Here is a 72,089-nt window from a genome sequence, read left to right on the forward strand (position 1 = left end):
CACATTGGTTCTCTTCCTTCTAATTTGTAATGATAGCTTCCTTTTGTTGCGCTTCTTTCTTTTCCTTTGCTTTTGTCTCTATTTTCTCTTTGTGGGCTTCCTCCTTTTTCTCTGCATCTATCCCTCTCTCTGTCTTTGTCTCTTCCACTTCCGTACTAACCGATTGTTGAAGAATCTAGGGCAATGAGGTGTACAGTGATTTTTCATGATAAGATAGCAATTTGTGAAGTCTTTTTACAAATTGTCTTTGTTAGCTTAATCTTCTTCTTTACTTATTAATGCATGTGTGTGTGCTTCATCAAATTATTATCAAAACATAAAACAAGAACACAAGATGTTGGCTCTCTGCTAGGGCCAAAACCTCTTTTCTCTTGAGAGGAAAACCCTTCGATAATTTTTCTCTTATTGAAGCTTCTTTCTTGATCAATTCCAAACCCTAGACCCTTGACTAGAAGATCCTTCAAGCACAAGTCAAGTACTTCCTTTTCTTTGCACTATGTATTCCCAACACGTTTTCCACCTTCTTCCAGCACTCCATCCTCCTTTCGGCACTTCCATTTTCCTTCTACTATTAGTCGTCTTTCTAGAAGAGATACTTATCTTTAGTGATCTCTATTAACTAACAAGACTCCTTCCTTCTCTTGATCAACCATGTCCCTTCTTGATGTACAATGGTAGGCTTAATGTGACAGAATTGCAACCCTAATACTTGCACGTGTGAGAGTTCTTTTTGATGTTCTATGGTTTCATTTTCCTTTGCTTGAGGTCCTTCCTTCTTCGCTTGTGTAGGAGGCCTAGTAGGCCTAGTTTGAAGCCCAAACAATGATACATGAGCAACTTTAATGTTGTTGTTGTAGTGACCATAGTCAACCCTTCTATTCCTCGCATGTGTGGCTGCAATTCACCCTAAAACAGTCCTTTATACTTCGGTTATATTTCCTCCTTCTTCACTGCTCTAGAGGTTCCCTTAAACTTGATTTTTCCACCCTTTATTTGACTGCACTTGGTCGTTGATTTCAGAGATGATATTCACTATCTTTAGAGGAATGGAAAACCTCTATATATAGAGGATTGTCCCTCCTTCAGACCGACTTGTTGCTTTGAGGCCAACATGACTTTCTTTGGTGGGATAGGTTCGTTTAATGGTGCCATTGCTTCTTTGATGGTGTCTTTGCTTAGAGGAGACTTGACTTTGTTTGGAGGTGTATTCTTTGACTTTTATACAGAAATATACATAGTGTAACATATCCTTAAGGTCTTCAACATATTTCTTTTGACTCTTTGAATCACCTATAGCACTTTGACATGTGCTATACCTACTTCAATGTGCAAGAAACTCATTGAGATACATTATAAAAATAGTATTTCTCTTCTTGAATAAATACAAATATCAAAAGTACATTTATGAAGACCGAACCTAGTTAAATTTTCTTCAACACTCCCTCTTAACTAGGGAGGTATTCATGCAACATTACAAGGTGTTTGGATATGTTTCAATCTTGAAGAACTCACATAAGAGAAACAAGATTTGCAATTCATTTTTTATAGCATCGTTATAACCAACATTATTTCTACAACAGGGCCTTCACTGACAACTCCATCTCTCAATAGATCAAAGCACTATTTTGGTGAGACTAATGACCTATAGACACATTAGTCATTGTCTCTCAAGGTACATACCCACCCCGAGTGTTCACTGAGGATGACCTTCTAGGACTATTCTTATCTTGGGTTCCCAACCCTCAAAGAATATCGGTCCTCTTGCCTACTCTTGTCATGTATTTCCTACACATCCTCAAAGAGTATCAGATGCTAGATGATTACCCAATCCTCCCATTCTTTGTTCCCAAGTGAAAAAAGGAAAGTTGTGTCTATCTTGTGTCTACATTTCCATTCATGGCCATCATCTAGACCTACAATTGTTAGCCCTGGTCTAGTTCATGACACATGACATGGAAAAAACAAAATTGTCACTCCTTTGTAATAACGGGTGATCCGAAACTCCCTCTTGATTAGGGACCTATCAAATCTCCCTCTTAACTAGGAACTCTTTCATTCATAAGCAACTTCTTCTTCATGGTTCCTTCAGCTGCTTTATCTCCTTCCATGCTTTGATGTCATGAAGTCTTTGTTCGAACTTCTTCTGGGTAGAGCACCATCCATCGATCAATTTCCCTCCAATTTTGTCATGTCATTTCTTCCTTTGTGGAAAGTGGCTTTCTTCTCATACATTAGGTTTCTTTTTCATTTGGCTACTCCTTTTTCATCTATTCATGCTTCAGAATACTCATCTCATGGATGTTTCTTGTTTACATGCTTCCACCAAGTAGCCCATAAATTCATCCTGTTATTGCTTCAGCATTGCCTTTTCTTTTCCTAGATGTCTTCTTCATCACAGAATATTTGTAGAGTATTATAATTATCTGCATCTTTCATACCTCCAAGGCCTTCATAGGTGTCAAGGGTCCTTCCTTCCTTTGTCAAAGTTGTCCTGCCTTCTTTCAGGAGATACCTTCAAAGAATCTTATCAGATAGTGATTCTTGGTGATCATGGTGTTCTTCACATGTTTGATCTCTTTCTTCATTTGCTTCTTCTTGGATAGATTGGTAAACCACCTTATTCTCCTTGTGAGAGGACTTCTTCATTTCTTACTTCATGGACTAGTCAACATTTCTTCTTGATTCTTAGTCAACAATCTTGTACTCCTTATGTGAGCATATCCTTTTGTTTGCCTTTATTACATTGTAGTACATGCCTTCGAGCATGTCCTTGGTGAAAGAGATTCGTTCATGCTTGATCATGTTATAGAACTATTCCCATGACTCAACAATATACAAATGATAAAATGACTAATCTTTGATGCATACATACCTCATCTTGATTCTCCTTTGATCATCTTAGCTTCATTTGGTTTTCCTTGGTGTCGTCCTTCTTGCTTCATCTTAGCTTTCCTGCATATCATCCTTTTCTTAAATCCCATGAATGGGATTCCCAATGAGACATCTGTTTTAGTTCATGAACCTTCCTTTGAAGATTCCATCATAGGATATTAAATACCCTTGCCTTGCAAATGTTTCTTTTCATTTGATGATGGAGGTCTTCTAATATTGTTAATCATGATCAATTTTCTTTCATTGTGGATGAGGTTATATACTATGTATGCTCCTTCACATGAACATCTTTGAGCTATATCTATCATGCTCCTATATTCTAGAAGATATTTCTAACCATGCATTTTTTTTCTCATTATATATGCTACTTCTACATGAGTATCTAGAACTCTATGTACTTCATCCTTCTAGATTCTAGAAGATGTTTCTAGTCATGCAATTTAATTGTTTCCTATGTGCTTTTGTCCTACTCAAAACCTTGAAAATAAGGTTTGAAGTAAAGAGTTTGAATTCGTCGTAGTAGAGATCCGGAGGATATTCCTTCTTTTGCTTGTTTTCTTATTCTTTCACCTCTTGAGTCATGTCAGCTTCTTCCCTCTTTATTTTGTTGTTGTTGTCCTTTTTAAGATTAGAACAATTCCTTTTATAGTGTTCATATTCTTGACATCCGTAGCATTGGATTTTGGACATGTCTTTGTTATTTGTTCTTCATGGACCAAATTTACAAAATTTACCCTTTCTCTTGGCCATGGAAGCAAATTCTTGCTCCTTTGTTCCCACATCTTCCTTTGCTTTAAGTTTAGCTTCCTCTATCTTGCATAAAGGCCACATTTCATTGAGTGTGGTTTCCTCCTTCTTGGCATATATGATTGATGTGAAGTTGCCCCAATCCTCAGGGAGAGAATTGAGTACTACAATTGTCATTTCTTTGTCAGACATGACTTCCCCAATCTCGTGAATTTGATCTCTCATCTTAGATATCTTCATGAAGTAGGGAGCTATTCCTTCCTTTAATATCTTCATTTCGTACAATTCATTTCTTAGCGCTATCACTTCTCCAACTATGGATACCAAGAATGGATCTACTAGCTTATCATAAATTTCTTTTGATGTTTCAAATTTTGAGACATAAGGAATGAGAGAGTCCTTGAAAGATTCTATTAGAATCCTTTCAGCTCTTGTCTCATCCTTATTGTACTTTCCTAGGACTTGAGCTTGTTCCTTAGTAGGGATAATGATATTCCCTTTGACATGTTCTAGGAGTTCATTCTCCTTGAGAAGTAAATCAATCATCTTCTTCCAGCAAGAAAGTTATTGGTACCTACCATTTTGTTGCTTTCCTTGCATAAAGACAATGATGTATATTCAGAAGGGGACATATTGATGCAGGAGCATTCAACCCAAGAGAAAATCATTGTAACTATGTAGACATAGGGGGGTAATGTGTTTTAGGGAAATTAGTTTCCTAAGTCTCAAGTTAATGTAATATTTAGGATTTTAAGTGATTTAATTAGATAATGTGAGATGTTTGTAAGTGCTCTAAAATAAATGAGAACATGAGTGGGAAATAATGACAAAAGAGACTAAAGTCGATTAGAACTCTTTAAGCAATTCCATGATTTGAGGAACTAACGAGAGCTCTTAGGAATTAAATGAAGATTAGAAGTGGAGGTAGAGGATAGAGGATTTAGGAGTTAGTTTAGTAGATTTAGGAGTCAAACTAGGATTAGTTCAACAAACCTTTCTGGTATACATGTAATCCTACAGGCAGAGTGCAGGAGAAGGGCCACAATATCAAAGAATATGCCTGTGAGAGACAGAGGTCTTATTTTGTAATCATTGTTGATAGTTATTAATGTTATCGACTCAATTCTGAGTTGGAATGCGTGTTTCAAGTGTTGAATTGTAAGTGAATTCGTAGGTTCTATAACGGGAGTTTCAATGAGAGTTTTCCAGAACACGCAAAGGGAGAAAATGATACAAAGAATCATAATGGATTGTTTAATCCATTCGAAGGATCCAAGAGGATAGTGAGAAAAGGAGCATGCAAAGTTAAGCCAGGAGGAAGAGTGCGCAACGAAATAACAAAGGATGGAAACCTTTGAAGAAACCAAAAACCACAAAAGAATTGAAAGAATAACGTAAAAACACAAGTGAAAGGAAGAATAGTGAAGTGAAGAAAGGATGAACAACAACTGCTGGATCTTATAGATCGACGGTCTAGATCATGTCGCATGAGGTAGAGTTGAAAGATTGCATCGATGAACTTTAAATGAAGGAAGGCGATTTTGTAATAGTGAAAGCAGATTTCGAGCGCCCTCAAAACTGTAAGCGGTATTGAAGGACGAGTGTCGATTCCACTAATCGGAAGACACATAGCAGCAGAGGAATAAAGGAAAACTACTTTATTGGGTGATTAAAACCCATGTTTGTTGTCTGTTCGAGATAAACATCAACTGTCAGATTTGAAGGAGGAAGATCGACGGTGGAGGACTATCGGCAACTTTGCATTGGGAAAGGATATCAACCGTTGGATCAAGAACCGATCAACGGTCGTGATCTAATCGCAATCGCATTAGACAGAGGTTGAAGGCTGGAGGATTGTGTAATTCTGGTGCACCGATAGTGATAAAGTCAATCGGCGATCAGAGATCGGGCTTATCGGAGTTCGGAGGAGCAGTGCTATGGAGCGACTAAAGGTGCAGACCCAATGATTTTATAGAAGCAGATGTATAAGATTTGAGATCCGCTTATGTGTTTTGGAGTGGAATTTCATGTAATTCCTTTGTATTCCTTTGTATTGTGTTAAAGTGTTGTGCCCAAGTCTTTTAAGACTAAAGCGTTATTCAAACGCTTCCGATAGTCGCATATCAGAGGGGAAGGGGTGATGAGACATATATGTAATGTGATAGTAGAAGAGTCGATACCCGATTGCAATAAAGGTAAACCTCAAGAAATGTTCCAAAACCATACCAAGGCAGAAAAGCTATGTTTGCATATATATTTCCTTTGTAATTAGTTTATAAAGGATTAGGCGTGTGTATATGTGATTTATATATAATTCCAACATTGAAGGTTTAATGTGCAGGCTTATGTGTTGATTAAGGGATAACGAAGGTTGTGAAGGGGTTTTAAAGTCCTGATAAGAAGGATTTAATGAAATTCAGAAATAAAGGTTAATGAAGGTTTATGTGGAGTGATAGAGTCCCAATAGGACGTTTTAGTGGGGTGATTAATTTTCGATAGAAAGGAAAGGGAGGATTAATGTTTAGACTTGTTGAGTCTATGAATCATCCCACATGAGACTAAAAGAGGGCCTTAATGATAAGAGGTTTTAGATTTGACTCCCTTTACAGTTAAATGCCTGGGACAGATGTGTTTATGCATTTTTATGCATACTGTGGGTGTAAGCGGGGGTAACCTTGCGTCATTTGGTATCAGAGCAGAATTGTAAGACCATTGGGGTTAAATAGAAAAAAGAAATTCTACGAGAAAGAATTCAGAACAAAATATGTGTTAAAGTGTTTATGCAGGCAAGGAAGGATAAGATTCTAATCTGACAGAAGGAAGACACACAAAGGTGTGTGTAGCAGAACTTGCAGATGCAAGAGACAGAGGAAATCCATTCAAGGTACAGATGGAATGGTGAAACAAGATCATGTTGAGATCTTGAAGGTGAGGTAATATGTTATGTTCTTTTTTAAAATGAGAATGTGTGTTTATATACTAATGCACAAGTGACAGCAAGAGAAGCTATGAGAGGAGAACTAGATGTGTTCTTGAAGACAGAGTAAGGAAAACACTCTGAAGGAAAACTGGTAGTGGACCTAAAAAATCCAACAAGAGATTGGACAGAGAGGACAGCTGAAGTGTTCTCAAGAGAGAGTGAGATATTGTAGAAGTCTAGAAGGAGAAAAGGTGTTGCTTAAGAGGAGGTTCCAAAAAGAAGACCCATGCTTAGACTGAGTGAGGAGAGCTTAGTTAGGTAAGATTGTCGCAAGGAGGACTAGTTGTTGCAAAGGCTTATTGTAGATGAGTGAGGAGCTCATGAAGAAAGAGGAGAAGAAGGTGACTACTGATAGTCATAGTAGAGGTTCAGAGAGAATCCACAGCAGTAGAAAGATGAAGAAAGAGGATGCCAAGGTAAATGGAAAGAGGATGAGTCAAGGAAATTGACCAAGAGATTGTAGAGTTAAAAGAACAAATCGATGCATTAAGGAGGATACTTCAGGAAAGCCAAATACTAGGTTGGGTCTTGAGGAAGAAGCCAATGGAATGGCATGAGATGCAGAGAAGGCTACTTTAAAAGCAAGTGAAGTGGTTGAGGGAAAAACTCAAAGAAGTTAAGTTGGAAATGGAAAAGTCCATTTGTGAGCCAGAACATGGAGAAATTCTGGGAGAAGTGAAGATGAAGACTTGGAGACTGAAACTTCAAGTGAGGCCAGGGTCACATGGTTTTAAATCTGACAATTTTTGTATGTTTGCAGGTGAAACACATAAACAAGGACAATCTATTGATATTGTCATAAAGAAGAAAGAAGAGAAACATAATCTAAATTTTGTTCTGGAAGGAGATGAGATAGATAGGTCTCATATACAATTGGGGAAAGATATCACCCAACCAAGTGAAGGGCTTGAAGAGATTGAAGAGGAGAACACCGAAGAATTTCTGAGTCATAAAGGGAACTTGGAACAATAAGGAGATATGATGGCTGAAGCATTCAGTGAGACCACAGGGTCTTATGTTTTTAAAACTAATAGTTTGCATATGATGGTAGGTATTGCAGGAGAAAAGCAGCCTTTTGAAGATATCTTTAGAAGAGATGAAGATCTAGAAGTAAAAGGTGACAAATAAAACTTTTCAAAAGAAGAAGAATTTGACTACATGTGGAAGGAAAAGTCTATGGATGAGTCTATAGAAGGTGTCATAAAGGAGAATGTTAATGCAGTTGGTGAGACAAGGATATCTCTTGGGGAAGATAAACATCAAGAGACTGAAGACAAACTTGGAGAAGAGACTATGTTAGCCGAAAACATAGTAAAGGATCATCAATTCACCATGATGATAGGCACAGTGGAAATAGCCATGGAAGTTGTTGAGACAGACATTAAGAAAGAAGGACATCTACTGAAAGATGTTAATAAAGAAGGAACCTATGCAAAGAATTTAACCTTGGGAGAAGTAACACTAACAAAGGAGTGGTTTGTAGAGGATGAACAATCTTTTGAAGTTGTCAGGAGTTTGGAAGAGTATCTTTCAGAAGATAAAAAATCTGAAGTAAAGGAGGATGGAGAATGTCTCTTAAATGAGAGAAGTAGTGATTTATTGCATCAGAAAGAACTTAATAATGCATTGATATTTGAAACTGTGACAACACAGGAAGAATTTCCTGTGAAATAAGGAGATGAAATTTAGTTTGAAGAGCTAATATGTGAAGCAACAATTGATACTGTTGAACCTTATGATTTCCAAACTAATAATTTGTGTATAAATGCCGGAAACATAAGTGATGATGAAATACTTAAGAAGTGTCATAAGGAAATTGCATTAGTGGAATATTTGCTGAGAAATTCAGAGTATGAAAGTGTCAATACAAAGGAAGGAGTTCACTATGGTAGATAAGAGCAGGAAGACATCATTCGTGTAGATGATGTAGAAGAGAGACCAGTTGACAGTCTCATGAATTCTTTTGAGAGTTCAAATCAAAGTACTGATGTGCTAACGGAGGGGAAAGAAACAAAGCAGGAAACTAAATTGTTCCCAAAGGAAGATAAGGCACAGAAGCCTTATGTATTTTATTTTAACAAGTGTTTTGTGACTGCAGGTTTAGTTGCAGATGCTGGAGGAGATTTGACACAAGTGAACTGTTATCACTCAGGTTGTTCCCTTTGACTCCCAAGGGAATACGGCCGAGGTAACCACAAACCAATCTTTGGACTGCAGGTTCTAGCCCACCTGCAGTCAGAGAGGGCTCTCTCTTTATGATTTAACTTTGTTGATGATGATTTTAGGCTAGTTATTGAGTTCAAGGGGTTTTGTTTGAGTTTGGTGAGATGGATGAGGATTCCAAGTAGAGAGGTAAGTATAGTGTGAGAGTTTCAAACCATTGGGCATGGAGTCAAGGATTAGGACTGCTGGTGCATTTTCTTGGTCACAAGAAGAATATGGAGCAAGCTAGCTGCACATGAAACAATGATTCAAGCTAAAAGGGTGGAATGAGGGCTAAGGAATGAGAAGCAAATAAGAATTTCTCATTCAGCTTAACAGAGGGAAGGCGAATGAACTCTATCTAGGAGCAGTCAAGAATCCCTAGATAACTGTCACACATGAGTGAATTAGGGGGAATACGAGCCAAAGGGAACTCATATTCATTACCAATTCGGATGAAAACATAAAGAAACAGCAGAAATTGAGCATAGAGTGCAATCAAGCAAGTTCTAAGCTAATCTTTCTTTCTGCTATTTAGATGGTGATATATGTATGATATAAACATATATGAATTTGAAACAGAGATAAGAAACACTTATTGAGTCCTGTTGCAGCACAAGGATTCCATATTCATTCTTCAAAACATTAATAACACAGTAGACAGTCCGTCCTCCAAGATTTTAGCAGCCTTTGGTTAAAGAAAACATATCAGATATACAGAGCGAGTCTCTCTTGGAGTGCATTAACCAACCAACCCCCTAAACATTAAATTAGGGTGGTTTTATAAGTAAAATATCTACAAAAATCAGATCTCAGACAGATCTGCTGTAATAAGTGTCTTTAACCTAACATACGTCTGAAATAAATGCGAGAAAAGATCTTCGAGCTGCGCTGGGGGCAACTGTAAAAAAAGAGTTAATGTGTTGTCTTTATGGCTCTGTGCTGATCATTTAACCATAACTGTGCTTTGGGTTTTGATCCATTGCTGTTCGCTGGCTTTAAATGCTTCAACTGTGATGGGAGAGCCTTGATGGGCTTTCACTGCTTTCTTTGACTTTGTTGGAGGCCATTCAGTGTTCACCTGCATTGGGAAATAAAGATTTCCATTAAAAACATTTAACTGATACTCTTTGTCGCTTCCTTGATATGCTTTGGCACTGAATGTGCGCCTTTTCTCACCGTTGATACTCTTTAAACTGTCCCATCGACCTTTCATGGCTGTTGTTCGGCCCTCTGATGTCTTTAGAACTCTCTTCGCGCCTTTTCCGAACCTATGTGAAGAAATTGCTATGAATTTGCGAATTTCGGGCCCTGCAGGTAGCCACGCCATGAGGGGCTTCCATTTTGGCCTATTTCCATTAGCAATGCGCGATTAGCGCTAATCGCGCATCAAAAACTGCCTCGATTTTTCATTCCTGGCATCCGTTGTGCAGATTTCGCGCTTCGACCTTTTTGACGATGACGTCAGCGGTGGGTCCCAATACGGCGGTGACGTGGCAGGGTGATGTCAGCAATACGGCCGGGTGACATGGCGGTACGGTAGGGGTGATGACGTGGAAGTACGGTGGCAGCGACATGGAAAGGACACGGTGACAGCGAGGTGACGTCATGGGAAGACGTGGCACCGACGCCACATAGGGGAAGAGGTTTGTGGTTTCATATCACACCGCTTTAGTGTAGAAGCAGTTTCGATGGAGGGGGCCCTGACACAGCTGGGAGGGCGACACGTGGCGGGGATACAACAAGGAAAACCACCCATCCCCCGGACGTTAACCCTTGGCATATCGGGACAGGAAAAGACCCGCCCACTGTAGATCTTGGATGGGCCAGATCTAACGGTCGACGGGACGGATAAGGCGGCGGATGGTTAGGGACGGGGCCCGCGTGCATTTTATTATGTGTTTTTATACGGCGGGGGGACGAAACTTTAATAATGTGGGTTTTTTATGGGTTTTATACAGCATGGGTATGATTTGAACCAATCTATCACAAAATTTAAACGCAGATTGACATAGAAAATGATTCTTGAGGGGGGGGGGGGAACAAATGGCTATCAATTCAACCAGAGGTTTAACTGATTCCAACGGGCAAACGCAGAAGGGTTAAATATAAGTCCCAGATGGAGTTAATATTTCCCCAAACTTTTGGAATATATGGCTATAGTGCCAAGGGGTGGGGATATTATTATTTTTTGTATTTTATATAGTTTTAGTAGCAATAGGGATGGGAAAGTAGTTAGGGAGCTATATAGTAGAGTTAGAAGTTAATATGAGTTTATGAGGTGAAAGTAGAGCAGAATTCTAAGTTTCAAAAGTAGAACTTAGACATAGGGGTAAATGAGAGTGGGGGACTGATTTTACACAAGAAATGTGGCTTCTTTTCTTTGAGGAAAGCCAACATCTAACTTGATGTTTCACAAAATGAGGTAAAACTAGGACTTGTTGGGCATATCCCAAGGTCCTTTTAGGGGGATGTTAGTAAGAGACTTTTTAGGGGGAGTGAAGGGGAATTAGACATGCTTCCAAACTTTGCCATCATAACACAACATTGGTACTTCTGCCACTGATGAGATGAGCATTCTTTGTCGAGGCAAAAACCGAAGATGATCTTGTTTCTGCAATCCCAGGCTACCTACCCAGCTTAGTACACCTAACTTTTTTTCTTCCTTTTGAATGGGTGCACTTAGACCTGCAAACCCTGATTGTCCTCTTTTCTTTTGGCTGCCCTCCTATCTAAATCTACACTTATTTCTTCCAAGGGCCTAGATTAAGAAATTAGACTCCTTTGTTTCTCTACCTACCTACAAATCTGCCAAGATTAAACTGTTTGGACATATTTTCATTCTCTACATTCTAGAACAAGAAATTAAAACCTAGGGAAGCCAAGATTAAGCTGTTTGGCCTTCCCGTAACAGAAAATTATTCAGAAAGGAATAACTTATCAAAATTGGAATAGAGCAATGGCATTTGGACTGGCACACTTTCATGGCCTTTTCTTTGGCCTCTTTTGGAAATATGGAGCATTGCAGTATGCAAAGTATGACATATTTGGCACTTTCAACTGTCAATCATGAAAGATGAACACCTGTTGCAACAGGAGGCTAACAGTGGCTCCACTTGGGGATGGCTTTTCCTTGCAGAAAGCCAAGAACAACAGGTCAGACTGCCTTGATCTTCTATTGTTGTTGTAGACTGAAACTTCCCTTGTGCTGGCTGTCAAATGATTGAAACTTTGAAACCTAAACACAACATTCTCATAACTGAATTTTTATACAATAGCAGCACAGTCTGCTTTCTTCTACATGCTCTATCATTACATGCCCCTATGCCTGAGAGCCTGCCTAATAAACACAACATGGGGGAACAAAACTGGAGCACTTCCCTTGATTCTGCCTTGAAACAGGGTGCTGATGTAAACTGAAAATCTTCTTCTCTTTTTAATACCATTGATGGAAAGAACTGCCTGCTCTTTTGCTGTGATTGATGAAATGACAAAGATCTGGATGGAGGACTTGCTTTGGTCATGCCTTTAGAAAAACTCTGCTGCACTGTTCCATTATTCGGCCTGCTAAAAAACAAAGTGCTGAAAATACAAATATTTATGTACAAATATAATACAGCTGCGTTGTGTTTAACAACAGGGATCATAATAATGCTTTAGCATTCGGCCATTGACATGGCCTTTTTCAATTATGTTGTCCTCTACAGATTTGAGGAAATATGTGTTATTTCCCTGCACAGTGCTGATAACAAATGGACCTTTCCATAAAAAGTCAAATTTTGCATGTTTGCCTTTGTCTTCTCTTCGTGAGTCCCACCTTAGAACTTTGTTTCCAACACAGAAATCTTCAGCCTTAACTCTCTTATCAAACATCTTTTTGAGGTTCTCGTGTAAAATTTGAGCTCTGTTATAGACCTGTTCTCTTGTTTGCTAAAGATGGATGGTCTGGTTTATTCTTCTTTGAATATCATTTGGTTCTGCTTGGATTTCTTGTAACAGCTTGATGATAGGAATGCCCAAGGAAGATGGAAATCTGGCCTCCATGCCATACACCAGCTCATAAGGGCTCATCCCAATGGATTTCTTTGTTGAAAGTCTGTCTGCCCATAGGGCATTTGTGAGCTTTCTGTGCAAGTTCTTTTTGTTTTCCTCTAGCACTTTCTTTATGATGTTGATGAGGCTTTTGTTGGATGATTCGGCCAAGCCATTACCTTGAGGGTAATAGGCTGTGGAGTGGCCCAAGGTAATGTGAAATTTATGGCAAAAATTGATCATCTTTTTAGATTTGAAGGCAACGGTGTTATCAGTAATGATCTTCTCAGGGCAGCCAAATCTAGATAGGATGTTGGTCTCAAGGAATTGGATAATGATGGAGTCATTGGCCTATCTACTTGGGATGGCTTCAATCCACTTAGTGACATAGTCGGTGGCTGTTAGAATCCACTTATGCTGGCCTGAGGAAGAGGGGTGGATTTCTCCAATGAAGTCAAGACCCCATTGTTGAAAAGGTTTTTTGGTTGAGATGGGCTTAAGAGGCAGAGGTAACAACTTTCTTTTGCCCTCAAAGATTTGGCATTTATGACATGAGATAGCAAACTTCTTTACATCTGCAAACAGAGAGGGCCAATAGAAACCAGCCTTTAGAATTTTATCAGCAGTGGACTTCCAATATAGATGTCCTCCACAGTCCCCTACATGGAATTTTTTCATGACATTGTTAGTTTCATTCATGGTTAAACAATTAAGTAGTATGCCTTCATGATTTTTCCAAAATAAAGCACCATCTATGACACAAAACTTTGAAGCCTTCATTTTCAAAAATCTTTTCTTGGTTTTGGACAATCCTGGGGGAGCAAACAGGTTTAATAATACAAAACATATGTCAGCATACCATCGGGATTGCAAAAAGGTTTCACTGATCTGTGGAGTCGCCAGCTCCTGTTCATTGTCCAGTTGGTTAATGTCTAAGGCTTGAAAGTTTGTTTCAGACATCAGTTTGGCTAAACCTTGTCCCTTTATGAGCTTGGTTGGTTTTATTTCTATGTCATACTCAAGGATGTTAGCAATCCACTTGCCTCTTTTGCCTTCTAGCCCCTCTTGGGTTAATATGTCTTTTACAACAGCATTTGGGACATAGGCAATCACATGTGAATATAAAATGTAAACTCAGAAATCTTTGATTGCTTTAACAAGGGCATAGGCCTGCTTCTCCATGATTTGGTACTTCAAAGGGGCATCTCTTAAGGTTCGGCTGAAAAATGCAATTGGCTTTTCAACTCCTTGATCATCCTTTTGCAGAAGGACAGTAGCTATGGTGTGCTCAGATGCAAATGAGAATATGATGAAGTCCCTATCAAATTGTGTACTTGTGAGGACTCGGGCTTGGGTTAAGGCAGTTTTGATACTCTCAAAGGCTTGTCTGGTTTCAAGAGACCATTTTACCTTGGCATCTTTTTTTAACATGTTTCTTATCAGTCTTATCAGCTCGGCTAGATTTGGGATAAATCTCCTTAGGAAATTGATCTTTCCAAGGAATGCTTGCAACTCTTTTATGTTTCTTGGATATGTGATTTACAAAATGGCTTGGATCCTTTCCGGATCTATTCTAATACCATCTTTTGATATGATATGGCCTAGTAATTTACCTTCTTCAAGGCCAAAGAGAGACTTCTTGGGGTTCAAGGAAATGACATATTTCCTACATGTCATGAATATTTGCCTCAAATGTTTTAGGTGCTCTTGATCAGATTTGGAGAAAGGGGTTAAGTCATCGAGGTAGACAACTAGGAAATCATGTATTTCCTTGGCAAATGCAATATCCATCGCCCTTTGAAAGGTAACACCAGAGTTTTTAAGTCTGAAAGGCATCTTCACATATTTAAATGTGCCCCACGATGTGGTAAAGGCTGCCTTATCTTGGTCATCCGGGTGAACCAGTATTTGATTGAAACCTGAAAAGCCATCTAGCAAAGAGATTCTAGATGACCCCACTACTCTTTGTAGGATGTGGTCCATATTTGGCAATGGGTAGTGGTCTTTTAGGGAGACTTGGTTTAAATTTCTTAGATCTACACATAACCTAATCTCACCTGTCTTCTTTCTTGTGGGAACAAGATTAGATACCCATTCAGAAAATCTGATGGGTGCTATGATACCTGCTTCAAACATTCTTTTCACTTCCTTTTCAATCAAAGGGAGAAGGACAAGATTGATTCTCCTTACTTTCTATTTGAAGGGCTTTTGATTTGGTTTTAAGGGAATGGTGTTTTGGATCACTGAGGTGTCATAGGACTTCAAGTCCTCATAACTCCAAGAAAATACATCTTGGAATTCTTTGAACAAATCAGCATATTTGGGCTTTTGATCATGTGGCAAAGATTGAGATAGTTTGATCATTTTGGGCTTCTCTGCTGTCCCAATGTTGTGTTCTTCTATAGCAGCGTTTAAGGGCTGCATTTTTGGTTTTTTGGGAACATCATTTGCATCAAACATATCTTCTAACGAAGTGAGGCCAGCAGGGAGAAAGTTATCTTTTAGATCAACGATCTCGGCCTCTGTTTCGGCTATTTCCTCCAAATGCATCTGTTTCAGCTCTTCTATGTTTGCGTTGTCAAAAACAGTTGGGTTTAGCATTTGTTTGGCTGTTACAGCAGTTACAGCCTACTGATTTTCATTTGTTTGCTGTTGTTCATCCATCATAGCACCCATGTCAATGTTAATATTTGAAAACTCATGCTCAAGAGTGAGGAAATTGTTAATCTGGGTATCATTTTCAAACACTTGCCAATCTTTAACATTATTTGGGATAACAGGCCTATGTTTTATCTCAGCAGTGAAATGGTGATTTGGCTCAAAGGGCAGCTTGCATGTACTAGCAAAAGTGGCTAGGCTGTGTGCATGAATGTTATGATCTCTTGAGATCTTGGCAAGCTTGGATTCAGTGAATGCATTGAGTATATTAGTGGCAGCAGTCCTATAGGCCCTCATTCTATTGTCATTAGTAACAAAGTTGCCTTTCATTTGCTGTATGACTAAATCTGAGTCACCTAGAATGGATACTTTCGCAGCTCCTAGAGCTTTGAGCAGTTTAAGGCCTAAAAGGAGAGCCTCATACTCTGCCATGTTATTGGTGCATTTGAAATTCAATCTGTAGGCATGGCCTTCTGCATGATTGTTATGTGTATTGTGAATCCATACACCTGCCCCTACTCCTAACTTGTTGACAAAGCCATCAAACTCTAAATACCATGTGATTTCTTGCTTGTGGTTAGTATCCAGAGTTTCAGTCATTCTTGCAGTGGGCAGATTTGAATTTTTTATTAGGGGAGGTTCTTCTCGTATGCTGGTTGCCCTGATTGTTTTGACAGTTTCATCAATATGGGCAACCAATTCTTCATTGGTGTGTGTGTCCAGTTCTAAAGCCAACGGCTTATCATTAGTGGGAGGACTTGTTTCATCATTAAATAAAATAAAAGAATCCATATCAGAATGGATTGAAAAAATAGGAAAATTTTGGGGGTTATCCTCACTAGTTACCACATATTTCATCAGTGTTTCTCTATACAGTCTCTTTGGTTGCCCAAAGACAAATATAGTGGCATAAGAGAGGTCTAGTTGGAAAGATCCTTGGAGTTTTGCTCCCCAAGATCTTGACAGTAGCATGCCATACTTTGGTGGAATGTCAACGACCACCACATCCATGAGGATTGTCTTGTTGGGATATTGGACTAAGGAGACACATAAGTCTTTGATTAAGCCTAAACACTTGACCTGACTTGAGTCAAAGGAAAATAAGTCTTTGTAGGGTCTTGTAACTTCAAGGTTTAGCTTCTCCATTACAGCTTTGGGCATAAGGTTGTGTGAGGCACCTGAGTCAAACATAGCATTATGCAATACTTTATCATGAATGTGCAAACTGACATAGAATGGTAACACAGCTCCATGTCATGTTTTACCATTGACTTCAGGACCGAAAAGGAGCTCAGGTTGATCATCTAATACATTCACATCATCCCTATGTTCTAGCATTTGCAGTGATCTTTTGATTTGCTACCTATAGATATCATGTTTGGCAAGTTCATATAAAGGGATGGATATCTTCAGTTTACCTATCTCTGCCTCTAAATCAAAAGGTTTTTCTGACTGTTATTTAGTATTGTGACTGGCAGATTTTCCCTTTTCAATTGCACTTTCAGCGGTTTTTTCTTGTTCTTCGTTGATTTCTTGAACTATTTCTGATTTGGAAAGTTTTTTAGGATAGTTGTTCAAATCTTCTTTTGAGGAAGAAAGTGGCAGAGAGTGATCATTAGAGGGCTGCGTATCTGTGACATCCTCTATGGTGACATCCTTTGGATTTGGAATTGTTTTATTAGCAGTTTCTATGAGGGCGGCCTTTTCTTTGATCTTCCTAGGCTATTTGGTATCACTTGGTTTAATCTTTTTGGGCACATCTATGGTTCTTGTCCTCAGCTTATACTGTTTGTGGACCTCATAAACAGTTGAATCATAACCCTGTTTAAAGTCAAAAGACTCACCAGATTTAGTTTGAAGTTGATTAAAGTCATGCTCATCTTGGTCTTCTTGGGTTAGGAAAATTTGTTGCTCAGCCTTCAAATCCACCAAGTTCATGTGAGTTTCCTCTATGGCCTCACTAGATGTAGATGCTTCAGCATAATTTTCATGAAAAGGAGGCCTTACATCATGGTCTGGGCTAGAACTACCAGCATTTGTGTTCTGAGTTTTCTGGAAATTTGGGTTCCTTACGGTATTAGGTTGTTTTCCTTCCCATGATGACTTCCTCTCAACACTCTCCACTCTGTCTCCTAGCCTGTGCATGCCACTGATAATAGCATCCAACTTTTGATCTAAGGCTGAGGGTTCCTCTTTGAAGGTGGTTTTTCTCTCAGTTCTAGCTCTGTTTCTTTTGGCAATTAGATTTGCCTCTATGCTAACAGCAATATTTTGCATGTTTGCAAGGGTTTGAGGGGCTCTTTCGCTTAACTGATAAGCCATGTCAGTATCAAAACCATCAGGGAATTTATATAAAGCAAGATCAGGTGGAGGTCTTAAGTTTTGTGGTATTGCATTATAAACATTATTAAATCTTGCACAATATTCCAAGACAGACTCTTGAGGGTCTCTTTTGATGGTGTCATATTCAGATAATATGTGTAAAGAGTCCTTCTCTTTCTCCCATCTGTTGATAAATGACTGATATAAGGCTTCTGGGTCTGCTATGGAATTGGCTGTGAGTGCTCTAAACCAAGTCCTGACATCACCTGTCAAACTTTGGACAAAAATATTCATTCTCGTGCTGTCATCGTCTATCTCGTAGTTCTCAAAATAGTCTTGCATCTTCTTGGTATGCTGGAGGGCTGTGCAAGAACCAGTTCCATCAAAATATGTGATTTTAGTTTGATAATCCTGAGGCATAGCCCCAGGATTTGCAGGTAATTGCAGGGGTGCATATCTATTGGCCATGTTTACAGGGATAAGTGGAACAATAGGAACAGCCGGAACAGCTGTAACAACAGTGGTGGTAATGGTAGTATGTGTAGTGAATGGAGGTGTGGAAGGGGTGCTTTGAGAGGTGGATGATGAGCAAGGGGAAGTAGGGGTTGAACGAAATAAAACTTTGACAGGGGTTGGAACACAGCTTGGTTGAACTGTTTCAGGGCTAGAATCAACAAAATCTTCTCTTCACTCTAGCTTCCTAAGGTTCCTTGGGATTAAATTCGGATTTTCAAAAGCAGCTGGGGGTTTGGGTCTGGATTTGATCTTGTATAACGCGAGTTCCTTTTGGGAGCCAGATTCTGAACCTGTTTTGGTATTTTCTGTGAATGTTTTTAGAATTAGTAAGGAACTGATCGAATGTTGGAATAGCTATCCATAACTTAAAACTAGCATGAAGATTGACTGAAGCAGCATTTATTTACTCCTATAAATGCAAAGCAAGAATAGTTTCAAAGGCTCCCTGGCTGACATTCAGGCTTCATCTGTAGTTTGAAGGAATATACAACAATTGGAAAATTCGTTGCTCCCCAGTGGAGTCGCCATTATGTTATCACTCAGGTTGTTCCCTTTGACTCCCAAGGGAATACGATCGAGGTAACCACAAACCAATCTTTGGACTGCAGGTTCTAGCCCACCTGTAATCAGAGAGGGCTCTCTCTTTATGATTTAACTTTGTTGATGATGATTTTAGGCTAGTTATTGAGTTCAAGGGGTTTTGTTTGAGTTTGGTGGGATGAATGAGGCTTCCAAGTAGAGAGGTAAGTATAGTGTGAGACTTTCAAACCATTGGGCATGGAGTCAAGGATTAGGACTGCTGGTGCGTTTTCTTGGTCACAAGAAGAATATGGAGCAAGCTAGCTGCACATGAAACAATGATTCAAGCTAAAAGGGTGGAATGAGGGCTAAGGAATGAGAAGTAATTAAGAATTTCTCATTTAGCTTAACAGAGGGAAGGCGAATGAACTCTATCTAGGAGCAGTCAAGAATCCCTAGATAACTGTCACACATGAGTGAATTAGGGGGAATACGAGCCAAAGGGAATTCATATTCATTACCAATTTGGATGAAAACATAAAGAAACAATAGAAATTGAGCATAGAGTGCAGCCAAGCAAGTTCTAAGCTAATCTTTCTTTCTGCTATTTAGATGGTGATATATGTATGATATAAACATATATGAATTTGAAACAGAGATAAGAAACACTTATTGAGTCCTATTGCAGCACAAGGATTCCATATTCATTCTTCAACACATTAATAACACAGTAGACAGTTTGTCCTCCAAGCTTTTTGAAGCCTTTGATTAAAGAAAACATATTAGATATATAGAGCGAGTCTCTCTTGGAGTGCATTAACCAACCAACCCCCTAAACAGTAAATTAGGGTGGTTTTATAAGTAAAATATCTACAAAAATCAGATCTTAGACAGATCTGCTGTAATAAGTGTCTTTAACCTAACATATGTCTGAAATAAATGCAAGAAAAGATCTTCGAGCTACACTGGGGGCAGCTGTAAAAAAGGAGTTAATGTGTTTTATTTATGGCTCTGTGCTAATCATTTAGCCATAACTATGCTTTGGGTTTTGATCCATTGTTGTTCGGTGGCTTTAAATGCTTCAACTGTGATGGGAGAGCTTTGATGGGATTTCACCGCTTTCTTTGACTTTGTTGGAGGCCATTCAATGTTCACCTGCATTGGGAAATAAAGATTTCCATTAAAAACATTTAACTGATACTCTTTGCCGCTTCCTTTATATGCTTTGGCACTGAATGTGCACCATTTCTCACCGTTGATACTCTTAAAACTGTCCCATCGACCTTTCATGGCTGCTGTTCGGCCCTCTGATGTCTTTAGAACTCTCTTCGGCCCTTTTCCGAACCTATGTGAAGAAATTGCTGTGAATTTGCGAATTTCGAGCCCTGCGGGTAGCCACGCCATGAGGGGCTTCCATTTTAGCCTATTTCCATTTTGGCTAAGTGCTAATCGTGCATCAAAAACAGCCTCGGTTTTTCATTCCGGGCATTCGTTGTGCAAATTTCGCGCTTCGCCCTTTTTGACGATGATGTCAGCATGATGTCAGCGGTGGGTCCTAGTACGGTGGTGACGTGGCAGGGTGACGTCAGTAGGGTGATGTGAGAAGTACGGCCCGGTGACGTGGCCATACGGTAGGGGTGATGACGTGGCAGTATGGTGGCAGCGACGTGGCAAGGACATGGTGGCAGCGAGGTGACGTCATGGCAAGATGTGGCGCCAACGTCACATAGCGAAAGCGGTTTGTGGTTTCATATCGCACCGCTTTAGCATAGAAGCGGTTTCGATGGAGGGGGCCCCGACACAGCCGGGAGGGCGACACGTGGCGAGGGTACGGCAGGGAAAACTGCCCATCCCCCGGATGTTAACCCTCAGCATATCGGGACAGGAAAAGACCTGCCCACCGTAGATCTTGGATGGGCCAGATCTAACGGCCGACGGGACGGATAAGGCGGCAGATGGTTACGGACAGGGCCCGCGCGCATTTTATTATGTGTTTTTATATGGCGGGGGGAGGAAACTTTAACAATGTGGGTTTTTTATGGGTTTTATACAGCATGGGTATGATTTGAGCCGATCTATCACAAAATTTAAACGCGGATTGACATAGAAAATGATTCTTGAGGGGGGGGTGGGGAACAAATGGCTATCAATTCAACTAGAGGTTTAACTGATTCCAAGGGGAAAACACGGAAGGGTTAAATATAAGTCCCAGTTGGAGTTAATATTTCCCCAAACTTTTGGAATATATGGCTATAGTGCCAACGGGTGGGGATATTATTATTTTTTGGATTTTATATAGTTTTAGTAGCAATAGGGATGGGAAAGTATGTTGGGTCCCTATAATACTAGTGATTACCCCATTACTATTGTAGTTATACCCCTTATTTATATTGTTGTGCCCCTATTACCCCCATATTTTTATTTCTGTGCCCCATAGAATCCCTCTATTGTTATTTTTGTGGCTTTATATTATTATTGTTAGGTCGGCTGGATTATATTGTGGTTCCCTAGACTCCTATATATAGAAAGTAGGTTTTGTCATTTTTATCATCCAAGAATTGTTCATTTATGTAATTTAAAGGAGGTTTCCCCCTCGAAGAGGCTGAATTCTAAGGCGTGGATCTCTCTTTTCTATCTTTTTGTGAGCTGGTTTCATAACATTTGGTATCAGAGCTTTGGATTCTAGGGTTTTGCTACTCCAAACAGGTCATTGTGGCATTTTCGCTATAACGTTTTTTCTGTGACGTTTCAGAAGTCGAAAAAAAATCCAATTTGAGAAGAAATCGCGTTGAACCTTGGGTCCGAATTTCAGAGCTTTTCGAGCGATATTTGCGGAGATATGATCTAAGCAAGTTGGCCTTTTTGCAAACTCTTGAATTACATTCAAAACAGGTGACCTGGGGAAAATCGTCATAACTTTCTCTCTGGGGATCGGATTGAAATTTTGTAAGAAGGTATAGAAATAGGACGGACTGTAGTTTCTTGTGTGTGTGTTTCAGATTCAAAGGTTGAAACAGTGACTCGTGGCACGTCGTACAAGTTCGCTCTACTGAACCAGTCTAAAAACAAGTCACTGTGGGAGATTTCACATAACTCTTCCTTGGAGAATCCAATTTGGCTCAGACGTGTGGCATTGGAAAGAGAACGCAGAAGGCTACTACAGGTAGCAATTTCAGAATTGGATGATCCGAAATTACAGAGATACATCAGATTCAATATCAGGCTTCTATAAAGTGAAAAAAGGTGTGTAGTTTTTTTTTCTAATTTTTGTGTAAGCTTGGTTTAACGGAATTCAAAGGGCATAGTAAAGCATTATTATCAGTAACTGATGCCCCGAGGAAAGAAAATGCAAACACCTAGTAAGGAACCTGAAAGCTCTAGCATGACTCATGAAGAAGAGGAAGAAATGCTACATGATATATCAAAATTACAAGAACAAGTGCAACAAATGTCACGCTCACAAAAGCTAACAGAAGCTAAGATAAGTGGTGTGGAATCTAAGATAAATGGCGTGGAATCTAAGATAAAGGGCATGGAAGCTAAGATGGATGATTCGAAGACATATTTGAAGAGAGACATGGCAGATTTGAAGATAGAGATGAAGATAGACATGGAAGAATTGAAGAAGTTGCTACAAGAAAGGGTCACTAATGGTGAAAAGGTAGTAAAGGAAACTCATGATGAGAACAAAAGAAATGTTAATCATGATTCCATAGACACTAATGTTGGATCAAAGAATCACCATATTCCAAAAATCGATATGAGGAAGTTTGATGGCAAGGATCCCGCCACATGGATATTACAGATGGAGCAATTCTTCGATCTCAATAATGTGCAAAACGCACAAAAGGTACGTATGGAAACTGTATATTTGGAACCAAATCAGTTTGTATGGTATCAATGGCTTTGCTCTCGTAAACAATTTATCACTTGGGCAATTTTTACGGAAGAATTGATAGCACATTATGAAGATACAAAAAGCAACACTTTTTTTAGCCAATTGATAAGTCTCAAACAAAAGGGTTCAGTAATGGAGCACATTGAGGAGTTCCAAAAATTGAACATAAGGGTAAAAGATATTCCAGAGGAGCATAGGATTGATGTGTTCATAGGGTCTTTAAAGGATAATATCCAACATGATGTTCGCCTTTGGGAACCTGATTCATTAGAGAAGGCATTCAGGTTAGCAAGAAAAATGGAAAGCAAAATTATGGCAACCAGGAAGCATACCACTCACAACTATAAAGACGGAAGTGTTGTTGCCCCTAGTCTTCCACAACCTATAAGGTTGACACCACAACAATTGGAAGAAAAAAGAGCAAAAGGGCTTTGTTACAGTTGTGATAGCAAATACACAAAAGGTCATAAGTGTGCTGAGAAGAAATTATTCTACATAGATTGTGAAGAGGAAGAAGAAAAGGAGCAAGAAAGGTCAAAAGAAGAAGATATACTTCAGGAACAAAGCCTAGATGAAGAACAAATAAATCCGACCATATCTTGTAATGCATTGGCGGGAATTACCACTCCTCAAACCATCAAGATAGAAGGACAAATCAAGAAGAAAAAGGTAATAGTGTTGATTGATTCAGGAAGCACCCACAATTTTATTCATTGTAGGGTAGCAAAAGAATTGAATTGCTTCCTATATCCAGCACCAGAGTGTCAAGTGATGATTGCAAATGGAGGAACAATAAATTGCTCTGGAAAGTGCCATAATATCAAGCTATCCATGGGAGAATATGTATTGACTAGCCCAATGCTTTCCATTCCAATGGGAGGTGCTGATGTTGTACTAGGAGTCCAATGGCTACAATCCTTGGGTACAATAGCTTTTAATTTTCAAGAACTTTTCATCAAATTTTCTACGGAAGGAAAGGAAGTTGAATTAAGGGGTATTGCAGGGAAACCAGAAAGATAATCAGCTCTAATGGTATGACAAAGCTTCTAAAAAAGGAGCAAAGAGGTGTAATTGCACAATTATGTTGCTAGATGTTTCCACATTGGAATCATCTATTTCTCCAGATCTCCAAAAAGTCCTGGACAATCATTCCAAGGTATTTGAGACTCCCAAGGGTCTCCCACCTATGCGTGATCATGATCATGCTATTCATCTGATTCCAGGAAGTGTTCCTCCAAACATCAGGCCGTACAGATATCCCTATGTCCAAAAAAGTGAAATTGAACGTATGGTTGCAGAAATGCTAGAGGCTGGTATAATTCAACCGAGTCAAAGTTCTTTCTCAGCTCCAGTAGTATTGGTGCACAAGAAGGATGGATCATGGCGCATGTGTTCGGATTATAGGGAGCTCAACAAGCTCACTATTAAAGATAAGTTCCCCATTCCTGTTATTGATGAATTACTGGATGAATTGCATGGATCAATTTACTTCACCAAGTTGGATCTTCGTTCGGGATATCATCAAATCAGAATGAAGATTGAAGACATTCCAAAAATGGCATTTAGAACTCATGAGGGTCATTATGAATTTTTGGTCATGCCTTTTGGCCTTACCAATGCACCTTCAACATTTCAAGGTTTGATGAATTCAATTTTCAAACCATTCCTTAGAAAATTTGTGTTAGTATTTTTTGATGATATACTAATCTACAGCAAGTCTTGGAAGGATCATGTTGAACATGTTGACAGGGTGCTACAACTATTGGAGGAGAAACAATTATATGCAAAAAGATCCAAATGTTTCTTTGGAGTCCAGGAGGTGGAATATTTGGGTCATATTGTATCTCATGAAGGAGTTAAGGTAGACCCTAGCAAAATTAAAGCCATTAAGGAATGGAAAATCCCCACATCCATAAAGCATCTGCGAGGATTTCTTGGGTTGACAGGGTATTATCGCAAGTTTGTTAAGAATTATGGGAGAATAGCAGCACCTCTAACAACATTATTGAAGAAAGATTCATTTTCATGGACTTCGGAAGCAACAAAGGCCTTTGAACATCTTAAAGAGGCAATGTGCCAAGCACCGGTCTTAGCTACACCGGACTTCACAAAAACCTTTATTGTGGAATGTGATGCTTCAGGAAATGGAATTGGTGTTGTTCTAATGCAAGATGAAAGACCCATTGCTTTTGAAAGTCGTCCAATCAAGGGAAAGTTTTTAAGCAAAGCTATTTATGAGAAGGAAATGTTGGCAATACTCCATGCACTTAAGAAATGGCGACCCTACCTAATGGGAAGACACTTCAAGGTAAAAACGGATCATGATAGCCTTAAATACTTTTTAGAACAAAGATTATCCTCTGAAGAGCAACAAAAGTGGGTCACAAAGATGTTGGGTTATGACTTTGAAATCATCTACAAAAAAGGGAAGCAAAATGTGGTGGCAGATGCACTCTCAAGAAAGGATGAGGATGTGGAAGCATTGTTGTGTGCCATTTCTATTATCCAACCAGATTGGATAAACGAAGCAAGGGAGGAATGGAAGAATGACGAAGAAGTGTGGGCACTTATTCGAAAGCTACAACAAGATTCCAGTACTTCTGATACATTTAGCTGGCAAAATGATTCGTTATGGTACAAAGATCGCTTATACCTCTGTAAGAATTCCCAGCTAAAACAAAAGATTCTTATGGAATTGCACACTTCTCCCTTAGGAGGGCACTCAGGATTTTTAAAAACTTACCACAGGGTTAAGAAGGAATTTTTTTGGGATGGCCTTAAATCAGATATTCAAAAGTTTGTGGCGGAATGTTTGGTTTGCCAGCAAAATAAAGTTGAAACAATTAAGACACCGGGTCTATTACAACCTTTATCCATTCCAAGCCAACGTTGGGAGGAGGTTTCAATGGATTTTATCACAGGTTTACCCAAGTCTGAGGGAAAGAGTGTCATCATGGTGGTAGTTGACAGACTTACCAAGTATGCACACTTTTGTGCATTATCACATCCATTTAAAGCCAGTACAGTTTCTACTGCATTTATGGAAACAGTTCAAAAGCTACATGGAAACCCAAAGATTATTGTAAGTGACAGAGATCCCATTTTCACTGGAAATTTTTGGACAAAATTATTTTCTTGTCTTGGTACTCAGTTAGCTCATAGCTCATCTTATCATCCTCAATCTGATGGGCAAACTGAGATAGTAAACAAATGTTTGGAAGGATATCTTCGTTGCTTTGTATCTGATAAACAGACACAATGGGTCAAATGGTTGCCTCTGGCTGAATGGTGGTATAACACTTCCTTCCATACAACAACAAAAATGACCCCATTTATGGCACTTTATGGGTATCAACCACCATCCATCACATCATATTTAAGAGAAAATTCTAAGGTTCAGGCAGTGGAACATCACATCGAACATCAACAACAAGTCCTCCAACTCTTAAAGGATAACCTCGTGTTGGCACAAAATAGAATGAAACAACAGGCAGATCAACATCGCAGTGAAAGAAGTTTTGATGTAGGTGATTGGGTATTCCTACGGCTACAACCATATAAGCAAATGTCCCTAAAGCAAGCTAAGAAGGATAATAAATTATCACCAAAGTATTATGGTCCGTACAAGGTGTTGCAAAAGATTGGTACTATGGCATACAAATTGGAGCTTCCTGCAGCTTCTCGATTGCACCCAGTTTTCCATGTTTCATGTTTAAAGAAGGTTATAGGTGACAAGCTCCCAATTCAAACAATATTGCCAGAACTTGACGAGGAAGGAAAAATTATATTGGAACCAGAAGCAGTCACAGAAACAAGAACTCGACAGCTACGAAATCGATCAATTTCAGAGTATCTTATCAAGTGGAAGAACTTATCCGCTGAAGATTCCACATGGGAGGATGAGAATTTTATGCAGAAGTATCCAGAACTACTCAAGCGTTGAGGACAACACTTTTTTGAAGGAGAGGGGCATGTTGGGTCCCTATAATACTAGTGATTACCCCATTACTATTGTATTTATACCCCTTATTTATATTGTTGTGCCCCTATTACCCCCATATTGTTATTTATGTGCCCCATAGAATCCATCTATTGTTATTTTTGTGGCTTTATATTATTATTGTTAGGTCGGCTGGATTATATTGTGACTCCCTAGACTCCTATATATAGAAAGGAGGTTTTGTCATTTGTATCATCCAAGAATTGTTCATTTATGTAATGTAAAGGAGGTTGCCCCCTCGAAGAGGCTGAATTCTAAGGCGTGGATCTCTCTTTTCTATCTTTTTGTGAGCTGGTTTCATAAGAAAGTAGTTAGGGAGCTATATAGTAGAGTTAGAAGTTAATATGAGTTTATGAGGTGAAAGTAGAGCAGAAGGCTAAGTTTCAAAAGTAGAACTTAGACATAGGGGTAAATGAGAGTGGGGGACTAATTTTACACAAGAAATGTGGCTTCTTTTCTTTGAGGAAAGCCAACATCTAACTTGATGTTTCAGAAAAATGAAGTAAAACTAGGACTTGTTGGGCAGATCCTAAAGTCCTTTTAGGGGGATGTTAGTAAGAGACTTTTTAGGGGGAGTGAAGGGGAATTAGACATGCTTCCAAACTTTGCCATCATAACACAACATTGGTACTTCTGCCATTGATGAGATGAGCATTCTTTGTCGAGGCCAAAACCGAAGATGATCTTGTTTCTGCAACCCCAGGCTACCTACCCAGCTTAGTACACCTAACATTTTTTCTTCCTTTTGAACGGGTGCACTTAGACCTGCAAACCCTGATTGTCCTCTTTTCTTTTGGCTTCCCTTCTATCTAAATCTACACTTATTTCTTCCAAGGGCCTAGATTAAGCAGTTAGGCTCCTTTGTTTCTCTACCTACCTACAAATTTGCCAAGATTAAACTGTTTGGACATATTTTCATTCTCTACATTCTAGAACAAGAAATTGAAACCTAGGGAAGCCAAGATTAAGCCGTTTGGCCTTCCCTTAATAGAAAATTATTCAAAAAGGAATAACTTATCAAAATTGGAATAGAGCAGTGGCATTTAGACTAGCACACTTTTATGGCCTTTTCTTTGGCCTCTTTTGGAAATATGGAGCATTGCAGTATGCAAAGTATGACATATTTGACACTTTCAACTGTCAATCATGAAACATGAACACCTGTTGCAACAGGAGGCTAACATGAAAAACCAAATAAAGCTGAAAGAAGAAGATTATGTGGAAGAATTCGATCCATGGAACAAAGATGTTAAATCGTTCGAGAGAGTGTTGGACAGTCATGATTCAGTCACGAAAGAGGGTAAGGATGATAGGGAGGCATCTAGCATAGGAGTCACAACAAGAGTCAACATAGAAGATAGCATAGCAAGCAAAGAAAAAGTTGGAGTAAGCAAAGCAAAAGTTGGAACAAGAGAAAAAGAAGAAGAAAAAGTAAACAATAGCTACAAAGTGGAAGTAACCAGTAGCAGTTTGAAGAATTAGTGGAAAGCAGCAACAACCTGAAGAAAAGAGAAAAAGGAAGAAGTAAATGGTAGAATATGGATCAACCCAAAGATATATTAGAGATGGAGATTAAAGAGTTATGGCAGCTGATGATGAAGCAGTCCAAATGGAGGAAAATGGCAGTAGAAGGAAGCATGATCAATCAGAGTTTGAACGTTATTGACAAGAAGAAGAAAATGGAGTAGAAGACAACAGATATACAGTAGCAACAAAGGTACAAGGCATTTGGGTAGTTACAAAACAAAGTATGGGATCTAGGAAGACAAAGACTAGAAGACACATGATCAGGAGATCATGAATATTTTCTACTTTGGGAGTTTGATGCAGGAGCATTCAACCCAAGAGAAAATCATTGTAATTAAGTAGACATAGGGCGGTAATGTGTTTTAGGGAAGTTAGTTTCCTAAGTCTCAAGTTAATGTAATATTTAGGCTTTTAAGTGATTTAATTAGATAATGTGAGATGTTTGTAAATGCTCTCAAATAAATGAGAACATGAGTGGGCAATAATGACAAAAGAGTTTAAAGTCAATTAGAACTCTTTAAGTAGTTCCATGATTCGAGGAACTAAGGAGAGATCGTAGGAATTAAATGAAGATTAGAAGTGGACATAGAGGATAGAGGATTTAGGAGTCAGTTCAGTAGATTTAGGAGTCGAACTAGGACTAGTTCAATGAACCTTCCTGGTAGAAATGTAAGCCTACGGGCAGAGTGCAAGAGAAGGGCCACAATATCAAAGAATAGGCCTATGAGAGACAAAGGTCTTATTCTATAATCATTGTTGATATTTATTAGTATAATAGACTTAATTCTGAGTTGGAATGTGTGTTTCGAGTGTTGAATTGTATGTGAATTCGTAGGTTCTATAATAGGAGTTGTAGGTAGAGTTCTACAGAACACACAGAGGGATAAAATGATACAGAGAATTGTAATGGATTGTTGAATCCATTCGAAGGATCCAAGATGATAGTAAGGAAAGAAGCATGTGAATTTAAGCCAAGAGGAAGAGTGCGAAATGAAATAACGGAGGATGAGAAACCTTTGAAGAAACCCAAAACCATAGAAGAGTTTAAAGAATAACGTAAAAACACAAGTGAAAGGAAGAATAGTGAATTGAAGAAAGGATGAACAACAGTTGTTGGATCTTATAGATCAATGGTCTAGATCATTTCGCATGAGGTAGAGTTGAAAGATCGCATCGGTGAACATTAAATGAAGGAAGGCGGTTTTTTAATAGTGAAAGCAGATTTCGGGTGGCCTAAAAACCATAAGCGGTATTGAAGGATGAGTGCCGATTCCACTAATCAGAAGACACGTAGCAGCAGAGGAATAAAGGAAAACTTCTTTATCGGGTGGTTAAACCCCATGCTCGTTGTATGTCTGAGATAAACAGCAACCGTCAAATTTGAAGGAGGAAGATCAATGGTGGAGGACTGTCGGCAACTTCGCATCAGGAAAGGATATCGACCGTTGGATTGAGAACCAATCAACGATCATGATATAATCGCATCGCATTAGATAGAGGTTGAAGGCTGGAGGATTGTGTAATGCCAATGCGCTGATAGTGATAAAGCCAATCGACGATCAGAGATCGGGCTTATCAGAGTTCAAAGGAGCAGTGCTATGGAGCGACTAAAGGTGCGGACCCGACAATTTTATAGAAGCGGATGTATAAGATTTGAGATCTACTTATGTGTTTCAGAGCAGAAATTCATGTAATTCATTTTTATTGTGTAAAGCGTTGTTCCCAAGTCTTTTAAGACTAAAGCATTATTCAAGCGCTTTCAATAGTTGCATATCAGAGGGGAAGGGGTGATGAGACATATATGTAATGTGACCATAGAAGAGCCGATACCTAATTGCGATAAAGGTAAACCTCGAGAAATGCACCAAGACCATACCAAGGCGGAAAATGAATGTTTGCGTATATATTTCCTTTGTAATTAGTTCATGAAGGATTAGGCATGTGTATATGGGATTTATATATAAGTCCAACGATGAAGGTTTAATGTGCAGGCTTATGGGTTAAATAAAGGATAACGAAGGTTGTGAAGGGGTTTTAAAGTCTCGATAAGAAGGATTAAATGAAATTTGGAAATAAAGGTTAATGAAGGTTTATGTGGTGTGATAGAGTCCCAATAGGAGGTTTTGGAGGGGTGATTAATTTCTGATAGAAAGGAAAGGGAGGATTAATGTTTAGACTTATTGAGTCTATGAATCATCCCACATGAGACTAAAAGAGGGCCTTAACGATAAGAGGTTGTAGATTTGACTCCCTTGAGAGTTAAATGCCTGGCACATATGTGCTTATGCATTTTTATGCATACTGTGGGTGTATGTGGGGGTAACCCTGCATCACATATACTTACTTGATATATTTTGAGATTTAATGGATTTGCTTCCTCATTTAAGACTTGATGGCTTGCCTTCCTAGGATATTGATGTTCTTCAAGTTTCCTTCTCCAAGTGGACTTGCTTGATGAAGAGATTTTCTTGGTAACTTGTAGATGATGTAGGTCCCTTTACGATCTGCTCTTCTTTGTAGGTGGATTTGTGTAAGGCTCTTCTTCTTTCTATGTAGTCTTCCTTGATAAATGGTAGATGGTAGGCATTCTTTTCTTTGAGTAGATTTGGGTTGATGCTTCAACCTTGTAGATGAATTTCCTTAATGAGTGTTATTGAGTTGCCCTTTCCTTGATGTGCCACCTTATCTCTGATACCATGTTGAAGAATCTAGGGAAATGAGATGTAGAGTGATTCTTCATGATAAGATAACAATTTGTGAAGTCTTTTTACAATTAGTCTTTGTTAGCTTAATATTCTTCTTTGCTTATTAATGCATCTGTGTGTGCTTCATAAAACTGCTATCAAAACATAAAACAAGAACACAAGAGGTTGGCTCTCTGCTAGTGCCAAAACCTCTCTTCTCTTGAGAGGAAAGCCCTTCGGTAAGTTTTGTCTCATTGAAGCTTCTTTCTTGATCAATGTGTAACCCTAGACCCTTGACTAGAAAATCCTCCAAGCACAAGTCGAGTCCTTCCTTTTATTTGCACTATGTCTTCCTGATACTTTGTCACCTTCTTCTGGTACTTTGTTCCCCAACACTTTGTCCTCCTTCTAGAACTTCTTTTCTCATTCCACTATTAGTAGTCTTTCTAGAAGAGATACTTATTTTTAATGATCTACTTTAACTAACAATACTCCTTCCTTTTGTTGATCCACTATATCCCTTCTTGGTGTATAATGGTAGGCTTAGTGTAACAACACAACAACCCTAATACTTGCACGTGTGAGAGTTATTTTTGATGTTCTATGGTTCCTTTTTCCTTCGCTTGAGGTCCTTCCGTCTTCAATGTGTAGGAGGCCTAATAGGCCTAGTTTGGAGCAAAAACAATGATAGATAAGAACCTTTAATGTTGTTGTTGTAGTGACCACAATCAACCCTTTTATTTATCGCACATGTTGCAACAATTCACCCTAAAACAATCCTTTATACTTCGGTTATATTTCCTCCTCCTTCATTGCTCTAAAGGTTCCCTTAAACTCGACTTTTCCACCCTTTATTTGACTGCACTTGCTCATTGATTTCAAAGATGATCTTTGCTATGTTTAGAGTGGACAAGTTCTATATATAGAGGAGTGTGCCTCCTTTACGCTGACTTATAGTCTGACTTGCTGCTTTGAGGTTGACTTGACTTTCTTTGCTACGATAGGTACTTTTAATGGTTCCATTTCTTCTTTTTATGGTGTCTTTGCTTGGAGGAGACTTGAATTTGCTTGGAGGTGTCTTCTTTGACTTTTATACACAAATATACATAATGTGACATACCTTTAAGGTCTTCAACATTATTATTTTGACTCTTTGACTCACCCATAACACTTTGACATGTGCTAGACCTACTTCAATGAGCAAGAAACTCATTGACATATATTATAAAAATAATATTTCTTATTTTTAATATATAAAAATATTAAAAGTACATTTATGAAGACCAAACCTAGTTACATTTCCTTCAACACCTGCGCTGCTGCAAAAAGGTTGTCTTCTACTTGGTTTTCAGATTCAAGTGGGATTATCTCACAAAACAACATCTTGTCAAAATGATGTTTTTGTTGCATCACGTGAAACCATTCATCATTAGTTAACAAATCTTCATCTAACATTACATCAACAATATTAATTGTTGGATTCACCATATCATTGATTGCTCCAACGGTAATTTTATTGTCATCAACAAGCTCTGTTAATAGATTCACCAAAACTTCATGAGTAAGCTCTGTTGCTGGATTCACCAAATCTTCATCAGCAAGCTTTCTTACTGGATTTACCAAATCTTCATCGGTAAGCTCTGTTGCTGGATTTACCAAATCATCATCCACTTGCGATTGTGCATAGTGGGGTTCTTGAGCATCTGTGTGCTCCTTCTCTCTTTCTTATGTGGCTTCTTCACAGACATCATCTACTTGTGGGTTAGCAGAGGGTGATTCAACAAACTTTTCATCTCGTTGTAGATCTGATGCTACAGATCCACCTTCATTTCAACTTCAATGCTTCCTTCTACACGAAATCTTCTCTGAAGGGTATCCAAGGCTTCCTTGGTTGTCTTGGCATCGTGGTTGTCTTGACATCTAAAATCAGGAGAAGAATGTTGTCATCTAGATTATTTTATGCATGTCAATGCAAAGACATAATTTTTCGTTTCCTCTTCCAAATCTAAAAAAATCTCAAACATCTTTGGGTGTAGCTTTAACCTTCTTAGCCTCTTGACTTTTCCCATTTAAAAATAAAATGTTTACAACCAAATAAATAGCCAAACCATTTTTTAATAGCATTTTCCTTTAAAAAAATATTTACATACCAATTCTAATTTGAAAACCGCCGCTATTTTTTAATGTTACAATGCCAACTTTTTAAAGACACATGAATATTTTAAAATCATTAAATCCCTTTTTCCCAAATTCAGGTAAGTACTTTGAATGTAATAACAACATTATTCGTGAGTTTTTTTTAAAGAATAAAAAGATTCCAAAACCTTAGTCATTGAGATTTGACGGTTTCGTTTCGTACGAGGCCCGATGCTTCAAGACTTGATATTTCATGGTAAGGCTCGCGAAGATTTTCATCCTCCTAATGGAACTGCGCGTCCATTTCATAATAAATTTGAGTGCGTTAGTAACGCTAACGTGTCTACTGAACAACTATAGTGCGTTAAGAACGCTCTCGTTTGATTGTAGGACTGTGTAATTTTTCTAAACAAAATGCAGTCTTTTCCATAATGAAGATTTCTGGCTTTGCTTGCGCAACTGTCTTTTTGCAGTAGGAGGCGTCTCACGGGGTCTCACTTCGCTACATTTTCTACTTTTTTTTTTGTGAATAATGTTGTTCTCAAGGAGTCCTATAACTTAGCATCTTCTCCAGGAGTCCTATAACCTCGCATCTTCTTTATTCTCTGTTACTCTCAATAAGTCTTATGCAAACTCGCTTATCTTTTTTTATGCTGCTCTCAAGGAGTCTCACAGAGGCTAAACTCCGATACCATGACAGATACTTCACAAAAATTCAAAAGGCCCCAATACCATGACGAAGAAAACACAATATGGAGCAAAGGATTGCTCCTCAGTGTTACAAATTAGTGAAATAAGATTACATTGGAAATATTAGTAATAAATAAATGACTAGAGTGACTTAAACTGGATTAAGTGAAACTGCACTGGCACACCTGGATAAACTGTTTTGACACCTAAAAAGTAGTTGGAATCAGAGTCTCCAATAAATTTCCCAGAAGACAAAGAGAGGAATAGCTTGCTGTTCTCTGGACCTCCCAGTCTACCCTAACAAACAAGAATCTATAGAGTCGTATATCAATAGAGAGGAAAAGCAAAAAGACTTAAGATCTGAACCATACCTGAGCGGGAATTGGACAATCGGACAATCCAACAGAAATTGTAGATTTGCTTCCGCCACAGGTAAGCAGAAGTTAGAACATCTATTATTATTATCTATCAACCTTAATCAACCACAATTTAAATGATCATGGTAATGATCGTTGACATGTGCGTTGTTTTTATTAGATAACTTCTGGTTTTCCTTTGCATTTCAGGCACAAGCCATCCATCATTGGTTTGTCTCCATTTCATTTACAACGTCCTTTTTATTTCATATAATGTTAGTTGTTATTTTTGATATTTAGATAACCGTTGTGTATTACTTTTATGATTCAAGTTCATTAACATTTAAAGGATTGTCGGATGCACTCTATCTATATGTTTGTGAAATTCTACTCAGAAAAATTGTCCTCCCAAAGAAAAACACATAAAACTACTTTCGAGTTATATAACAGATACCAATTTCACAGATACTATTGCCTAAAAAAACAGTATTCTCTCTAGTTTAGAGAAACATAGAAGCCCTCCATTCCTACTGCGTTAATAAGCCGTCGGTTTCCTCTAGGTTAATAGTAAAAGAAAAAACATAGATTATTATAGTTATAAGAATTTTTTGTTTCAAAATTTTGAGAAACTAGTTTGTTGCAGGGAATTTTGATGTCAAAATTAAAATCTTAAAGGCATTGGAATGATTAGCCTCAACTATCCATTGATGTTTATAACTACTCTACTCTGGATTCACTATAGTATACTGGAAAAGTGGTTAAAAAGGGATATATATTCCGCTTCTTTCACGGTAAAAAGGATTATGTACCTTCCTTCCTATCTTGTTATAGTATACTGGAAAAGTGGTTAAAAAGGGATATATATTCCGCTTCTTTCACGGTAAAAAGGATTATGTACCTTCCTTCCTATCTTGTTGTTCTTAATACAAATAAATTACTGCCAGTGTCAGTAGGCAAAAAGGGGTTGTGTGCCTTTCTTCCTATCTACTTATTATTTTAATACTAATAAATTACTGCTAGTGTAATTCTTTGTTGTTGCCCGGAGACATCTATTCAACTCGATGGTGTCCTATTTGATCTCAGCTGGCAAGGAAGCCGGTGTATTTTCACATTCATTTTTTTTCAAAGGGCATTGGCCTCTATATCAATTCGAAATTCAAATGGCAGCATATCACACTTTCTAATTTTGATTATAAATTTGGATTACAATTTTTCTTTCTAAAGATTAAATAATAATATCGATCCTAGTAACAAAATTTCAAACAGACAGCAATTCAAAGAGATAGAAATAATCGTGACACACCACAACAAGATTTCTAAGAGATCGCAATAATCAAGGCAGCCCCTGTGTTGAAACATGAGGACGGAATGTGAGCATATACAAGCGGAAAGGGATGGGATAAATTGAGAGAATATAGATAAAGCAAAATTTACTATATAATAACGAAATTTTAAATTAAATATTTTTATGATTGAGATAGTTTGTCGCAATAATTATATTGAAATTTATTTGTCAAGCATTTCGAACCAAAGTGTGGTTTATTGTCAAGACAAGATATTTTTATTGAAACTTAAACTCAACAATTAAATATCTTTATTGATAATTAAAAAGTTAAAATGTAAACTTATTTATTTAATAATTAGAATATTAAAAAAATATTTAAAATGTAAACAAAACTTTTAAAATGTAAACAAAACTTCTTTATAAATCTTTTTACACTTCTGTAATATTATAAGTAATTTTAATATAATATTGTAGATATTTATCTTAAACAAAATGGAAAAAATAATAATCTATGAATTTTTATAAGTAATTTTAATATAATATTGTACATATTTATTTTAAACAAAATGGAAAAAATAATAATCTATAAAATTTTATAACCAATTTTAATATAATATTGTACATATGTATCTTAAACAAAATAGAAAATAGAAAAAATAATAATGTATGAATTTTGATATAATTAAAAATGTGATATAATTAAAAATGTGAATTTTGATGTAGTTAAGGATGCAAGCCTCCAAACACTCCATAGAGAAATTGCTTAACTTAAAACTGAAACCCATCAAAATTAAAAATCACATGTATAAATTCATTGGTGAAATTTTAGTAAAAAATATCAAAATATCAAAACTTTTTGATATCCCTTCATCTGCGAATCCTTTAAAAACTTAATAAGTAGTGTTTTTTATTTTTGCTATTTTATATCTTTCATACATCCAGTTTCAATTTACTATAGGATATATAGTATTGTTGCATATCAATATGTTTCCCGTGTGGGTATTGATATTTGGTATTTGCATGTTTTTCCACAGCAAGGGCGAGTACTTGCAAGTTTAATTTATTGCTGGTCAATTTGAATGTAAAAAAAAAATTGTGATTATTTTATAATGCTAAAATTATTTGATAAAGTGTAATAAAATATATATATATATATATATATATATATATATATATATATATATATATATATATATATGAGTTATGGGATGATATGAGTGGGGACAAGTTGCTAAAATCATTGTTTATGGGAGGGATAAAATGTGGTACTTGGTTTATAATAGAGGGTGTATGGTTTTTGTCGGCCAAAAATAGCTTTACAATCTATATTTTTTATAGCACCATCATGCGGATAAAGCCTTGGATATGGCAGAGTAATGAGTAATCATAACAATAACAGGACATTTGGGAATATATTTATTGCTATCAGGTTTTTCTTGTTAATGAGACATGGCTTGTTTAGAAATTGTGTTTATCCATGGAAGGATGGAATGTTTCCAAGGGCTGATGTGTTGTATGTAACTAACCTCTCTTCTTTGTTCTTTTTCTTCATAGGCTATTTCATATCTTGATAGGAGCATATACAGTTTTGCATAATAATTTGTATGTGGTATAGAGAAACCTTTGTGTTTTTACACTCATACATAAACCCAAATGTTTTTGAGAAATTTGGATTTGATTGGAAATCATTTTTTTTTCATGGAAGAGATTACTAGACTCATACCCTCTCTAGGGAAGGGAAGTGAAGCAAGAGTCTTCGGCTTTTAGAAGTGACCTTGGTTGTCACCTTATTGTTCTATGTTACGAGTTTTATCTTAATTCTCTCTGGTTATCATATGTCCCCCCGATCTGAGCTCCATCTACATTCAACAATGATGCTGAGACACCCAAACACGAATTCATGAGACAAATCTACCCTATCTGTTAGGGAGGTATTCATTCTGATTTAGTGTATCGTATGTATTGCTCAACATCTTAATTTAGCACAATGACTAGGGGGTGACTAAGCATTTTGATTTAGTGTATCTTATGGACTTTGCAACATCTTACTCTAGCACAATGGTTATGGGATATCTTTTTTGAAATTGCTCTGCTATCTTATACATTGGAAACCAAGGATATGACAAATTGAAACATCAAAAATAAGATAAATTTCACTAATATTTAAAACAAACTAACTTTATTTATAATTACCAAATTAAATTTAAACATATTTAAGAAAATAAAATTTTTAAAATACTTGAAAATAAAATTTTTAAAATACTTAAAAATAAAAGATATAATTATAAAAAACAAAAACAAAAAATATTTAAAAACTTAAAAATTTCTCTAATTTCATAAATAACTTCAATATAATATAAATAATATTTACTTTAATTAAAAGATAAAATAATGGTCTATAGATTTACGTTGACAATGCAAACATTCCATAGAAAACTTCCATAGTTTTATGACTAATTATCATATTTAACCGTCACAAAATTTTGATATCTCTCATCTGCAATATTGAAAGCAGATTTAAATCATTTAAAAACTTAACTCCGGAAGCTTGTTGGTTTATCTTTTATATTTTTCATCCATCAAGTTTTAATTTACTGAAGTGATAAACGGTATCATTCGAGATGAAGATGTCACAAAATTTTGATATCCCTCCGTTCGCAATCTTGAAAGCAGATTTAAATCCTTTAAAAACTTAACTCCATTGAAGCTTCTTGGTTTTCTTATTTTACATTTTTCATCCATAAATTTCAATTTACTAAAATGATAAAGAATATCAATATAGATGAAGATGTTTCCATTGTGGGTATTCATCTTTCGTATTGGTATGTTTTTCCATAGCAACCAGCGGTATTTGTTGGTTAGCTTGAATCGCAAAAAAATAATTTAATAAAATATTTGATTTTTTTTAGGTAAATTAATTATTAAGTGTTAAAATATTTAGGTCGATAGTCTTTTTTTTGAATGAGTTTAGTCGTTTACCTTTTGATTCACTGGTTGACATCTGGCTTCTAACTGGTATCTGGTTTAATTGACATCTGGCATATGTTTTCGGGGTCTTCCACGACTTGCTGCAATAACGTTTCCGGTTTCTGCGTTTCCGGTTTTTGCTGTGCACGACCTGCCTTGCTGCCTAACAATGAATTTAGCTCTCGGTTATTCAGTGGTATTTACTGTTCTGCTTTACAGCCTCGAAACCTTTAAATGCCAATTTACACTCGCTAATAATAATGTCGATACCAGTATGACGCAATGGTGAGGCCATACACCTACTCGCATTCACCTTATATATACATGCCTGCAGTTTCCATTTCTCATCTCAACTGCCCAATTTCTAGGTACCTGAAATTTTAAAAAGTATTGCGGAGGGCTAGGGTTTATCAGGGGTTTAGTTCTACCATTTAAGATGTCGTTAGATAGTGCTTGGAGTGTCTCAATGTAACAGTCCAAAAAATAAATATCTAATTTAACATTAATTTAAATGAGAGTGGCACTTACCTAGCCCAATAAACATGTAATTAATTAACTAAATTCAAATTGAATGAATAGTGCTTACCTGTTTACCTGTGGTCGAAGTAGGCTTACCGCAACAAGGTTTTGGGGACGACTCTCCACCCAACCGTAGGCTCAATTGTGCAACGTCTTGCTACAACTGGCCACTCCCAAGCCCTTAATCAACGTACTGCTACCAGTGACTCCTAGGTCTTAGTATACCATTCTCCCAAGAGAATGAAAGACAGAATCTCGGAAAGATGGAATGCAGGAAAAATGCCTCTCATCTTCCTCACCATCTATTAAATAGAACAAAACATTGGAAGGGGAACCACATGCACACACTCCATGTGTCTGCATGCAACTTTTTTTCTTGTTTTATTTCTTTACTTTTCTTTTGATTTTTAGCTTTCTTGTCTTATTTCCTTCTTTTTGATAGTTTTCTTGTTTTATTTTTATTTATTCTTATTTAGAGCTTTAATATGGTTATTACTATTTTTATTTTTATTATTTTTATTATTTATTTCCTTTTATATAATTTTTAATATCATTTATTATTTAACAGTTATGATTTATTATTTATTATTAAGTGATTTATTTATTACTATTCATTATTTTTATTATTAATTATTATTTTTTGTATTATTTATTATTTATTATTAAGGGGAGGGATATTACATATACTCTCCCGCTTTAAGGAACTTCGTCCCGAAGTTAAGTTTTTATTATTTATTATTTTATTTGCTTCATGTTGCCAACACCCTCTGTTGAACTAGTATAACCAGCAGGCATCGAAAGTCCCCAACACCCCGGGAAATCTCAAGGAATCTCTGTCCTTTTTCCCACTTTTGACACCAGGCTAAGCCTGACCCGGTCTGTATCCTAGTCCAAGGCTGGCCCCAAGGCTCGCGCCTGACTCAGACCTCATTTGCCCCAAGGCAGGCATCCGGTCCGGTACTCAATGACCCCGGGCATCTGGCATGGCTGGCCCACTCCCTCCACAACTACTAAGGTGCACAGCCCCAGGCATCGAAGTCCTTTACATCCCTTCCAGACTTCGGCATCCCAATCCAATAACAGGCACCAAGCCTAGAACATCAGGCACTTGGCCTCTTCAAGATGGTCCCATAGCTCTTCTAGAGCTATCCATCAAGAGCTATACACAAGACAAGGGAACCACTGGCATATGTAGTGTTGATTGAGTTTGTCCCCAGCCCATATGGTTTTACTTATTCTCTCTCATGCGTATGGGCTCACACGACATCATCGAATAAACCGGCCCTTTTGGCCCATTTGTGGAGTCCTGTGAATCATCACACCTCAACATGCAACCAATGCATTAGCTATACCATCATAGTATCATAGAAAATAATCTACATGCCAAGTCTTGCATGTCATCATGAGAACATTCATCATTGTTAATCACAAAAATAACGAACTGCATGGTTATGCATGTCATAAATTTGTATCCAACTATCACATGGTTCACCTCATGAAATACCATCATAAGTTATAACATCAACATATTTGCATCAAAGATATATCATGAATTCACGTAATAAATGAAACACATGTCAGTATACATCTTATCATAAGATCATGATCTCTATGAATATCATACCCATTATGAGCATTCAACATCGTTACAATAACAGATAAATAAAGAAGCATCACATATACCCTCATACCATCACATCATGAAACATCATTAATATGATAACCATCTCAATACTTATCAAATATAGAACAACAATGCACTTTAAGCATTATTATCATGCACTGATTTCATTTAATTATATAAACAATGAATACTAACTATGAATTAAGATTATTCAACATCCCTCTAAGATCTATGTTATCTCATGAATACTATTATTGTCATGTTTTCATCAAGATACCAATTGCTTTCCAATATTCATTTTCACTTCTTTTAACTAGGAAGTTGACAATTCATTAAGTACATCATGAGCCTCATCAGCTTTGAAATTTAATCTCTCGTCATATTTTCTTCCTTCCTCAATATATTACTAGCCTTACAACATTCCTTAAATTATTAATATTGGATTTTACATCAATTTACACCTTTGCGTTAGTGTGTCATTATATTAATCCTTACTTAATCATTTGAAGCCCAAATCCACTATCATCCACAAAAAGGTTTCATATGCTTGGTGTGCTTGGTAACTCCTTCCATTTCCCGTGGTAAAAACTTGATAAATTCTTTTGCAAAAGCCTCGGTATCATGAATCCAGTACATCCTCTATTAATGGATTTTCTCTTCTCTTATCAATTTATGTGTAGTCCTTCTCAAGGTTTCATTATGTAATTCTTTTTCCTAGGCTTCATGTTTGGTGTTTAATATTAGTCTATATCGTTTTCCCACAATTAATCATCATTTTCATCCTAGTTTATCACTTGACATTCTCATCAATTACAAGTATTGTCAACTTCCAATTTAGACACTTCAACTTTGTAGGTCACCATTATGACCCTTACCAATCATGTTGCTCAATCCACTCATTAACATCTTAGGAACAATGTCATAACATCTTGAATTCTATTCTATATGCACTTTAAATACATTCTACATCCACTTTAAATACTTCCCACATAAAACTCCAAATTCTTTATGGATTGTATATTGTACTAATATTTTCCCTTTAATAAGAAAACATGATAATTAATAATTCCTAGTAGGTTGTCATAGTAATCATCACCCCATACTTTCATCATAAATAAGTTTGAAAAGTTTGTTTTGGATTGGTCCTCATCTCATTGGAATATAAAAATTTTAAACACTTCAACCTTCCCATATTTCATTAAGTTTCCACAATGCATCATTCTAAAGATGTGCCTCTTAAGAAGTGCAAACATAAAGATCTTAGTGACAATGCAATTCCTATAGTTATATATATATATATATATATATATATATATATATATATATATATAGATATATATATATATATATACAACCTCTTTAAGATATGTGATTGTGTGGCATTTGATGCGCTATAATTAGATATACAAACCTTCTTTCGAAAAAAAATATAAGGATTTGTGTATTTGTAACATTATTCAAATGTTCCCCGGATGCGGGTGCATGCGAAGGATGAGCGGCAGGTGGCTCGTCACATGGGCAGCTGCCAGCCCAGACGAGCCACCATAAACCAACATGCCCAAGCAATGAATGCGAAGGAGGAATTAGACAGCGGAAGGACCAGTTCGGCTCCAGAACAATTCATGGCGATAGGGATTAACCTTGGGAAGTTAAATTGGTTTAAGGTGACATTCAATGCGCAGACTGGTACAAGGATTATGGCAATCCATAAGAGTGTTCACAATGTGGCATTCCCGCATTTCTCAACGAGACCTGAGCAAATTCTGAAGGCGACAGAGCACACTCTGTCCAGGTGCAGGCTTTCACCGAGGATTTCTGTCAAGAGAGGTAGGTGTAGAATGCCTGAGAGGCAAAGGATGAGCAACAGAAGAATTGGTTCGAGGGGCCGTCCTGCAACACAAAGGCCCGCCACTTCACCCTCCTCCTCTGTTGATATTCCTCCAGAACCGGGCAGCAGCAGCAATCCGCGTCGAACAGTTGGCCACCGAATTGAGCGAGACAGGGGAGCACTCATGGAGTGTGGTCACCGGGAACATCCAGCAGTTAAATACTACATCCCTTGCACATTGGAGAACAACACGCTCATAGTTTCAGTTACTGTTGAGCACTGCAGCGACCTCCGGAGGCCACAGGACAACCTGACTGTGCCAAGAGTGGATATGCAGGTCCCCAGGGTGGACTTAAGGCGACCCACTCAAGCTGACGAAGTCGAAGCCGGTCCCAGCGAGCCCGCTCAGAAAGGGATGCGCCTGGATGGGGAGGAAGATAAGAAGCTAAAGGGGTTAGCGATGGAAGATGAGCCTTACCTCACTGATGAGGACTAGCTCAGAAGCCTCTCCGTTCTCACGGCCAGGAATGCTACTCTCGGTCCATCTCTTTCTGTTTTACTCAGTTTGTATGTCTGTCAAAGGGTCAATGTCCACCGCGAAAGCTTATGTGTCGTCCATGTCTGTTTACGTGTCGATTATGTCAAGTAATGGGTCCATCGTGTCAAGTTATATGTCCGCTGTGTTGGCTCAAAAGCCTGTTGTGTCGATTACATGCTGGTTATGTAGGTTGAAAGAAACTGGTTCCTTTTTGCCAGGTATTCTAAATGGATAGTCATGGGAAATTCTCTTCGGAGAAACAAGGCTTCGGCCCTTTTTGTAAAATTGGATGTAAATTTTGGTTTTTTGTAATATAAATTAGTGCAGTCTTACGGAGAAAAAAAAACATAATTCAAATGTTTCATTTTTACTAAATAATTAAACTTTATGAAAATTTTAAATGCATTCCAAATCGAAATCTAGAAAAACAACCTTTCCACCACATTGAATATTCTATTGGATCTTCTTGGAAAATGGATATACATCCTTAGTGTGTCTTTTCAACAACGAAATTTCAACTAAAATAAGATATTGGTTTATTGATTTTCGTAGTTTGTTTGAATATATAAAAACAAGAAAAAGGAAATGCACGAGATAATAATATTTCTTAATCGAGAGTTGTAGAAAATTAATATGGACCTATGGTTAAGATTAAAGAGTAGAAACTATTATGTCATCAGGACCAAACTCTGATAGACATTCAAGAAGAACCACAGGCCAGTGTAAGAATCTGACATGATTTAATCGAATACAGGCCAGTGTAAGAATCTGACATGATTTAATCGAATACAGGCCAGTGTAATGCATTTGAGAGTTGCATACCATATTGCTCAAGCACTAGACCACTGTAATAGTGAAGATCATTGGATTTATCATCATTTAAATACTTACAGGGTCCTCTTTGATGAGGTGAGACCTAGAAAATAGACAAATCTTTTGATTGTGAATAAAAAGTGTACCTGTTACATGTTTATTTCAATTCATATACGGCTCACAATAAGGGAGAACGACTATCATTCAAACAACAAGGGGAACGACTATCAACTATTTTCAAAGTCTAAGAATCATCATGTAATATCTCATTTGTATATTGGGAAGAAAAATCACCCAATCTTGCCTTGTAAAATCATTATTTGTTATGTTGAACCTATCTCATAATTGGGTAAACTCTGAGATTGGGGAATTGGTTTTAACTACTTGTGATTCATAATAATGTCTAAATTATATTATTGTTTTCTAATCATATAGATCACGCATAAAAGTCACATATGAATCGAAGATGATGTAACCAAAAAAATTTAGGGATGAGGGTTTCGTAGAACCACTAGAAAAATTTATGGAAAAATTATTGGAGACGTTCGTGGAAATAGTTGAACTAAATATCTAATAATAACATGGTTGTTATGTTTATAAAAGGACAGTATATAATAAAAATACACAGAGAAATGCAATGAAATATAATTTCCCCCTGTGTGTATTGCAAGTCTAGAAAGACTTTCACTGAATGCTACTAATATTATTCTAGTGAATTTCAATCTCTCCAATTATTCTGCCAACCCCAAATAGGAAAACATGAAAAGAAACATAAATCCCCAAAAATGGCTCCCACACAAAATTCAGGGACAGTTCAATTATTTTGTCAAGCCTCGTCATCTAAAAACACCACCTTTGGAGACTTATAGAGACCTATCAAATAAGAATGAAGCATGGACCGAAATGAGAAATCAGAAAGACCAAATTCTAGGATAACAGGAGCAGTTTTCTAGAGACGGGCCAGATATTGAATGGTCGACATCTACAAAACCATGAAGTGGAACTCAGTATGGCAACAAGAAGACAAAATAGGCAGATCGACGTCTACATATTTGTGAAGTGAATTATAGTATCATGGCACAATGGAAGAAAAATAAATGGGCAGAGTAGAGAGATATAGAGTTCAGAACGCATTACTGTCAACACACTGCAATGTAGCTTTACAAAGAATTCAGCTATCAAATATTAGTTTAAGTCTTTAGGGTATGTATAAACCACTGAATATGAAATAGTAGAAAGGGAAAAAATAGGAGAATTTTAAGATGCACCAAACTGCATTGATCAAAAATCAAAAGAGCCATGATCATACAACACGCTGAATGAAATAAGAAGCAAAAGATTTCAATAAGATGGCACAAAATACATTATTGAAAGCCAAGATGCCTTGTCAATTCTACACAAAAACAATAAAATGTATCGACCCAAAGACACTGTAACATAAAGCAATGCTTTAGAAATGGATCAAAATCCATGCTTCAGAACAAAATGCAAAAGAGATTGTTTCAAATCCTTATTCTCAAAATAATGCCGTAAACATCATGCACCCAGTAGCAATAGAGTAGAGATATACACAGTAAGATTTGAAGCATTGCAACTACGATATATATCCCAGCCTAGAGAGCATTTGTTAGTCTGCTTATTACACTGTTGCTGGTGCTTATTGATTGCCACAAGATTTATTATTAAATAAAATGAAATGAAGAACAAAATGCTTTTCTTTGTTGTTAAATGTAACAATTCAATTAACAAGTAAAATTTCAGGCCTAGGATTTCTACATATTCCAATTGGTGATTGGAATCACAACATTTAGCATATCTACTGAAAAATACCTGCTAGGCTTTCAGGGAAAAACTGCATTCTTACCAAAATGCTTATATGAATCTTAAAATGCTTATATGAATGCAATACAGGGCCCTGAAATGCGGGTATAACCATATATGTATACTGCATGCATTCAGCAGAGATAATGAGACTGATTTTAATTTTAATCTTACCAGTTGAGGTGATTGAATTGAATTGGATCGTGGAACAGATTATATAGTTTTTTTTTTTTTTTAATGGGAATGAGAATTTCTGGAGAATTGGTAATTTAGAAACCGCTGTAGCTGTTGTTATTATTATACCAGATACAACTATTTCATAAATGTTATAAATAGGCCAGTTACAATATGTCTCAAGATAAACCCACACAGTTAAGGAAACACATTGTTTACCAAAACACTTAAGCTAAAATCCTTCCAGCTAAGATCCATTGACGCAGCCTTTGACTCATCGGATTGCATTCAACAAATTCCAAGTTGAAAAGTACAGGGAGCCTTGACAGAGTGATTGAAGGAAATATAGAAAGGAATTCTAATCATATAAAAGGATGGTTTCTCTCAAATGTTTTAGAAAGTTTTCCTCTGCAACGTTTAAAATATAAGAAAGTTTTCCTCTGCAACGTTTAAAATATAAGAAAGTTTTCCTCTGCAATGTTTAAAATATAAGAAACCCCTTAAAATATTTGGATTTTGATTCGACATGTCAAACTCTAGACTCTGGATTGAAGTAAACATGTTATTGAGATTATTTTGATCGCAGTATCTCTTGAGAATTTTAATCAAAAATTCGAACGATGATGTATAGGTATAATAACCAGATACTCTATAGAGTTGAGATGCAAAAATGTTTTCCAACCAGACCAACTATAATAGAAAAGGTAATTCGTTATTCAACATCACTGATTATATCTGTAACTAAAGTCAAACCTTGAATGTAAAATACCCCCGCAATACCGTCTAAAATTCTACATGTTTTACATTGTAATAGACAGAGTTACAGGCAGCATGCAGGATCATGAAAACGTGGATAGTTATCAGGTCAGAAGTTCGAACTGTGATAGTTATCAGGTCAGAAAACGTGGACTGGTCCAAGACTGTTCAGAGGCATCTTATTTTTGTACCTTTTAAAAGGGCAGTCTAATGTATTTTCTGATTTCAAACTTGAAATATCAAATATAAAGATCTTTCCCATGGACAAAGCTTTAACGTTTCAAACCTTCAACTTGCAGCCTCTAAGGCTACGGCCCTTTGAAAGAATACAATCTCATATTACATTTATTCCACTCCTTGTGGTCAACTATTAAAAATTGTGGATCGATATTGTACTCAATTCACAACTGCAATTCTTCGTATACGGTGACTTTGATCACAACGACAGCTAGCAAATAATAGTGAATAAATTGAACAGCAAACGATGGCTTGTGGGCTGCTCACAACAGTGACGGGATGCAGCTTCTGGTGGAGGCTCTCTCCGAATGAGCAATGGTGGTTGACACCAGTTGTGGCTGCTCCTTAATATTTTGTCGGCTTCTTTAAAACCGATGGTTTTCAAATCCTCAACAAACTTTATTTAGGTCGTCTGCAGACTAAACGACCTCAGCTAAGGGGAATGGAATCTTCAATTCCTAACCTTAATTAAACATACTCAAAATGTGATCTACTACTCAATTACTTGCTTCATTCCATTGCTCAAAGCTTATATTATTATAAATACGAGAAACAACTTAAAAAAATAGCTACGCTAATCTTGAGCCCTACACACATCGTGACTGACACAAAACTGACAGCTAAATTTATCTTTCTAAAAATATCTCGAAATAATAACTAACTACACTAAAAACTTCAGTTAGCTTATCTTAACTCATGGATGAGTGCATGCATGCGGTAGTAATGATCTCCGTCACATATTGAATAACGCCATACAATCTGAATGGTGCGGGAGTAATGATCTCCATCATATATTCAATAACGCCATACAGTCCGAATGCCTCACCTCCTCTGCCTCACCACAGGTGTTGGAAGCCAAGATAAATTTCATAATGAATATAAGATTGCCTATTTCATTTATGAAATCACATAAGCTATGTGGGTGTAAGCCTGAGTATAAATTTTTCTCCCTCGTATAAAATCAATGTTTACTTACAAACAATCGCGTGTACTATCCATTTCTTCATTAATTTTTATCTTAAATGTTTTTTTTTTTACAGATTCTGAAAACCCGTAGAGTCGAAGTCGCGGAGAAAGGTAAAAGGAGTTGAACAACCCAAAAGAATCCCAAAAAATAAATTTTTTCGAAGATGCCCATAGGCCCTAAGGGTTGAGCCAAAGCTCTGATACCATATGTAACAGTCCAAAAAATAAATATCTAATTTAACATTAATTTAAATGAGAGTGGCACTTACCTAGCCCAATAAACATGTAATTAATTAACTAAATTCAAATTGAATGAATAGTGCTTACCTGTTTACCTGTGGTTGAAGTAGGCTTACCGCAACAAGGTTTTGGGGACGACTCTCCACCCAACCGTAGGCTCAATTGTGCAACATCTTGCTACAACTGGCCACCCCCGAGCCCTCAATCAACGTACTACTACCAGTGACTCCTAGGTCTTAGTATACCATTCTCCGAAGAGAATGAAAGACAGAATCTCGGAAAGATGGAATGCAGGAAAAATGCCTCTCATCTTCGTCACCATCTATTAAATAGAACAAAACATTGGAAGGGGAACCACATGCACACACTCCATGTGTCTGCATGCAACTTTTTTTCTTGTTTTATTTCTTTACTTTTCTTTTGATTTTTAGCTTTCTTGTCTTATTTCCTTCTTTTTGATAGTTTTCTTGTTTTATTTCTATTTATTCTTATTTAGAGCTTTAATATGGTTATTACTATTTTTATTTTTATTATTTATTTCTTTTTATATAATTTTTAATATCATTTATTATTTAACAGTTATGATTTATTATTTTTATTATTTATTATTAAGTGATTTATTTATTATTATTCTTTATTTTTATTATTAATTATTATTTTTTGTATTATTTATTATTTATTATTAAGGGGAGGGATATTACACTCAAGTTCTAGTCACCGTACACCCGAGCAAAGGCTTTGGTTTGGCCGTGAACAGGTTGTGTTGGGGCAATTTCTCCAGCAGCGTTCATTCTGCATTAAACAATGGATTAGAAGGCGTCCGATTTTGTACTCTTTGGCTCCTAGGGCGGCCAAAGCGTGGCTTGCGTTCAGAAGAAGGTAATTTTTTGTTAAGGTTCTGTGTATTTTATATAATTTTGGGACATGGAAGGATTTTCCCCAAATTTTTCTGTTACCGGCTTTTTTGTTCTTGACGTGATTGAACACTTGATCACCTCCTGAAAAAGAATCTCCTCTTCATAAGGTGCCTTTGTGCTTTGTGTGTTCTCATTGTTGTGATTGTTCTCTTTGTGATGCCTTCTTAGTTGCAAGTTTACTGAGAAACAAAGTGGGGTTCCATGGGAAAAGATACTGGCAGAAAGCTGAGGTTAATTCTTGTCTTCTTACAGAAAATAAAATAATGTGCGTACTTTTTTTCTTGATTTCTTCGTTTTGTATTCGTCTGCGACCACGTTTGGTGTATTGTACCAGAGTACAATACATTTAACGGTGCTATTGTTTGATGTAGGGTTTTTGTAACTAGGTTTTATTATTCAATGAAATTCTTTGCTGCAAGCAGTTGCTGTGGTATAAAGTGGTTGTTAGCTATTTTTGTGGTTGATGTGAGTATTTTTGTGAGCGTGTCCTCAATGCAGTGTGTTCTTTGTCTTCTGTGCTTTTATTACATTGTCTACAAACCCATTCTAGTGAAAATTGGGTTTGCTAAGAATTTAATGTAGGACATTCTCTACCAATGAGCTACCTGCCCTTTTGATGATGAGCATCTTTACTGATTTGATATCAACGTGTGAATTGGTACCTTCAGCGTTCCACTGGGTTAATGCCAAATTGTATAGTAGCACATAGGCAACTTTTGCAGTGACGTTTCGGGGGAGTAGTTCAAGTTCTACTGATATTCACCGTCTTCTGCTAGCTAAAAGTGTGTTTTAGGTATGGTTACCTCAAGGTTGAAGTAAAAGAGATTTAAAAGACCCAAGTATGCACTCCAAATTAGTCTGCATGAACAATTTGTTTCAGTAACCAATAATGAAGAAGAGGACTTGGCCCTATGTCTTGTAATGCTTGCAAGTGGAGTAAACACTACCCAAAACCCACAATATCACATTGGGGCTGTACATCCTGAAGTAGGTCACCTCAACCTTCCCAATATGGGTTCCCAGCTTCCAAAATCCATGAGCAAGAAGGTCAAATATAAGAAAATTAATGATGATGCCAGTCTTTATGATGATGATGATGAGGCTACGAAGGGCAAGTTCAAGTGCACCACCTGCAACAAGGTTTTTCATTGCTATCAGGCTCTGAGAGGCCACAATGCTAGCCACGTTAAGTTCAAGGGAGGTTTTACAAAGACATAGGATGAGAATGAGAGCCTAGAAGAAGACATAGCTGACGAGCTCAGTACTAGATTGGGCTCTCAGCTGCTTGGCAATTTCCACAAGTCTCCTGCAAAGGAGAGGACTAAGGTTTCTGGTGCCAAAGCCAAAGATGGAACGAGGACAATTGAGTCTGCTGCTATTTCAGGTAAGAAGATTCCAAGGATCCATGAATGCTCAATCTGTAAAAAGGGTTTTGCTTCAGGTCAGGCTTTGGGTGGTCACAAGAGATGCCATTAGGGTAGCGGAGCTTCAGATACTATAATTACTAGTTGTGGCAACAAGGAGACCCCTAAGCTGCAGCAGCTGCCTGCAAGAGTGGAACTATTGGACCTAAGCATGCCTGCCCCTTTTGATGATGATGGTGATGCTGGAGACCTCAATACTCTGGATGGTAATGCAGTGGATTCTCATGGAACTTCCCATGCCCAAACCCACAACCCTCCTTCCTTGCTGTCTTCGTTGATGAGAAACCACCCGAGACAAGGACTGTTCTTGTACAATAGTGATGCTGATTTAAGTAAAGATGATGAAGCAGATAGTAAGGTAGAAAGGATATTAGATTTGGTAGAGGGAGCCATTCAAAATTCCCAGCGAGGGCACAATCATGGTTGCAATTGTAAGGCACACAATTCATTATCTGTAATTGACTCATTTGTGTATACCTACGCATTGAAATTTCTTTTTGTATAAGACCAATAATTGGTAAGTATAAGTATTACAACAATGATATCATGAAACTTTGAAAATATTTAACAAATAGGTTTATAACCTTCGGATTCAAATGAGTGACTGCACTGTGCAAGATAACTAACACCAACTCAACTATCTCTTTGGTTTGTACCAAACATTGTGAACATGATTTCACCAATTCCCAACATCAATGAGAAAATTCCATTGTTAATTTGTAGTTATTTTACATTTATGGATTAGTTAATTTAGTAGTTATTTTATGTTTTTAGATGAGTTAATTTTGTTAAATTTATTATATATTTTAAGAATTATATATATGAAGATATATATATATATATATATATATATATATATATATATATATATATATATATATATAGATATATGAAGATGTAATTTTTTAAATGAAGGTGTAAGGGGAATTAGGCCAATAGCATAGTCCTCTTGTTCCCCACATTTGCTTGGAATAGGAGTTGTTGTTATGAAAGCTGGAAGATGTTGGACTGCTAGATGAAAAAGGACCTCCTACAATAACGTTTCTTTCAATTCTGTTGTTGAATTTATTTTGTAATAGATATTCCTTTGCTCATGCTATTCTTATTTGGTTAATGATCATATAAAAATAAAAAGGAAGATATTCCTTTCATCACTAATTTTGAATTGCTTGTTTGCTGGTTGAAGAGTGAACAGGAAAATATTTTTTTCCATAAGAAATATCTTTATATTCCATATGAGGAATATAAATGTTTCGGTCCTTGAGGGACTGCTCATACATTAAGGCTCGAAGCCATTACAAGAAATACTCATTATGAACTCAATACATCACATGCAGGGATTGAACCTGTTTGGGGGTGATAACAAGTTAACAACATTTATGCCAACCACCTGAGCTAAATCCGGTTGATGTGTGTGTGTATAAGTTACCAGATTTCAGATTTAAATTTGGATATGGATCCACCAGTATTTTAAACATTAATAATTTGTTTTTACATTACATTAAGTCATTTTATGAAACATGTTACTTTTAAGATTACTTACTAATAACATGTATGTGGTTTATAAAGTTTACATTTAATTCAATTATGTACAATGGCAGTGGTTTATAAAAATTACTTTAATATATTTAAGAGCCTAATTCAGAATTCCACAAAAGCAATTGTTGAACTTCAGACTCTCATAATCCCCTCTTAAGGTGATATGTGAGGAGATGCCAACCTGAAGGAAATATGCTACATGTCACTACCGGAATTGAAAAATGAAAAATTAGAAATGGAGTTTCTTCAAGAGTAGGCTTCTCTAAATCTATGGATCCCATTTTTGGTGCAGTCAATTTTATGGAAAGACCATGCAAAGTTCACAACATTTTCTTAAGAAGTACTGCCCAACTGTATGAATTATACAGTTTGTCAAAGCTTCATAATGACAATGGTCTGCACTGTCCATTGTGAACAAATAATGAGTAAAAATATTAAAAATATTTATGAATAATTAAGTAAATGAAGTATCAAAATTGTATCTTACTTGGGACAAGCACAGTGGATTTGATACCAACTGCTCATTTTTAAATAAATTCAAAACATATTAAAAATATATATTTATATATAAAGAAAGATTTCTCAACCTTTCTTTACAATATTTCTTATTGCACTGCACTAATGTGGCAGGTTTCACGAAGAATATGAATCAATGTTGGAGAAGAGTTACAATTGTGGAAGCATATGTTTGTGTAAAAGTTAACCAATACCCAAATTGACAATACAATTGAGATTTTAATATATATATATATATAATTTAGACTGTAGATGTTATTTGGTTTCCAATATTCATTATTTTCAATTTTTAATATTTTTTTGAAAAATACTTGTACTTTTTAATCATTCATAGAAATTCAACAATTCCAACTTCATAAGTCTATGGGCCTCTCTTTGTACCTTGGGACAATTGCTATTAATAATGATATATATGATTCATTCTCACCACCATGAACAATGCCGGATTTAAAAGTGTTATAAGTAATTATTTAATATACTATTTTTCTCCATATAAATAACTATTTAATATTTGTATTGATATGATATTTTATGTTTTGAGTGTTGTTTGATTTAAAAAAATGTTATAAATAATTATTTAGTATTTCTATTGATATGATGTTTTATATATGAGTGTCTTTTTATATATGAGTGTCTTTTATATAATTTTAAGTATGAGTATTTTTTTATTTAATTTTAAATTTATTATATATATATAATTTAAATTTATTATTTATATGAAAAGGTAATGAGCAAAAATAGTTTTAAAACGTTTAGAGTTAGAAAGAGATATATTATTTATTTAATTATAATTAAATATATATTTATGCAATCAATGTTTATTAATTTTATTATTTAATTATAATTAAATATATTTTTATGCAATCAACGTTTATTAATTTTATTGTTGTTATTTTTAATTACTTCTTTGACATTATATTCATAAATTTTGTGTAATTTTTTTTCCATAATTATAATTTTATTATTATTTTTTAATTAATGTTTCAACACGATATAAAATAAATCAAAATTTATTATAAATATTAAATTAAAAAATATATATTAATAATAAATTCCAATTTGAATTATCTAATATTTTTTACTTTTAATAACGTTAAAATTTCTTTACCATTTGTAATTTTCCGTGATGAATTGTATACCTCAAATTTAATGGAGAATGGTTAAAGATTTTTATTTAATCGCATAATTTAAAATAAGATCATGTTCAAAGATAAATCGCCTCTGCAAACTCACTTTTTTGTTTTCGCAAGGGAATCCTCAAAAAAAATCTCTATAAAAGTGTTGAGTCTCAAATTTGTCATTTTTTCACGATATTGAACATCCATTTTCAGTAAATTTATGACAATTTTTTGCTCCTGACTACTTGTCTTCTTGTGTTTTTTTAACAGGTTAGAATAAATTTACCAATATTAAAGTAGTTAATTATCATTATTTATTTTTTATTTTTGAAAGATAGAAAATAATTGTGGTTGGTTTTACTATAATAGTTTTCCTAACTTTATTTCTATGGCTCTCATAGAGTAAACATAATCATCATCTTTCAGAAAATTTTGAGAGTGAAACAGCGAACAGCGGACGAATAGCTAGGGTTTCAGGTTTCTGAGCTCCATGGAGGTGCACAAAGGGGGGAGCTCCACTCCCTCCTACAGGCAGGCAGTGGCCAGTCACGGTAAGAAACCTTTAGAATTGGTCAGAGGGCCTGCAGGAGAAAGGAAAAAGAATCTGGAAGAGGATCGAGAGTTTACCAAAATAAGGGAGGTCAATAGCATGAAAGACAATGAAGAAGAAGACAAGAAACAGGGAGCAGAAAATAAGGCACAAAAGGGGCCATGTAAACCCAAGACTGAGGTCACTCCTAGAGTAGTTTTAAATGATCCTGCTCTGCAGGCACATAGGGACCAAATGTGGACCTATGCTATCATTTGTAAATTCATGGGATTATGGCCCACTCAAAAGGCATTACAAATGTGGATTAAATACCATTGGAAACCGAAAGGAAGCATAGACCTACAACTTGGGTCAAAGGGATTCTTCACTGTAGTCTTTACAAATATTGAGGACAAAGACAGGGTGTTTGAAGGAGGACCCTACTTCTATGCAGCAGCAAGCCTCTACATGCGGCCGTGGATGATAAATTTTGTCTCGGGACGAGAAACGTTTACTTCAATCCCGGTCTGGGTATGACTCTACTCCTTACCTCTTGATTACTGGCAAACAGAATCGGTATCTGCCATAAGTAATAAACTAGGGCATTTAGTTAAAGCCTTTGAGGCCACCAGAAGGGGAAAATATACCTCCTTCGCAAGAATATGTGTGGAGATGGTCCTATCGGGAGCCCTATCAGATGAGGTTATCTTGGAAGTTTTTGATGAAGAATGGGTGCAAACAGTAGATTATGAACATATTCCTTTCATATGTCGCAGATGCCATGAGCATGGGCACCTATTTAGAGACTGCCCTCTCAGCAAAATAGAGAACATAAGTAAAGCAACCACAATGAAAGACACTGAAACGTTTCGCAAAGTGGGTCATAGAGGAAAAGGGGGCAAAAGGGGGCCAAAGCAACAGCAAACAGAAGGGAAACAGGCAAGTCTGAACAGGTTCCAAGTTCTCAAAGAAGAGGAAGAAATACCAAAAGCAGATCAGGTAATGGAAGGAAGCTCAGGGGAGAAAGAGAAAGAAGAAGATAGGGAACAAGCACAGGATGTTACTAAACAGAAGGAAACAACGCTGAGCGATGGGGGGACTTGAGATGGATCAAGAAATGACTCAGAGTGAGATGGAAACAGAGCATAATGAACAGCAGGAGATTCTGGAAAGAGAAAACTTGGATATGGAAGGATTCTTGAAACAGGGCATCATTGGAGGGGTAGACTCAGTACCTCAAGAAGAGTGCAACCAAGTACAACAGCTGTTTCTATGGAAAGCTCAGGCCAAAGAGTTGGAAAGGAAAAGAACCAATGAAAGTCAGGGCAACGAAGGAGTGAAAACTATGAAAACCACACCAGGATTAGCTCCCAGAAACCCAGGAAAGAAAAGAGGCAGGAAAAAGCAGAATGAGCTATTGATGGAATGTGGAAAGCTAATGATAGATTCAGGTAAGATGAAAGATCTATCCAGTTACTCTTTCACAGATATTTAATAATGAAGTTCACAACTTCGAATATCAGAGGTTTAGGTAGTAAAAGAAAACAAAGAATACTTAGCAATAGAATGAAACAAGAAGCTCCAGATATGATCTTTATCCAGGAAACTAAATGTTCCATTCAAAAAATCAAAGAAATTCATAGCAAATGGCTCAATAGACTTAAGTTTCTAGAAGTTAAAGCAGATACCACAACATGAGGCATACTCACTCTTTGGAACCCCCAAAAGATTGGCATAATAGATGCTAAGGAAACCAGGAATTATTTATCAGTGATTATTCAGCCTGTCGGAGACAGCGAGACTTATTTGGTCACGAATGTTTATGGCCCACAAAGACTGGATGACAAACTCAGATTTCTAGATTCTCTTGTAGAACTAAGAGATAGACATGTAGGAGTTCCGTGGATCATGGGCGGGGACTTCAACATGATCAAATCACTTTTGGAAAAAAAAAGGGTGAACAAGAACTTTAAGGAAAGATTCTACAACATTTCAAGCTTTCATAGATAATCTGAAGCTAGTTGACATTGAAATGAATAATGGCCTCTTTACTTGGAACAACAAGAGAGGAGGGGAGTCTCAAGTAGCCTCAAAGTTAGACAAATTCATTATTTCAGAGGACCTTATGCTCAGAGACAAGGAAATGATAGTGAGAATTGTCCCCTTTGACGGCTCAAACCATTGGCCTGTCAAATGGAGGTACAGGGTATCAGAACCCCCAAGAATAGACCTTTCAGATTTGAGAATATCTGGGTTACCCACCCATATTTTATCAACAATATAGCAAGATGGTGGAAAGAAGATCTGCATATTCAGGGAACAAGAATGTTTCTGCTCCACAAAAGACTAAAATACATCAATCTCAGACTCAAACACTAGAACAAGAATGAATTTGGCAATATTTTTGTAGCGAAAAAAGAGGTTGAAGATAAAATGGAGACACTCAATCAAACTCTTATTACAGAGGGCTTTGATAGAGGCAGAGATGAACAAGTCACCAAACTACATCAATACTAGGAGAACTTATGTAAACAAGAAGAAATATATTGGAGACAAAAATCTAGAGTGCAATGGCTAAAAGAAAGGGAACGAAACACCAGTTTTTCCCATAGATCCACCATGGTGAACAGATCCCACAATAGGATCTCTTCAATCAAGGACGAGGGAGGTCATCTTCACAATTCACATGAAGAGATTGAAACTGTGTTAGTCCAACACTTTCAAGGTATAGCGAAGGAGACCATTGCAGACAGAGATCATTTTATCAAAGACTTAACAAGGCATATACCTAGACTAGTTTCAAGAGAGGATAATATCAATCTCAACAGGCCAGTGACTGAAGAGGAGGTAAGTGAGGCAGTTAGGGAGATGCAGAATGGAAAAGCACCAGGACCTGATGGTTTTAATGTGGATTTCTTTAAATCCTGTTGGAGCATTGTTAAACAAGATATTATGAACGTAGTGGCGGATTCCAAGTTGGATAGAACCATTCTGAAGGCGCTCAATACTTCTTTCATCTCCTTGATCCCCAAACAAGATAATGCTCAAACTCCGGACAGGTTCAGACACATAGCTTTGTGCAATTTGGTCTATAAAATAATATCCAAAGTGGTTGCCAATAGACTAAAACCCCTTCTTCCTACTCTAGTTTCTGTGGAGCAATCAGGTTATGTGGAGGGTAGACAAATTCTCAACAACATCATTCGAGCGCATGAAGTGGTAAATTCATTGTTAAGCAATAGGAAAGCGGGAATGATCATGCAATTAGACCTTGCCAAAGCTTATGATAAATTGAACTGGACATATATTAGGAAGGTCCTTCTAGCCTTTGGCTTCGATCATAACTGGGTGAGATGGGTTATGGCATTGGTCACTTCCTCTAGCTTTTCAATTTTGGTCAATGGTTCTCCTTCCAAGACCTTTACTCCTTCAAGAGGTCTCAGATAGGGAGATATGCTCTCTCCCTTTCTCTTTATCCTCATGATGGAAGGACTTGGGTGATCTATCAAGCATGCAAAAGAAGGGGGTAACATCAAGGGTATCCAACTTTCTGAAACTAGAAAAGCTTTGTCCCATCAACAATTTGTTGATGACACTATGCTGCAGGGAGTCCCCATAGTAAAAGAAGCTCTTTCTTATAAACAAATCCTGCGTGACTTTGCCATGGCCACAGGTATGGAGGTAAATCTGTCCAGATCTAAGATTTTTTTCTTTAATACTAATATTGCTATTCAGAGAAATATCTCCAAAATTCTGGGCTTTCAAAGGGAGGTCCTTCCTTCCAAGTACCTAGGAGTTCCTCTAACTGATAAACCTTTGCACAAAAGCATCTGGGAGCCGGTAATTAATAAGATGCAGGACAAAATTAGAAAATGGACTATCAGATCTTTAAACTTGGCAGGTCGGTTGGTGCTTACAAAAGTGGTTTTGCAATCAATCCCCATCTTCATGCTTTCAGCACTTCCAGCTCCAAAGGGAGTTTTACATCAATTTAGAACCATTCAAAGAGACTTTCTTTGGGGTAAGGGGGAGGAGAGAAAGAAATGGGCCTTAGTAGCCTGGGATAAGATTTGCGAACCGAAAATCCACGGGATTCTTGGACTGGATGATCTAGGTGTACTCAGCAAGGTTCTCAGAGCAAAATTATGGTGGCGTTGGGTGAAGGAACCAAAGGCTTAGTGGGCTAGTGTTTGGAAGGAATAATATGCCAACACTTGGCAAGATAATGATCACATAAGGATGACGAGTATCATAAAAGGATTCCAAATTTGGAATAAGGCATGGGAGAATAGAGGCTTAGTGCAGAAAAACAATTTCTGGGAGATTAGAGAAGGAGACCTCGCTCTGTTTTGGGAGGATAAATGGCAACAAGAACCTACACTGTTAAGAGAGGACTTTCTGGACCTTAAGAAAGAAACTGACACCAATGGGATTTTTAGGGTTAGAGATTTTTGGGAACAAACCAGTATAGAAGACAAATGGAGAACTTGAAAGAATATAAAATTTGGGGATAACAACCCCTTGAAAGCAAAAGTAGATGCACTACTAACTATTTTGGAACAAAGGAAGATTCTTGTTTCAGAGGGGCATGACCAACTTAGATGGGGCAACAATAAAGAAGGTACCTTCAATATTAAAGAAGCCAAAAAGATATTGCTTGAGATGAATTCCAATGCACCGGCAGAGTGTGGCAGAACCTTTAGAAGCATCAAGGTTGGATGAAAATCCAACTCTTCATGTGGTTGGTACATCATAATTTTTTTTTGACTTGGGATAATATTAGAAAGAGGGGTGTTCTGGGACCTTTTAGATGCCAACTCTGTGAAGCTCAAGAGGAGACAATGGAGCACCTTCTCAATGACTGCATCTTTACCTCTAGGTTGTGGGACACTTTTGCCACAATTTTCCAACAGACGGATAGGGACAAAGTGAGCATTACCAATACCCTAAATAATTGGAAACGAAACTTCTCTGAGTATGAGTTTCTTCGCCTGGCTTGGGTTTTAATTCCAAGCTTCATAATTTGGAATGTTTGGAAAGAAAGAAACAATAGAATCTTCAAAAATGTTCACAACACCACCCAACACATTTTTGAGCGGATCTTAAGACAGCTCAGGGAGACGGTTGGCACTATTGTGCAAAACTCCCCAAAAAATCCACCTTCTGAAAAAGAGATGTAGACTCTACGTTAGCTGGGGATGTAGGGGCTTACACCACACGGGATGGTTACGAAGGTTATGGATCCAGCTAATAAGCCAGATTATTGGCATCCTCCCCCTCAAGGTTTTCTGAAATTCAACATTGATGGGGCCTCAAAAGGCAACCCAGGTCTTGCTGGTTTTGGAGGCGTGCTACGAGATGATAATGGTTGTATTCTCTTTATTTTCCATTTCCATATGGGAAGAGCTCCAAACAATATGGCTGAATTAATGGCTCTTGAACAATGTTTATATTTCCTGAAGCAGGATAATCTACAGAATATTATTATTGAAGCTGATTTTGAGTTGATCATTAACTCTGTTAAAATAATATGTTGTGGAACAGAGCTAGAAAAGGTCTCAAGTCATTGGAGGCTGATCCAGGTCTTTCAAAGGATACAAATTCACCTCCTAGACTTACGCACAGTGAGTTTCACTCATGTATGAAGGACGACCAATAAATTGGCAGACATTCTGGCCAATCAAGGAGTAGTATGCACTAAAAACAGGGTCAAGTTGATATGGCAAGAGATGTCTCAAAACAGATTAAGGGAGCAGTATTGTAGTGAGGTGGAAGAGGACAATAAGATATTTTGAAACAGGGCCACAAAGACGGGATCTGATTGAATTTTATGCAGTATTATGACACAAGTAAGAGCGCTTTGGAATGCAGGTCTATGATTGGCAACAACAAACTAGAAGTTTTACGGAGTTGGCTGGAAGAAGGGATCTTCATCTTCCTTTGGCCCAGTGACTAGAATCCAGTCTTTTGCAGCAGCCGCAAAACTCTTTTTTTTTTTTTTCCTGCGGTAGCTTTACCACCCTTGAAATGGTTTCCGATGTATCGCACCACCTTCAGGACGGAAGCGGTATTTTTCATTTGGAAGCGATTCCATTCACCACGCAACACGTGGCTCAGAGTGGGGAGGAATTACCGCCTTCATCACGAGGTAATCTTCGGTGGGTTAAGGCCGCGTGATATGATTTGTAACCGTTGGATCAATCGTGCTCAACCTACGGCCAGGATTCATCGAGCTAGTTGGTGGGTCCGAAACAGTTGTTAATGCTCCAGCAATTAGCACGTACCTTTTGGAATATTGCGCATATGACGGATTTCGGGAGGAAAAATTAAACGATGGTTATGTGTAAAATGGACCCGATGAAATTATCAACTAGGATCTATTGAGTCCATCGGGTCCATTTTGCCTGTTAAACATTGTGCTTGTTAGCCACCTGATATGTCTCTCAGCTGCTGATCTTTAGATCAAGATCTAACGGCTAGTTGTGGGTTAATGCCTTTTGCACATTATTTCTTTTTTTAATTTGAATAGAAGGATCTGCTCTTGCCTTAGCAAAAAAAAACATAACCATCATCCATGGATGGCATATCTATGTAGCTCTAGTAGAAATTCCAGAATATGGGTTTTGTTCCCATGAATGTTGAAATTGATTTGTGTTGTGTAATTCATCTCACGTCAACTCCATAAGACTCTAGTTCATGATCTAGAATTTAGACAACTTGTGTCACGTAGAATAGGGTAATGTAATTCACGCATTAGGTGATTAGTAAGTGGTTTCTCCAAGAAGTGCGTGATTTGTGAGATACACATGGTTCTTTCAGGAAGAAGTGTGTGATTTGTGAGATACACATGGCAATTCCTCTGGGTAGACTTGTAGGAAAAGTGAGCAACAATGCTAAATAGCTGGGATCACAGAGTAACTAAAAAAGGCATTGTCACATAACAATTTAAAAAGGCATTGTCTACTAACGTTATAAATTTGTTTGAATGGTAGATTTCTCGATTGGGTCACAGAACAACTTAAAAAAGCATTGTCACAGAGCAATTTAAAAAGGCATTGTCTACTAATGTTACAAATTTGTTTGAATGGTAGATTTCTGGTTGGAACCACACAAAAATAAAATTAAAAGAATCTCAATGGTGGAGTGTTTGAATCTTTTTTTGTTTGTGAAACTGGATTTAGTAGCATCAAAAACTTGTGGAGCACCCAAAATCCTGAAATCTAACAACTGTAACACAAATTTTAAAAAATCTATACCGCATTTTATCAAAATCTTGCAGGAATTTCCATTATTTTTTAAACTAATTTGTGAAATTTTTTAAATACTCTATTTAAAAAATATACCTTCCTTGATAGGAATAACAAAAAGTATTAAACTAAACCGAGGAGGGCCACAGAAACATTTAAAAAAGAAAAAATGCCTTATTCGGTAGAAGCGAGAAGAGTCCTGAAAAGAGGAGGGACACAAAAACAAATAAACAAAAGGCAAGTACACAGAAATTTAAAAAGAAAAAGGAAAAGATTCCCTCCTTGGTAGTAGTGACGAAGAGTACGAAGCCCAGGAGGGCCACAGAAAAAATAAAAAAAATAAAAGAAAAAATTACTTCCTTGGTAGAGGCAATGAAGAGTACTGAACAAGGAGGGACACAGGAAATTAAAAAAAATGAAAAGAAAGGAAAATATGCCTTCCTTGGGAGAAATCAAAAGTTCTGAAGAGTACTAAACAGAGGAGGGGGGGAAGATTAACAGAGCGAGCTATCGAAGGAGAGAACCAGTGATGAATTGAACTCAACATGCCATTGGTGGAGTAAGTACGTCAAAGGGACGAAACAAAATTAATTTTTTTGATTAACATTTTATTAACCTTAAACTCGGCCTTGGTCTAAGGCAATTCCCCAAGGTCAAACCTATTGGGCGCTGATCGAAGGTGTAGTCCGCTGGTTGCTGTGACAGTTACGAAGATTATGAAACACGGAGAATTGAAAAATTAAATGTATGGTTAATTTTTTTGATTATGCAAATATTTTTGGGTTTTTTATTATTATTTATTTAATTAGAAGATTATGATGATGTAATGTTGATAATTGAAAAACTGATTTAATTGAAGAAGTTCATTAAAAATAATGAAGTAGAAATTGAAAATTTGATTCGTTAAAAAATGTTAACTGCAATTAATAAAATAGTTATCGAAATGGCTACTACCTTTCTTGAACTTATTAATTGGAAATCCTTTCCTTTAACTTATTAGATACAATCTATCAAAGTTGCATGAATCATCTCTTAAAATGGCTTTTCTGGTGCAACTTTAGAATATATAATCATCTCTAATTTTAATTTGGGAATTTTTGTGTAAATGAATAAAATGTTTGAATATATATTATATTTTTGTTTAAAGAAAGAAAAAAAACCACTGGTTTGTATTATATATAACCAGTGTATCAAGTCATTATATTTCCATATACATTGTATTATGAAGTAAGCTTTAATGTGTTTGTTACCACAGACCGAATTGTGGATATTGCCTCAATATTCTGTGTCAGAGACAGAATTATAACCATCTAATAACAAAAAAATTGTGCATTAGTATATGATGACAACAACTAGGATCATATGGTGTCCAAAGTTATTGTGCATTAGTATATGATGACAACAACTAGGATCATATATTGTCCAAAGTTTTACCAAAAGCAATTACAGAAATATTTATCAATTCTTAACATGTGCATCGAAAGTAGTAAGACCCTCCAAAATATACCAAAACAGAAAGTAAAAACAATCTCATAGGTTAGCTCCCGGGGAGAGCAATGTTGTCCTCAGCAATAGCAATGTTGTATCAAACCCATGGCAACACCTATTCTGATTTTCAACATAGCATCGGACGTGGTGTTGTTTTCCTTGTGGATGTGCAGAACATGCACAAATGAAGTATTTTGAAATGATAGCTTAAGATATCTAATGTGACGGATCCATCTTGTGGATGCGGATGGGAAATTATGGAAATACTATTCATGTCATTGATAAGAGCTTGTGAATCTCCATATATATGGATGCTTTGAATATCGAGAAATCTTGCAAATCATAATAAGCCCCATAGAGCGATGATTTCAACTCTCATGTTGGTGCCATTTTCTCCCAACCAGTATAATTTGAACTGTTGTTCTTTGTTCATTCTCAACCACGCATCGCATCCATAAGTACCAGCTTGAGCAGCTCTATCAAAATATCCTACAAGGAAAGTGATGTATGGAGGGGAGATTTTCATCCTGAAATCCTTAACCAACATCTATTTTTTCTCCATTGAAACTATCCAATACACAATATTATTAACGATTTTATTTATATTAAATGACATGTCCTATAAAATAATGGCATTTCTTGCCTTCCAAATTTTGAAAAATATTGAAGAGAACAAAATGTGGAGCAAAGGACTCCTCTTTTTAGTATTATGATCATTTAAATAAGATTACATTGGAAACATCAATAATAAATGACTGGAGTTAAACTCGACTCGAACTGGACTAAGTGAAACTAAACCGGGACACTTGAATGGACGATTTTGACACCTAATAAGTGGTTGGAATTAGAATCTCCAAGACTCTCCCTTAATTACAACCACATAAAAATTTAATTAGGATAGTTGTTGGTCTATGTCTCAGCGAGGCTTACAATTTAAAAATTTTACTTCAACCACATTTACTTTTCTTCTTCCCTTCCAGATCTTGTAGCCTCTAAAATGTTTCAACATTTTCTCTTTGTTGTATCCTTCAAACCTCAGTTTCTTCATTTGTTCGTGCAAGTCTTATATTCTTCCACACTATTTAAGCATATCCTGGACTTATATGTGGGTTGCTACCACATATTATCTCTTGTAGTGTATTTTTCATCATCAATCTGCTGCAACATAAGACCATAATACAATTTCATCTCTTCAGGACTCCAATACCTAAAAAATTCATTTTATTCTTCATCATGCATGTTGTCTTCAATATTCATTTTTTCAGCTTCTTGGTGGGCTCTAGTATTGCAACAATAATGCTACAACTCCTAGGACTCCCGTCTTTACTATTATCAACCCGGTAGTTCATAACAAACTTGGAAGCGACGGTGATGTATGCACAAGTACTAGCTCTTGCCGCAGCTGTCACTTGGTCAGCTGGCACAAGTCCGCTAGGGGCTTAAGCCAACTTCTATGAGATCTTAGAAGAAGCTTTTTAACTGATGGACGAAAGCTCACTCAAAGGAAGCTAATCTACTTGCGGAAAGAAACTGAAAGCCAAAAAGTCACGCAAACCCTAGCAAACCCTAATTCTACCAGCTAGTCCTACTGATGCAAAGGAGAGAATGCAAACTACTGGAAGGGATGCCATTACTTCTATGAAGGTAAAATACGTGTGTCTAGACTACCTCTACTTGAAGAAAACATCTTTTTGTATTTTTGAATAAGTTATTAGAATTATCATGCATGTGCTTTTAACCGTTTGTGACTGTGCAGAGGTGGATTGGCGAGAGGAAATGCTTGGAAGAGGTAGGGAAGGTTCAGAGAGGGCCTAAGAGGTCCCTAACACCCTTCCATACAGTTTCACAGAGTTTGGCTATCAAGAAACCTCATTCGTGAGCTTCTACAGGAAGTCTGCAGGGGTTCTATAAGATGTTTCATGAATTTCTACAGGATGTTCAGAAATTTCTACAGGATGTTTTAAAATTGGATTTTGGAGGGTGGGTGAGTGAGAGAAGATGCATGAATGGATATGGAGGTAGGATAGGGTCTGAAGTGGCCCAGGGACTGGTGGATGGATTGGTGAGAGGGTGTAGAAGGCTGTCTTGGCTTAAAGAAGGCTAAGACAATGGAGGAGCAAGAAGGTAGGGTTACGTGGGCAAAAGAACAGTTGTGAGACGAGGAACCTAACTAGGAGATGGAGCAGCTGGCCTGGATGAAGCTTAGGTGGATGAGAGAGTGGTGGAGATGCCCTGCACGGTGTACATTTAACCGAATCAACAAAGTCCTGCACACAATCAAAGTCTTAGCTAACCTACTCTAACTGTTAATGAAAAAAATGAACAACAGCTTTATTTGTAAAGAGATCCGTGTGCATCACTCAAGCAAAGAACCATTTCAGAGATCTGAACGCATAACTAACTTCTACAGATGAAAACATTACACCAAGGATTGCATGGTTAAGCGAACTAGTGTTTTTGTTGGGGCAGCACTGTTTCTGCAATTCCAGCCCCTGATCCAATAAGGATGAGGTGAAACTAAGAGTGTTGTTGACCCTTTTTCTTGGAGCTTTATATGTTATTATCCTACCAATCGATTTTAAACATCTGAAGCAATTCTATTCATAACCAGTGACCAATTTAACCAACACAACTAAACCTGCTTAACAGAAACACGTTTCAAACGCATAAAGGAAAACCACGATGCATAAAGAAAAGGTAACAGTACAAAGAAGGAGGCCCTAGGCTCTCAGGTTGGGCCCAACCCCGAGAGCTATGGCTCCTATAGAAAACTCAGAGCTGATATCAAATCGGACTGCTTCTCATTATCAAAAAATAATCATAAGTCAAGAGTTATGCCAAAAATGGCTACAAGAGAACAAAATAAAGCTAGCAGCACTGAGTGCAAAATATGCAAGAGTTTCCAAAAGTCCCTCATGAAGGCTGAGGCCTTCACATTTATACACCACGAGGCCCTAGCTGGCCTCCTAAATCTATGGGACTTGGCTGCCCAAACTGTGAGTGAACAGCTTCTTCCAAAATCTGTTTGGCTGCCTTCTAGATCCGGTTTTGGTGGCCTTTGGAGCTCGGAGTTGGGGGTGAGGATCCCGAGGAAGGCTATTTAATGCCATAGACAACCCCCCTATGAATCCTCAACCCAAGCTTGGCTGTCTTCTAGCCCATGATTGCTCGGTTTTGCTCCAACATGTGTCAAAAAACCTGAAATGAGCACGTGTTAGCCACCTAGGAAGAGTGACTACCCTTATTCGTACAAATGACATAAACATACTGGAAAATAATGCCTAAGCTATGAAAAATGAAGGATTGAACAAGGATAAATAGGCCAAATGAGCCCAAAATGTTACCAAATTTGGGGCTCATAATCACCCCCCTGCTAAAATGATTGCTCATCCCTGAACAACTAGTCCAGCTCCTCATCTTTCATTGCTTTAATCGCCACCCTCACATCCCAGGCTTCTGAAGTAGTATCCTCCTCACTATCATGGAATCCGGCCTTCCTTTCCACCTCTTCCCACTGCTTATGCTCTTCTTTTTCTGTGCTTCCTTCTAACAATCCCAAAAGAAAAGGTGGACTTAGCTTGAGGCCAATCTAGCTGGCCTGGAGGTTCTGCATAGACTTCTTGTAGAGAGGCACCCATGCCAAGGCCTCCCTCATTCTAGTTGGAGTATGATATTCCCTAATTTTGAGGCTGTGGGACAATGTGTTCCACCTACGGGTGTAAGCATGAACACAATTGTCCCCTAACAACCGCTCCATATCCTTGAAGTGTGCTATGGCTTGAACCTACCGATCCATGTATTCTAATAAAGCCTGAGAGTTGGTCGCTAAGTGCTGGTGGGCTAATATCAATGTTGTGGGGTCCCCTGGCTCTGGTCTAATCAGCAGTGGTTCATGGACTTCTCGGTTCATGAAATTTTTGACCTCTGTCGCTCTCTTTTCTTTGTGGTTTAACCATGAGGTCATTGCCATCAGCTGCATATCCCCTACTATTGTGTTGGGGTCCCATGAGGTTACATTTGGAAGGGCCGAATTATGAAGGTAGAACTTTGATAGCTTGGCCTTGTCCTCTAATGAACTGTTGTTACATAAATCCATGAACTGTTGGGGGTTTTGGATTTGGGAGATACCCCTCTATGCCAATGTATTAATTTGGAATTGCAGCCACTGATCCCTAAGGTATAGGCCATAGGATTTTGCCGGCTGCCTACATTGCAGAGCGTCCATTGCCCAACTGACCATGCAGGCCATTTGTGCATCCTTTTCTTGCACCTGCTGTTTTATAGCTTGTATCTCTATGCTTGCCTGCTGTTAGCGCTTGAGATTTCACCCTAGGCTGAGGAAGGTAAACCTTCAAGGCCACATCAAACCATTTCACCTCGTAGCTAGCCCTACGGGGTATGAGAAGGCTCTCTCTGGTCTATCTCGGCAAATTTTCAATGGGGTGAGATGACCAATCAAAGGTAACACTGATATTAGGCTAGTAAACTGATTAAAAGGTTGATTTGGGGGTTTTTGGGGTTTTTTGGTGGCAAATTGAGGATCTGCAATTTTAGGGTGCGGGGATTCGACACAGTTTCTGCAGGTGGGTCTTTGGGGCAAGGTAGGAGTTTGTGCTGATGCCTTTAGCTGAGATGGATGATCAAGGAAGAAAAAAGAGAAGCTAAAGAGGGCAAACAATGACTTTGAATCCTCTCTAGATAGTGGAAAACATAAACATTAAACAAATTTGAAAGCTGAGCATGGCAAGCATGAATTCAAACTTTATCACTTCATTTGTTTAATAAGCTGCAGTAAAGAAAGAGATGGAACACATAAACACACTTACAATTACAACAAGAGAACACACCGTCAACACAAGAGTCCACAAGAATCCCAATGATGTCTGCAAAACCCTGGTCTTCCTTTTCCTCAAATTACAGAGATACAAGTAAAATATACAATAGGAGCTTCTCCCTCAAGAGTCCAACCTCTCCAACCCTGAAAATGATTGAGAAAATACATAATATAGGCAATCCAACCTCTTCCCTTGCCTCTAGGGGTCGAGCTCATCCTTCTAGGAGCTGTTTCAACCAATTCTAAACTGAGCCCTAAAACCTAGGCAGTCAAAACAACTTGCCTCTAAAACTTAGGAAACCTATCCATGCATTAAATTTTTACCATTTACATTCAAGAATCTTCTAGAAGTGATCAAGGAGAGTAAAAGTATCTTAGAGCCATGAAAGTTACATAAAAATCCATGATTTACATGCCCAAAAAGGTAACCCAAGTCAAAACTGTACTTTTCTGGCCGAACTGGTCAAAATAGGCAAAATTCCCTGACATGCAGCGCACATGTGCCTGACGGGTAGCGCACATTGAGAGGCTTGTTTGAGGGCCTTCCTGGTGTCCAAATCAGGTGCAAGCTAGCGCATTGGAAAGGTCTTCGAGTCTTCTTTCCCACCCCACCGGAATTTTTGAATTTGGAGTTCATTTGACCCCTCAAAACTCAATTCTCCCAAGACAGCTTTCTGCAACTCAAAATAGGGGCAGAAAGTCAAAATTTGCGTGTGTTTTGACCTTTTGGAGGCCCAAATCTCCATAAAAACTGAAGTCCATCCATAGGTAGGTGTAACTTTGCATGACAATTCCAAAAATGCTGAGTTTTTCCCGTTCTGAGTTGCCCCCATGTAGTGTAGCGCACGGGGCGCTACCCGTTAAAAGGCCAAAACCTGTCAATTTCCCAAAAATGTCAAAAATGCCTCAAAACTCTCAAAATTTCTTGTGCTAGCTGCTAGGAAGAGGCTAATGAGTATCATGGTGAGTGAGAGAAGCCTCGGCCAAGATACAAAGTGGGTTGGTCTTCTTCTTCCTCTTGAGAGCCTCGGACAACCTTCTTTGGACTTGGGGGAGGGATAGGGTTTACATATTAGGCCATGGGGGGAAATTTACATTTCTTTGCAAATAATAAGGGCAGAGACATAAGCATGACTTTGTGAAGAAAAGGGGGAACAAGGGAGGGAATCAAATGGGACCAAAAAACCTTGAAACAAACATAAAACCCTAACAGTCTTCCCACATTGACAAACAGTTACAAATATCTTTTTCCCTTGTATTCTTGGAGGCATAATCGCAAGCATGTAGACCCATAACCATCATCAACCCATCAAACAACATGTATAGAGCCTACCTCAACCCAATTTGCAAATTTGAAGAATATTTGAGTGAGTTTGAGGTGATTCTGGCTTTTACAGCTCAACGGGTAGCGCACCTCCCAACGGGTAGCGCCAGTTCAAAATTAACACTGCGCGCAGCCTCTCAATGGGTAGCGCACCTCTCAACGGGTAGCGCACATTCACATCCTTGTTTGAGGGCCTTCCCGGTGTCGGAATCGGGCGCAGGATAGCTCGTTGGAAAGGTCTTTGAGTCTAATTTCCAACCCAAGTATAATTTTTCAATTTATAGTTGATTTGACCTATCAAAAATCAAATCTCCCAAGACTGGTCAAAAAGTGCCAAATGAGGTTGCCTGAAAGAAGAGTTCTGTTGCAGTCAACTTTTGAATGCCTTCCTCAACCCCAAATTGAGCTCATGATATCTCATTGGAAATATATTTATGTATAGTTATCATTTTACTCATCAAAGAAAAGCATTTGGCCAACCCAGCTAGGAGAAAACTTGATTTTCCCAAGGTCACTTCAGAGGTGTCTTTGATTCTCCTGAGGCAACGGAATTCTTGACATCTCTCTCAAACCATGACACCTGTGTAAAAAGTAAAGTAGGTTTTTCTTCTTTGGCATGTTTTGGACAATAACCTCTCTCAGTTTTGAAAAATTCATCTTTGATTGCTCAGAAACAACTTTTGAGTGAAACTTGTCCCGATGTGTGAAACAAGGAATTTTGTCGAAATGAAGCGGAATGAAGGGGATAGGGGGCTTCTAAATTCTTGGGAAAATTTTTGGAAGTAGGGAGGGATGTTATGAAGTAGGGAAAAGTGGAATCTCAGAGATTGAGTGAGGGGAAGGGGTCGAAAAGGGCAAAACACAGGCCAAAACTAGAAAATTGCCAGGTTGTAGCTAGAAACTAGGGTTTGTGCAAAAATGAGGAATTTGGCGGATCTAGGGGATGGGAAGTGTTTGGTAAGGTACTTTAAGGATAGGGGAAGGTGTATGAACATCAGGAAACAAGTTTTGCCAGTGATTTGACCATCCAAGAGAAATTGCCTTCAAAACCCTAGGAGAGGGAAATGAACTTGCCTAGGCACAACTGAAGCATGAACACGATGTAAAATGACCCATTTGACACTGACATGACGATGAAAAACCTCTGAATGATGATAGGCTCAGCTGAATGATGACATGGACTGAAAGTTGAGCAAACCCTAGACCTAATGCCTAGTGACCAAATTTTGCTTGAAGACTTACTGAAATGACAAAATTTGACCTTGACACTTCAAAATCACTTTGTAAGAGCACATTTGATCACTGTAGGAAGGCTGGAAAGACTGACACTAACATTGGCTCCGATGGGGATGGTAGCTCCTTGGAGGTGCCAAGAACCTTAGACCTCAGGGAGAGCAGACCAGTGCTTTTCAATCATTGGGCAATGGAGTCATAAACTCAAGCTGAAATGCATGACTGAAAACTGACACAAACTAATTTAACAACAAGACTAAAAATTGACTCATAAAGGACTCATGACTCAACTAAAAACTAACTCGATACTTAAACACAATCGACTAACTGAAAATGATGCTCAAAGTGGAGCTTATTCATCACAACCTACTCTAACAGTTTCATTCATCACCTGGTCAAGTGAAATGAAACAACCAATGTAACCAAGTAAGTGTCCCATCTGCTGTTCGAATTCTCCACAAGTGCTTGCTTATGAACAACAAGAGAGAACTACTGAAAGGCAACTCCCATGACAACTTAGAAACAGACCCATTGAATGATATGAATTCTCTATCCACCTCCAAAAACACTACATAAGGATCTTGAAATTCAAGCACACTGGAACCTAGCTCATCCAATGGATTACTTCTTGTTTCCTCATACCATGAATGCAAACTTTGATCTGAGCCTTGTGCCGAGACCTCTGCTGAAAATGACAGAGAAACCGGCTGCCGGATCAAATTCATATCAGCACATGTTTCAAGCTCACATGTGATCAATGGAGAAAGACTTTGACTGCAAACCTCATCCAAAACATCAGCTATTGGATCATGAAAAACTTAAAAAGACTGCTGCAATCCCATTGCTATTGGTTCCATTGTGATTACATGATTGCCTACATGCTGCTCATCTTGTTCTTGAGAAATTTTACGAGAATTCTGCCTTATAAACTGAAACGCTTCAAAACAAAAGGGTATAGAATCTTCCTGCATCATCAAATCAGGTATTTCGGCTGCCACACCTTCATCTATAATCTGCCCTTCAATTTCATTTGGTGGCTGCAAATCTGATGCTACAGGCTGCTCAAGAATTTTGTCATCTGTCTCATCCTCAACATTAAATGATTTACTATGCCATCTAACCTTCAAAAACTGAATTGATTCAAAACAAAATGGTACAGAGTCACCTTGAATCATTAAATCATGTGAGTGCACTTCCAAGTCTTCAGCTGCAACTTGACAATCAATGGCTTTCGGGGGTTGCAAATCTGAATATGAAAAGTCTTGAACAAGGTCTTCATTGCCCTCAAGATGGTCTAAATCAAGACTTGTTGACATTTGATTTCTGATTGCATGGTAGTTATCTCTGATGAACTGACATGAATCAAAACAAAAAGGCAAAGATCCTTCACTTACTTCAAAATTTGCTGCACTTTCCTCATCACTGTCATAGCTGATATGTGATGGCTGATCATTATATTTGAGCTGCTGAAAATGAACTTCTTCCTCCCACAAACGAGCTGCTGATTTGTCTGCAATATTAGCTTTTGTTTGGAGAACATAATCATCGTCATACTGATCATACTGAGGCAAATCATCACTATAAAACACATCATCAAGCATGCAGGTCATATCAACAGTTCTTTCTTCTTCACAATGATCTATAAAACAATCACTATCAGATCTATGACGACTAGGATAAGAAACAAAATGTTTTGGATCAGCAACTTGTTCTTCTTCAATCAGCGAGCCATGAGCATGAACATCATAAGCATTTCTTGTGGTGATGTTCTTCATCATCTCTTCTACTGTACTTACCAAAATGTCAAGCTTTACCTCTAAATATGTCGATTTTTCCGGATCTATGTTTTTCATCTCTTCTTCCTTAATTCTTGCCCGTCGGATCAGCAGATGCGCCTCTACATTTACTGCACTGTTTTGCATCTCGTGAAGTGTTGCAATATCTTTTTCTCTCAGCTGAAACTCCATCTCCGGATCAAAGACACCCGGATAGT

Source organism: Pinus tabuliformis, chromosome 7 (genome assembly GCF_031772625.1).
Source record: "Pinus tabuliformis cultivar Carrire ecotype Pingquan chromosome 7, CPIR1, whole genome shotgun sequence".
NCBI lineage: Eukaryota > Viridiplantae > Streptophyta > Pinopsida > Pinales > Pinaceae > Pinus > Pinus tabuliformis.